Here is a 72,089-nt window from a genome sequence, read left to right on the forward strand (position 1 = left end):
CAGTTGTTGTAGATGTCTTGTGAGGTACATACCAAAAGGGGCGTTGTACTCTGTAATGGGTCTAATGAGTGACGAGTAGAGGGGAACAATGACCTCTTTTTTTCCTGGATGAAAAACCTTTTGTGATGAGGTGTGCCATGTAGAAGGATTTCCTGACTACTGTGGTGATGTGATTATGAAAGGAGAGACTACTATCCACTTATGTCCCAAGGTCTCTTATCACACTTTTGGTATTAAGTAGACTACCGCCTATGTGGTAGTTCATGGGTACAGAATTGTTACCAAAAGGGATGGCAATGCACTTTTTGGCGTTGAGCTTGAGGCCATGACTTTGACAACAGGCATCTGTCTCAGTGAGGCCCTTTTGTAGGATGTCCACATTGTTAGGAGTTTAGATTATGGCTCCTAGTTTGCAGTCATCTGCGAACTTCATTAGCCAAAGACCTTCTGTGTTAGCCTGTACTTCAGAGAAGTAGATACCAAACAGGAGAGGACCCACGACTGAACCCTGTGGTACTCCACTTGTCACTGGTCTGAAGTTGGATTTGGAGTCTGCTACTTTCACAATGTGGGTTCTGTCAAGTGAAAACAGATGCTCTCCTGCTGCCTGGCGTCCCCAGCGTGAAAGAAGCAGTCCAAACCAACAAACAAGACACGCACGTGGGACTGGTGGTGCTCGGTCCAAACCACGTTATTGAATCCAAAATGAAGGGACCAGCACTCAAAGGCAACAGATAAAAATAATTTTATTAGATTGTATAAACAACCTAATTTAGGTGCACAAACCGGTTTCAGCTATCACTGCATTTCTCAATGTGACTTATCCAAGAAATGTAAGTGAGCCAGTTGGCAACCCATCTTTTGACATAGGGATTTATACCTAGTTTAGTGAGTTTATCTATAATTCCAGAGTGAGGGATGGTGTCAAAAGCCTTGATAAGATCTAGACAGGCTGTGTGAACCACCTGACCCTCATCTACGTCTTTGGTGACCGCTTCAAAGAAGTCTATCAGGTTTAGGAGACATGATCTGCCTTTTACAAACCTGAATTGGGTGGGGTCCAGAGTGTAGAGATTACCAATGTCATTGTTTATAAGTTCCATGATGACATATTCCATAGCCTTGCAGACCAGGCTCATCAGGCTAATGGGGTGGTAGTTTACAGGGTCCGTGGTGGCTCCCCCATTGTGCAGTGTGATACCTGTCACTGTACGCCATGCAGTGGGCACAAAGCTTGAGGTGAGGCTATGATTGAACATGGTACTTAGGTGGGGTACCAGTTTGTTCTGTAGTTCGTGTAGAATGCAGCCTGGGATATTGTCAGGTCCCATTGATGCAGTGTTGTTGGCTTTGGAGAGTGTTTTTTTTTTACCTGTGCAGCCATTATTACAGGAACTTTGCATACTTCCGGTATAGAGATGGGCCCTTTAAGGAATGAGAGGGGGGTAAAGTTAGCACTGAACCTATCTGCCAGGATGTTGGCAATATCACTTGGTTCTGTATATTTAGTACCATTGTGCTGTAACTCAGAGCAGATCTGAGTGTTGCCATTGAGATTCTTGACGTAGCTATAGAATGCTTTGTGGTTGTCTTTAGAATCAGTGGTGATTTTGTTTTTGTAACTAGCTTTGGAAGATTCTATGAGGGATCTCAGCTTTTTACTGAGGCTGACCAGGGAATTCCTCCAATCATGGGATTTTACTCTTTTTTGCAACAATTTCTTTCTTCTGTTGTAGAGTTTGTTTATGGCAGGGGACCACCGGATTGGCTTCCTTTTTTTGGAGGATAGCATCTTGGTTCTGTTAGGGATTGCGGAATCCATGCACTCGTGTAAGTGCTTATAAAGTGCATTTATGTAGGATTCAGCAGTCATACCTCTATTGTCCGTCAGCATGGGTGTCGTGAAGTTTGCCACTTCTGTTTAAGAAGCGTGAAGTTGGCTTTGGAGAAATATTTTACGGTGGTTTCCCTAATGGGGGGTGGGGGTGGGATGTGGATGTCTAGGGTGATTAGCTTGTGGTCGGATCTGACCAACGAGGAATTGATCTCTGGTGTGGAACTCCGGTTGCCCATGTTGGTAATGACCATGTCTAGGATATTGCTGCCCCTGGTGGGGGTGTGGATAAGTTTATCCAAGACGTTGGAATTTATGAATTCCAGAAAACATTGAGCACAAGAGTTGGTACATGAGTAGTTTTCCCAGTTAATGGTGGGGTAGTTGAAATTGCCCATTATTAGGGTGTTAGGTTGTACCCTAATATTTTCCAGTGTATCAAGAAATGAGAAGTGGGAATCCTGGGACATGGTGGGAGATCTCTAGCAAACTACAGTTTGGATTGCGATCTTGCCCAGAGTTAGTTGCACTTGGATAATCTCCGTTGCATTATGCTGAGCAACTAGCCTGGAGGTGTGGATATCCTTAATGAATATGGACACGCCACTGCCTTTAGTGTTTCAGTCCAAGTTAGGTGGCCAAAAGGTGTGGTATGAATTATAGCCTGGTAATGCAGGGGTACTCTATGGCACCTTGAACCAGGTCTCTATCACTGCACAGATGCCGATGTTCTCCATTTTAAGGTGTGCCTCGAGTGAATGCATTTTGTTTAGGTTTAGACTTCTAGCATTGAGTAGGATTACCCTCAGAGTTTGCTTGCTTGTACCTGTTACGGTGGTGAATTTGTCATTTGAACCTTGCCTAAAAAAGGTACTATGGAGTGGCAAGAGTCGTAGCCAGTATCCGGAATCCCAATGGCGACAGGTGCAGGCCATCTCTGGCAATGCATCGTGGTTTGTTGATCATGTCATCCCAGGCAGACAGATACTGGATCCCCTTAGAAAGACACCAGAAGCTTAGCCAATTGTTGAAATCAGTCATTTTGTACTTGTACTGCGGTATCATTCTGGGTGATGGCAGGATGCTACTCAGGGCTAGGGTCATACCTGCCTGGGCTACAAGATTGGACAGCTCCTCCATGTCTCTTTTCATGTAGTCCAGGGAGGTACATTTCAGGTCATTCACACCGACATGGACAATGACAGAGTCATATTTGTACTTGTTGTGGAGTGACCTGAGTGCGTGCACTATGTGGCGGATCCTGGCACCTGACAGGCAGCTGACAGTAACTTTCTCCTTGTTTAGCCTGGTGAGTGGAACATCAGTGTGCCTGACAATAGATTCACCTATGTCTAGAGTGTTGGGTATGTTGTTATGCCTTATGGGCTGTGGTTGAGTGGCACACTGAGTTTGTGGGCTATGTGACATTTGGGTTATGTTGGGGGGGTGGCGGTTGCTAGCGTTTCTGCTTTGGAGGTCCCTGTTGCTTGGGCAGATTTTTATTGAGAGCCTTCGCGAATGTAGGTGTGTGTTTTGTGTTTCTATGCGTGTGTTTTGGTGGTGTAGGTTTTGGGGGACTATGTGATGAGTGTGGTGTGGTGCAAGTGTTTGCCTTCTCCTCTTGACTGTCTAGTCCAGTCTTGGGTGAAGAGAGCTTTGCTTCCAGTTTGGCTATATAAGTGCATCTCTCACAGGTTATAGCGTTGGGTGGTAGGAGGAGAGGGTTGCCTATGTACATGAGGCAATTGCTGCATTGCCCCAAGATGTCCAGATTCATCAGGTAGACAGGAGAAAACACTGGGAGCTGACCCTTAGACATGCCTGGATAGGTGCTTATTTATTAAGTTATTAAGTACTAAAAACTGTTTTCCTCTAGACAAGTGAGGAAAGTTGAGTGCTGTAGTAATTTGTAGCTTATTTAGTGCATACAACAAGTTCTAAACAAGTGCAGAGCTCAAAGAAACAGATTTGAATGCTGAAACTAAAAAAAATGGCTAGTTCTAAGAAACAAAATTAAGCTACAAGGCTTCCCTCCCACACAGAAAGGCGTGGGTGCTCAGGAGCTTACAAACAGTCCTGGACACTGCAAACCTGTATCTAGACCAGACTACCCACAGGAAAGTCAGGAAACAAGCTTAGAATTTTTTTTTTTTTGTAAAGTGGAAAGGGAGAAAGGAGGAGCAGAAACTAAGTGGGATGGCCTTTTCAAATATTCTCCCTGTATTCGGTAGAATGAGGTAATGACACTAGACTGGAAGGAGTGTTCCAGATCAAATTTACAGTAGGGGCGGGCAACTGCAAAGCTGCCAAGTATAAGAACACAATACCAATAGGGAGGGAGTGTGGAAAACAACATTAAGTTATATGATACACTCCTTGGCAGGAAATCAGAACAAAGAAACTCCTTGGCAGGAAATCAGAACAAAGAAACCCAAACAGATGCTTAATAAATGTAGACAATTTCCACTTAATACCTCACACACAGTGAAACTAGCTAGAAAAGTATGCAGCAGGCAATAAACGTGCTATAAATAACTTGTAAAAATAAGCAAAAAAACAAGATGCTTAATGTTATATGTTACAGATCCAAGTTTGCTCAGTGGCCTTCCTTCAATTAGCTCAGTGTGAAATGGCAGAAACACTCACAAGTTAACTTCTTAGGTAACAGAAAGATGAAACCCGAAACAACTTTAAAAAAAGCTTGAATGAACCAATGAAGTGCTTACTATAAGCCATAGTCCAGGTAACCCCAATCAGCCAATGACCATAAACACTCCCCTCTCACTGAAATGCAGAATGGCTTTGGCTAAACCAAGATGGCCTTGAATATGTGCTCAGACACAGCCCCCATAAACAACTAGGCCCAAAACACAAGCCTGAACATGGACCATGCTAACCATACCCACACTACTTAGGTAGAAAAAAACTGCAGAAATGTTTATCACAGCAGAAAAGCAGCAGTGAGTCTTTAAATGAAAGTTTTAAACAGATAAAGGAGCAAGGAGACTCTAGAGAAAGCTTTTAACTGCAAACAAGTTATATGATACACTCCTTGGCAGGAAATCAGAACAAAGAAACCCAAACAGATGCTTAATACATGAAGACAATTTGCAGTTAATACTTCACACACAGTGAAACTAGCTAGAAAAGTATGCAGCAGACAATAAAAGTGCTATAAATAACTCGTAGATAAGCAAAAAACAGGATACAATGTTATATATTACAGATCCGAGTTTGCTCAGTGCCCTTCCTCTGATTAGCTCAGTGTGAAATCGTGATCCTGATACATTACTGTCAGTGAGTCCCTAACAACAGGGCAGCTGTACCATGTGATCCTGATAAATTACTATGAGTATGTAACAACAGGGCAGCTGTACCATGTGATCCAGATACATTCCTGTGACTGAGTGCCTAACAACAGGAAAGCTGTAACGTGTGATCCTGATACGTTACTGTGACTGAGTCCCTAACAACAGGGCAGCTGTACCATGTGATCCTGATACATTACTATAAGTACCTAAGAACAGGGCAGCTGTACCATGTGATCGTGATTCATTACGGTCAGTGAGTCCCTAACAGGACAGCTGTACCATGTGATCCTGATATATTACTATGAGTACCTAACAACAGGGTAGCTGTACTGTGTGATCCTGATACATTACTATGAGTATCTAACAACAGGGCAGCTGTACCATGTGATCCTGATACATTACTGTCAGTGAGTCTGTAGTGAAATGGGTTGTAATCAGAACATGGATACTCAGGGTGTAAACTTCAGCATAGTATTTTTGAGTCAGTATGGAGCAAGACATTTTGTGGTGGAAGATTATAAACATTTAATTGTCAATTACACCATCATGGGAGCTGTAATTGGTATATAGAGAGAGACTTTTATGACACAATGCACAGCTGCAGGAGGTTGAAGCTTGCATAAAATGTAGGAAGTGACGCAGCTAAAAAAGATTGCAGGCTTAAGCAAACAGGATGATGGGAAACTGTGCATGTGACTTCATGTCAGGAGGAAGTGAAATTAACCTGCTGATGCTGGATACTTCACCTGTTCCTTCCTCAAAGTATTTTCCTCAGCTCTTGGGAGATACCTAAACTGTGACATATTATGTCACTGAGGGGCAGTCAGTCAGAGCTTGCAAAAATGATCCAGTGAACAGAGACACAAGTCCAGATCCTAAGGTGGTGATGCACAGCAGTTAGAGGAGTGTATGTTGTAGGAATGTGGGGAAGGTACATCACACTCTAAAAGGTAGTAATGTAAAAATGGCAGCATTAATGCATACATAGAGTAAAGAGGAACGTCGGTAGTATGTTACTGTAGAAACCTTTGGATGTGACTTTGACTAAAGGTGAGTGTAGACAATGGGTTCTTAATGAAAACGAGAATGTCATAATCATACTTAAGATGAACCTGGTTATAAACATGGGATGGCCCCATACTTACATAACAGCTCAATTGTAGACACAGAAAATAAGAATATGGATAGGGAAGTTATTGTTGAAAATTGGCAGTCATGTTCACAGATTGAAGGCAGTATGTATAGAGGGTTGTTGCTGAAGTCTGTCATACAGAGGGATACTGACTGAAATGGAATATGAGTATTGTATTCCTTTAGAAAGCTAAGGCACCCACATTTACAGCCTAAAGTGGTGTCTGCTTGGGTTGGATTATTGTAGAAATGTGGGGTAAATTCACATGCCTAAAGTGGAATATGGGTAGGGGGTTATTGTGAAACCCTGCTGTGAGAGAAAGGAACAGATTAAAATGGATTCTTCTGAAAATGTAAAATAATGTTCTGAATTTCAGTTTGTAGAGTGCACTCAGTCCGAACTCAGTTAGCTGACTTGGCAAAATATATAGCTTGGCATTCATTGTTAATAAGAATCAGAAGTAAAATATGTTATCTCTTATAAACTATGCAGCTCTGTGAAATGTATTATCTACAAGCTTATAAACTGTGCAGCTTTGTGAAATTTATTATGTACAAGCAGGTCATGATGAACTCTTGTATGTAGCTTTATTTAATCAAACAGGACGTGCAAGATAAGCCAAGGATAGAGGAGTTATTCTTCGTGACAGAATGTTTGATATATGGAAAAAGGACTGTCAGCAAACCAGCATCAAAGAAAAGACTTATTATTCTGACAATTCTCTAAACTGCTGATGCAGGCAGAAAAGATGCTATAAAGATTGGGACTTTTCCTTTTGTATCAGGACTTTGATTCTTCTATTCTTGCAGACCTGATGTTGTAGCTGAAATTACATTTTGATATATAAAACTTTCATTGCTATGCTAGGTGTATACCTCATTTGCAGTAAATGAATGTAGTAATAGCAGAACTGTCTCAGTGTTTTCATTGAGTAAAAGGTACAGACTACCAAAAAAGTGTAGTTTAACACTTGAGACACAAACATCTGTAACATAAGCAGTATTATGGCTCTGAAATTATTGACAATCACATAACGGATTAATGGAAAAAGTTTTGGATAGGATCACTTACTGCAGAGACCTGGAGCAATCACATGTACTGAACTAAAGGGAACCATAGAGTGGGGATTATTATATAAACCCAGGGTAGTGATGCACACAGTCTGAATGATGGTAGGGACAGCAGAGCTACTGTATAAACTTGGAGCAGTAACATAGCTATACTAAGATAAGGGATTTAGGGTGTTTATTGACATTTTTATGATTGTAACTGCAGTCCTTGGAGGAGCAAGAAAGAGAAGGTAATGGAATGTACATCACATCTGAGGTTGAGGTACCTCTTGGCACATCCTGTACTCTAACTCTGAGGTCACCAAAACACAACGTGTAAAATACAAGTGGTATGTGCAAGGTGCTCCCTCTTAACATGCTTTTTAATCGTGTAATAGTGAGTGTTTTAATCCGCTATTATTTTGTATAAATTGAACTTCCTTTTTTTTGGAATTCTGGTTTAATGCTATATACAGCCTTAAGGAGACTGTGACTCAGAGGGTTCTTGTAGATGCTGGAGGCAGTGAAACAGATAGCTGGATGGAGATACTGTAAAACCTTGTACCTTGACACAGAAAGACTAAAGGGCAGCATAAATAAGAATGTCATTGTAGGAAGCAGGGGTAACGACACAGACAGACATGGAGTCTGACAGGAGTGCTGTCGTAGAAACCATAGGAAGTGACTTTGACTAAAGGGGTGTGTGTCAAGGAGTTACAATGTAGAAATTTGGTACAGCAGTGCAGACTAAAGTGAAATGTGGGTAGGGGTATTATGCTAGAAAGGTAGGGCATGTAGGGCAGTGACACAGACTCGACGAGGGGGTTTGCAGGGCAGTGAGAGACAGACTCAAGGAGGGATGTGCAGGGCAGTGAGAGACTTGAGGTTTGTTTAGGGCAGTGAGAGACAGACGTAAGGTAGGGGTGTGTAGGACAGATTTGAGGGTGTGTGCATAGGGCAGTGAGACAGACTGAAGGAGGGTGTGTGTGTAGGGCATTGATGCAGAGTGAAGAAGGGTGTGTGTGTGTGTGTGTGTGTGTGTGTGTGTGTGTGTGTGTATGTACTTGTATGTGTGTAGGGCAATAATGCCGACTCAAGGAGGGTGTGTGTCTGTGTGTGTGTGTGTGTGTGTGTGTGTGTGTGTGTGTATATGTGTGTGTGTGTGTGTGTGTGTGTGTGTGTAGGGCAGTGATGCAGACTGAAGGGGGGGCGTGTGTAGGACAGTGACACAGACTGAAGGAGGCGTTTTGTGTAGGGCAGTGACGCAGACTGAAGGAGGGTGTGTGTGTGTGTGTGTGTGTGTGTGTGTGTGTGTGTGTGTGTGTGTGTGTGTGTGTGTGTGTGTAGGGCAGTGACACAGACTTGAGGAGGGTGTGTGTGTGTGTGTGTGTGTGTGTGTGTGTGTGTGTGTGTGTGTGTGTGTGTGTGTGCATAAGGCAGTGACCCAGACTCAAAGGGGGAGAGTGTGTGTAGGGCAGTGACACAGACTCCAGGGGTGTGTGTGTAAGGCAGTGATGCAGACTCAAAGGGGGTGTGTATAGAGCAGTGACACAGACTCATGGAGGGTGTGGCTAGAAGTGTGAGTTTAAATGTGGTGTAGCACAGCAGACTAAAAGAGGAGATTACATAGGTGTTACTGTAGAAACCTGGGGCAGACCTGTACACTAAAGGGGAGTGTGGGCAGGTGTGTTACTGTACAAACTTGGGGCAGGGGTATACACTAAAGGGGAGTGTGGACAGGTGTGTTACTGTAGTAACCTGGGGCAGAGGTGTACACTAAAGGGGAGTGTGGACAGGTGTGTTACTGTAGTAACCTGTGGCAGTGGTGTACACTAAAGGGGAGTATGGACAGGTGTGTTACTGTAGTAATCTGGGGCAGTGGTATACACTAAAGGGAAGTGTGGACAGGTGTGTTACTGTAGGAACCTGTGGCAGTGGTATACACTACAGGGGAGTGTGGGCAGGTGTGTTACTGTAGTAACCTGGGGCAGTGGTATACACTAAAGGGGAATGTGGACAGGTGTTTTAACCTGCGGCAGTGGTATACACTAAAGGGGAGTGTGGGCAGGTGTGTTAATGTAGAAACCTGGGGCAGTGGTATACACTAAAGGGGAGTGTGGGCAGGTGTGTTACTGTTGAAACATGGGGCAGTGATGTACACTAAAGGGGAGTGTGGACAGGAGTGTTGTTCTGGAAATGCAGGGTACTGAATCAGACTAAGTGCATTGCTTGGGGTGTCTGTATACAGTTTGATGCAGCAATGAAGACTAAAGGGGAGTGTATGTGGATGTTACTGTAGAATCAAGGGCAGTAAAAGGCAAAAGAGAAGTGTAGGGAGAGACCTAGACTACAGGGGTGATAGGAGCAGGAGTGTTATTGTAGAAACCTATAGCACTGATACAGGTTAAACAGGAGTATGCATAGGAGTGTTAACTATAAATCCTGAGGTAGCAATGCAGAATAAATAAGGTAGTAGGTAAGAGTGTTAATTTGGAAATCTGGGCGATTGATACAGATTAAAGGGGAGTGTCAGTAGATGTGTTACTGTACAAACCTAGGGCAATGATACAGACAGTTGGGGAGTAGGGGTGGGTGTTGTACTGTGGAAATCTGGGCTATTGATACAGATTAAAGGGGAGTGTCAGTAGATGTGTTACTGTACAAACCTAGGGCAATGATACAGACAGTTGGGGAGTAGGGGTGGGTGTTGTACTGTGGAAACCAAGGACAGTGATACAGAGTAACGAGGAATATGGATAGGAGTGTTCTACTTTACAATCTTATGGCAATGATACAGGCTGTTGGGGAGTATGGATGAGTGTTGTGCTGTAGAAACCAGGGACAGTGATACAGAAAAACTGTCAGTATGGTAGGAGTGTTTATTTTATCTCCATACAGCAGACTATGCCCTGCCACTAGGAGGTTTTCTTATCCAGTGGGTCTACTGGGCACTTCTTTTCCTCCACTGGATTTACTCTGACCCATGTTAACCCATGCTTGAGGCAAATGAAGGGAATGTGGCTCCTGGTGTAACATGATACTGCTGCTGAGGATTGCTTTTACTTTAAACCCTAAATTTCCCTTCCCCAGTGCCCCAGGGCTGTACCTAAAAATTCATATTTCCCCCACAATTTTATGTTGAGAATCAAAAAAAGTCTTCTCGTACATGAGGACCGAAAAAGAAAAAGTCCTCATCAAAGCTCTTTCTCATTTTCTTTTTAAACTGTAACAAATATCTTGCTGCATTTGTAACATTTGTAGCAAGCAGCTAACTATGCTTTATACTGCACACAGAATGCTAAATCAATACCGGTAATGCTGCATTTGTAACATTTGTAGCAAGCAGCTAACTGCAGTTTATACCACACACACAGTGCTAAATCAATACTGGTAGTCCTGTAAAGACCACTCAACATCTGCCTATTGCACCTCCTAGTACTTTATGCCAAAGGTGGCTGCCTTCTTTGCCCCACCTTATCTACACTTCTGGCATGCCATTTATATCCTCGTGTGGGCATGCAGTGGGGACATGCTGATGTCTTTTCACAGTTCTGGGGCAACTTAGCCAATGTCTCTTCCCTTTTCCAAATGTATGACAATGCCATACTCGGCATCTCCATCCACCAGCAGGGTTCAAACCTAACACATTCCCTCCCCCAGGGTTAGTATATATCTGCTCCTCCTGTCAGTGCCTCAGATCTCCAAGTCGCTAATGAAACTGGGGATCCTAGGGCATATTCAGGCTTTATCCCACAGAACTGGTAGATAAGTGTGTTATTGCAGAAACTAGGGACAGTGATACATGTTAAAGGGAAGTGTGTGTAGCAGTGTTACTGTAGAAACCTAGGGCAGTAATACACACTAAAGGAGAGTATGGATAGAAGTTTTATATGTTGAAACCTGGGGCACTGATGCAGACTAAAGGGGAGTATGGTTATTGGATTAATGCAACCAACTTGGGTACTGACACACACACACACACACACACACACACACACACACACACACACACACACACACACACACACACACACACACACACACACACACACACACACTTCCTGAAGGGGTGCATGGGCTGGAGGTGTTTATAGAAACCCCTGCCAGTGAAATGCTTACTGGACTTGTTGTGACACACAGGACCTCGGTGCACACACCAGCTAAATAAGAGCATGGATGAGAGAGTAGAAACGTAGGACAAAGATAACAAACTAAATGGTAGTACATATGTATGTGGTATTCATGAAGAATCCTGGGGCAGTGATACAGTGGAAGAGTAAGTACAAATAAGTGAATGGTATAAAGCTGAGGCAGTGATACACGTAATGTAATAAAGAATGGGAGAGTTCATTCATAGACACAAAGTCAGCTGTTAGGGTCTAATACAGAAACCTGGAGCATGATGTGAGTTAGACAGTAACAATCAGAGCAGGATGGGAGTTAGTAACATACAGAGCATGATGGGAGTTAGTAACATACAGAGCAAGATGGCAGTAAGACAGTAACATACAGAGCATGATGGCACTAAGACAGTAACATACAGAGCATGATGGGAGTTAGTAACATATGGAGCATGATGGGAGTTAGTAACATGCAGAGCAGGATGGGAGTTAGTAACATACAGAGCAAGATGGGAGTTAGTAACATACAGAGCATGATGGCAGTAAGACAGTAACATACAGAGCAAGATGGCAGTAAGACAGTAACATACAGAGCACGATGGGAGTTAGTAACATACAGAGCAAGATGGGAGTTAGTAACATACAGAGCAAGATGGCAGTAAGACAGTAACATACAGAGCATGATGGGAGTTAGTAACACACAGAGCAGGATGGGAGTAAGACAGTAACATACAGAGCAAGATGGGAGTTAGCAACATACAGAGCATGATGGGAGTTAGTAACATACAGAGCATGATGGGAGTAAGACAGTAACATACAGAGCATGATGGGAGTAAGACAGCAACATACAGAACATGATGGGAGTTAGTAACATACAGAGCATGATGGCAGTAAGACAGTAACATACAGAGCATGATGGGAGTTAGTAACATACAGAGCAAGATGGGAGTTAGTAACATACAGAGCAAGATGGGAGTAAGACAGTAACATACAGAGCATGATGACAGTAAGACAGTAACATACAGAGCATGATGGGAGTTAGTAACATATGGAGCATGATGGGAGTTAGTAACATACGGAGCAGGATGGGAGTTAGTAACATACAGAGCAAGATGGGAGTTAGTAACATACAGAGCATGATGTCAGTAAGACAGTAACATACAGAGCATGATGGGAGTTAGTAACATACAGAGCAAGATGGGAGTTAGTAACATACAGAGCATGATGGCAGTAAGACAGTAACATACAGAGCAAGATGGGAGTTAGTAACATACAGAGCATGATGGCAGTAAGACAGTAACATACAGAGCATGATGGCAGTAAGACAGTAACATACAGAGCATGATGGCAGTAAGACAGTAACATACAGAGCAAGATGGGAGTTAGTAACATACAGAGCATGATGGCAGTAAGACAGTAACATACAGAGCATGACGGGAGTTAGTAACATACAGAGCATGATGGCAGTAAGACAGTAACATACAGAGCAAGATGGGAGTTAGTAACATATAGAGCAAGATTGGGAGTAAGACAGTAACATACAGAGCATGATGGCGGTAAGACAGTAACATACAGAGCTTGATGGGAGTTAGACAGTAGTATACAGAGCTTCATGGCAGTAAGAGAGGGGCTGGAGTATGAATAATGAACTTGCTGCATAAACCAGGGACAATCACTCACAGTAAAGTGGAGTATAAATGGGGTGTCAGGGTATAAACCATGGTCAGTAATCACAGCCTGAAGATATTAGTAGGGGGTTATTGTTGAAATCTAAGGCAGATGCCATTACACTTGCACTGAAAAGTGGGGTATGAGTGGGATGTCATTGCATGGAGTGAGACATCATTGCATAAACCTATGATGGAAAAACATGCCAAGGCTGAACATTGGTGAGGAGTTATTGTAAAAAGCCACAGCAGTCACAGTTTTTAAGCAGAAGTGTGAACACCTGGGGATGTGACATAAACACGGAGTATAGGTGCTGAAATTGAGTAAGGGGATGAAGTTCATACCGACGAAGAATTGGAATATCATAGATAGTGTAACAGAAGTCAAGAAATATTGTCGTAAGTTGAATCTGGCTTTGCAGTTCGACAGACAACCACAAGTGGAACATGGACGCATAGGTATAGCAGGTACTACGCTTAAGAAAAAAAGCACCCACATACCTGCCGCCAATCCACATGTGACGAACTTTGAACGACTGGTTTGCAACGACATGTATTGGACATACAATAAGGAAAAGCATCAGAGTGGAGCAACAGCAGACAATCTATCTGTGGAGGAAAGGAAGTGTTTACGAGCCCTAACCTTGAATAAGGACATCAGAGTTATGAAACCTGACAAGGGAGGAGGGGCTGTGATTTTCTCCACTAAGGATTACGATCAGGAGATAGTCAACATTCTACATCATTCAGGAAATTATGAAAACATCTCCCTTAACCAGGTGAATATTGGACACAAGCGGATTGACTTGATCCTAGAGGAATATCTAATCGACAACAGGATCAATAATGAGACCTATTCTTTTCTGAAAGTGGACCACCCTGTTCTAGCAAAGATGGTGGGCATACCCAAGGTACACAAGTCCATCCAGAAACCCCCCTTTCGTCCCATCGTGTCAGGTTCCCAATCCAAAACATTTAAAATAGGACAACTGATAGATGGATGGCTTAAAAAGACTTATGAACGGATCCCGCACATCATCAAGGATTCATGGAGATTTTTAGGGACCATCAAGCAAGATCTGCAGGATACGAACTTCATCCTGTTGACTATAGATGTTGTAGATCTATTTTCCAGCATTCCCAGGATTGAAGGTTTGGAATTCTTTGAAAGAAGTCTAACGAAGTTTACTGACTTCTCTTGGGACAAGGTCAGTCTCCTGTGTGACATGATGTCACTAGTGTTAGATCACAACTACATCGTACACCAAGGAGAATATTTCAGACAGACCAGGGGTGTTGCGATGGGAGCGGCGTGTGCCCCCATCTTTGCGAACTTGGTCCTGGCAGAATGGGAATCTGAATACATCTTCAACAGCCCTCACTACAGTAACATCGCCCTATACGTCAGATACCTAGACGATATTTTTATTTTGTGGAGGGCATCGGAGGATAAGCTGTTGGAATTCATGAGTTTCCTCAACCAGACAGTGGATTTTCTCCAATTCACTTTTGATTACAGCTATGAAGAGATGTCGTACCTAGATGTCCTATTAACCAAAAATGATAGTGGATTTTCTTCCAGAATCTATAGAAAACCAACATTTTCCAACGACTATGTCCATTACAGTAGTAACCATCCTCCTCACATCTTTAGCAACATAGTCAAAGGTCAATGTATCCGGGTGGCAAGGATGACTTCCAATCAACACATGGTGGAAACAGAAATGGATATTATTAAGAACATGTTCATCACGAGAGCCTACCCGGTCAATATGGTGGAAGGGGTCATCAAGTACGTTACTCGGGAATGGGGTAACAAATACCCTCCACTATTGGGCACATTTGAACCCATTATAAAAGAAGATACCCTCCGTACTCCTGGTGGTAGGGTATGTGTACTTATGTATTCCCCTAAAACTTATTTGATCCAAGACATATTGGACAGGCATTGGAAAACCCTGACGATCATAGACAAGGAGCAAACTTTGGGTATGAGACCCAGAACGGTTTTTAAAACAGCTCCCAACATAAAGAGATTATTACAAAAAGAAGGGTACATTAGATTGCAGGGGGATACAGACAAAGGGACCACAAAATGCGGTAACTGCAAACAATGCAAATACATCAACACAAGCAAAACAATTAAGATCAATGATATATGTCACACCACCATCAAATCAAAGAAGGGGAATTGTAAAAGTAGACAGGTGGTATATGTGGCCATCTGTACAGTATGTAATGCCCACTACATTGGAAAAACTGAGAGGCAACTAAATAGAAGGATTTACGAACATCAGTATAGAATAGGGAAGGGGGACACCAAGAATGCATTGTGCAGGCACATCTTAGACAAAGGTGTAGACCATAACTTTCTTTTTTCTATTATAGAACAGGTGGAACACACAGCATTTGGAGGTGATTGGAAAACAAAGTTAGCACTATGCGAAAGTAAGTGGCAAATCCTGACGGATTCCACAAGACCTCCAGGTCTTAATGATTTTATTAGTTTAAAACCTTTTTTAGCCTTGCAATAAATTGCTTTCAAACATTAAACATCATGAACTTCAAAGGATTAATATAGCATTATGTAATATTTGAATCTAAGGGCACAAATATAAGCTTGGGGCAACATGACAACTCCTAGATGTAATAATGGATGTTATTATAATTATAATTATAATTTTAAATGCATATTTTTTCATGTTTATGTAATAATTTTATATGATTACGTCTCTTGTAACTATATTTCTAGTAGTGATATAGATGTTAGATTCAGTAGAATTTGAGAATTATGGTAATTGTTATCATGTTTTTTAAATAGTTAAAATGTTTTGGCGGTTTTTATTAATTAATTAATTAAGGAGACTATTGGACAGGTATTTAAACGCTGACGTTGGAGAATATATTTGTTCTGATGAAGGCTGGGGACAGCTGAAAGCGCTTAACGTGAATAAAGGAATCTAATTTATTATTTTACTGAAGGTTGTCGTGTATTCATATACCAGAGTCGAGCTTTTTGTGCTTACATATCAGCAGGGTTCCATCCTCTTCCAACTTTTGTTCTAATGATGGGAGTTAGTAACATACAGAGCAAGATGGGAGTTAGTAACATACAGAGCATGATGGCAGTAAGACAGTAACATACAGAGCAAGATGGGAGTTAGTAACATACAGAGCATGATGGCAGTAAGACAGTAACATACAGAGCATGATGGCAGTAAGACAGTAACATACAGAGCATGATGGCAGTAAGACAGTAACATACAGAGCAAGATGGGAGTTAGTAACATACAGAGCATGATGGCAGTAAGACAGTAACATACAGAGCATGACGGGAGTTAGTAACATACAGAGCATGATGGCAGTAAGACAGTAACATACAGAGCAAGATGGGAGTTAGTAACATATAGAGCAAGATTGGGAGTAAGACAGTAACATACAGAGCATGATGGCGGTAAGACAGTAACATACAGAGCTTGATGGGAGTTAGACAGTAGTATACAGAGCTTCATGGCAGTAAGAGAGGGGCTGGAGTATGAATAATGAACTTGCTGCATAAACCAGGGACAATCACTCACAGTAAAGTGGAGTATAAATGGGGTGTCAGGGTATAAACCATGGTCAGTAATCACAGCCTGAAGATATTAGTAGGGGGTTATTGTTGAAATCTAAGGCAGATGCCATTACACTTGCACTGAAAAGTGGGGTATGAGTGGGATGTCATTGCATGGAGTGAGACATCATTGCATAAACCTATGATGGAAAAACATGCCAAGGCTGAACATTGGTGAGGAGTTATTGTAAAAAGCCACAGCAGTCACAGTTTTTAAGCAGAAGTGTGAACACCTGGGGATGTGACATAAACACATGGAGTATAGGGGGCTGAAATTAGGAAATCAGTGCAGAAACATAGTAGAAGGACACACATGTAAACACTAAATGGGGATATGGTACAGCATTATTATAGAACTTTGGGCAGTGACTCATTCAGAGTGTAGGGTAAAATGGAAAGGGGTTATTCTAACATTTGTAGTGATGTCATGCACATACGGGTCTATATTAGAACATCGAAGTTTCAAAACTTTGAATGTTCTAATATCAACTCTATTTAGCGAATGCTGAAAATAGTGAAGCTACAGAAAAACAAATTTTTTTCCTAGGTTAAGAATTCGGTCATCCGTTTCTGTCGTTTCGCTATTTTCAGCCCTGTGGTGGAAAGTTATGGGTCTGGTTCAGGTAAGTATGCGACTGGGCGAGGGTTAGGTGAGTTAGGGTTAGGGCGCGGGTTAGGTATGTGTGCGATTGTGTGGACGTGAGGGTTAGGGTGCGGGTGAGGTGAGTGTGCGATAGTGACGGACCTTAGGGTTAGGGTTTGGGTTAAGGTAAGTGGATAGTTAGTGGTGTATGTATAGTTTAGTGTAGGGTTAGATGTAACATTTTAGGTGTATGTGTGTGGATTGCTGCTTGTTTGGTGTGCCTGTGTTGTGTGTATGTGTTTTGGAACAGCAATTTTTTTCCCTAGGAAAAAATTTGCTGTTCTGCATGTTCGATGTAAGTGTTCGCTTAATAGGGGTCGATATTAGAACATTCGAAGTTTTCAAACTTCGATGTTCTAATATAGATCCGCACATGCTACTGTATTTTACATACTACATTCCATCTGGGAAGACGGCATTTGCAGTAGAATCCCAGGGAGAAAACTGTTTGCAAAGCATAGTCTCATAGACCATGTGATGCATAATTTGAAATTAGAAATTCCAGTCACAATAAAAGTCTGATAACAGTAATGTAAGGAATTGGCTGTACACTACAGCAAATAAAATATGGCAAGCTGTAATAACGAGAGTATATACTGCATACTGCATATCCTTATGTGTACCATGTGAATGATACACAGTATTTATTTATTTATTTATTGATGTTTATTTACCAGGAAAATCCGGGCTCAGAACAGGCCATTTTCTGTAGAGGTCCGGGGAGCAAAGCTCTGTTTGAGAAAAAAATTCAAAGACATTACGTAAACAATATTGTAAATATTCTAAGGCAATGTTACAAAGAGAACAGTGAGAAAAGCAAAGTAAAACCACTATGAACAGTTCTGGAGTGCATCCTTTTGATGGTTCGCTGTAGTAATCAGTAAACGTCATTTGTTAAGCTTAATTGGAACTATAAAGGGGTGACACCAAGATTAGTATAAATAGGAAGGAGGTGATAGGAGGAGGTTATGTAACGTGGTACAGAGGGTAGGACAGTCAGGTGAAGGTGAGTGAGTGGTGATGGGTAAAGGTTTCGATAGATTAGTATAAATGGGGAGGAGGTGATAGGAAGAAGTTATGTAATGTAGTAGAGAGGGTAGGACAGTCAGGTGAAGGTGAGGGAGTGGTGATGGGTAAAGGTTAGGACAGATTAGTATAAATGGGGAGGAGGTGATAGGAAGAGGTTATGTAACGTGGTAGAGAGGGTAGGACAGTCAGGTGAAGGTGAGGGAGTAGTGATGGGTAAAGGTTAGGATAGATTAGTATAAATGGGGAGGAGGTGATAGGAAGAGGTTATGTAACGTGGTAGAGAGGGTAGGACAGTCGGGTGAAGGTGAGGGAGTGGTGATGGGTAAAAGTTAGGATAGATTAGTATAAATGGGGAGGAGGTGATAGGAAGAGGTTATGTAACATGGTAGAGAGGGTAGGACAGTCAGTCAGGTGAAGGTGAAAGAGTGGTGATGGGTAGAGGTTTGGATAGATTAGTATAAATGGGGGAGGAGGTGATAGGAAGAGGTTATGTAAAGTGGTACAGAGGGTAGGACAGTCAAGTGAAGGTGAGGGAGTGGTGATGGGTAAAGGTTTGGATAGATTAGTATAAATGGGGAGGTGGTGATAGGAAAAGGTTATGTAAAGTGGTAGAGAGGGTAGGACAGTCAGGTGAAGGTGAGGGAGTGGTGATGAGTAAAGGTTAGGATAGATTAGTATAAATGGGGAGGAGGTGATAGGAAGAGGTTATGTAACGTGCTAGAGAAAGTAGGACAGTCAGGTGAAGGTGAGGGAGTGGTGATGGGTAAAGGTTTGGATAGATTATTATAAATGGGGGAGGAGGTGATAGGAAGAGGTTATGTAAAGTGGTAGAGAGGGTAGGACAGTCAGGTGAAGGTGAGGGAGTGGTGATGGGTAAAGGTTAGGATAGATTAGTATAAATGAGGAGGAGGTGATAGGAAGAGGTTATGTAAAGTGGAAGACAAGGTAGGATAGTCAGGTGAAGGTGAGGGAGTGGTGATGGGTAAAGGTTTGGATAGATTAGTATAAATGGGGAGGAGGTGATAGGAATAGGTTATGTAATGTGGTAGAGAGGGTAGGACAGTCAGGTGAGGGTGAGGGAGTGGTGATGGGTAAAGGTTAGGATATATTAGTATAAATGGGGAGGAGGTGATCGGAAGAGGTTATGTAAAGTGGTAGAGAGGGTAGGACAGTCAGGTGAAGGTGAGGGAGTGGTGATGGGTACAGGTTTGGATAGATTAGTATAAATGGGGAGGAGGTGATAGGAAGAGGTTATGTAATGTGGTAGACAGGGTAGGACAGTCAGGTGAAGGTGAGGCAGTGGTGATGGTTAAAGGTTTGGATAGATTAGTATAAATGGGGAGGAGGTGATAGGAAGAGGTTATGTAACGTGGTAGAGAGGGTAGGACAGTCAGGTGAAGGTGAGGGAGTGGTGATGGGTAAAGGTTTGGATAGATTAGTATAAATGGGGAGGAGGTGATAGGAAGAGGTTATGTAATGTGGTAGAGAGGGTAGGACAGTCAGGTGAAGGTGAGGCAGTGGTGATAGGAAGAGGGGTAGGACAGTCAGGTGAAGGTGAGGGAGTGGTGATGGTAAAGGTTTGAATGATTTAGGCATAAATGGGGAGGAGGTGATGGGAGGGTTATGTAGGTTTGGATAGATTAGTATAAATGGGGAGGAGGTGATAGGAAGAGGTTATGTAAGGGGGTGAAGGTGAGGAGTGGTGATGGGTAAAGCAGGATAGATTAGTATAAATGATAGGAAGAGGTTATGTAACATGGTAGAGAGGGTAGGACAGTCAGGTGAAGGTGAGGGATGGTGATGGGTAAAGGTTGGATAGATTAGCATAAATGGGGAGGAGGTGATAGGAAGAGGTTACAATGGAGAGGGTAGGACAGGTGAAGGAGGTGGTGATCGGTAAAGGTTAGTATAGATTAGTATAAATGGGGAGGAGGTGATAGGAAGAGTTTTTGTAATGTGGTAAAGATAGTAGGACAGTCAGGTGAAGGTGAGGGGATGGTGATGGGTAAAGGTTTGATGATAGATTAGTATAAATGTGGAGGAGGTGATAGGAAGAGGTTATGTAATGTGGTAGAGAGGGTAGGACAGTCAGGTGAAGATGAGGACCTGGTGATGGGTAAAGGTTAGGATAGATTAGTATAAATGGGGAGGAGGTGATCGGAAGACGTTATGTAATGTGGCAGAGGGTAGGACAGTCAGGTGAAGGTGAGGGAGTGGTGATGGGTAAAGGTTAGGATAGATTAGTATAAATGGGGAGGAGGTGATAGGAAGAGGTTATGTAATGGTAGAGAGGGTAGGACAGTCAGGTGAAGGTGGGAAGAGGTTATGTAACATGGTAGAGAGGGTAGGACAGTCAGGTGAAGGTGAGGGAGTGGTGATGGGTAAAGGTTAGGATAGATTACTATAAATGGGGAGGAGGTGATAGGAAGAAGTTATGTAATGGTAGAGAGGGACAGTCAGGTGAAGGTGAGGGAGTGGTGGATGGGTAAAGGTTAGGATAGATTAGTATAAATGGGAGGAGGTGATAGGAAGAGGTTGCGTAAGTAGTAGAGAGGGTAGGACAGTCAGGTGAAGGTGAGGGAGTGGTGATGGGTAAAGGTTTGGATAGATTAGTATAAATGGGGAGGAGGTGATAGGAAGAGGTTATGTAAAGTGGTTGAGAGGGTAGGACAGTCAGGTGAAGGTGAGGAGGGTGATGGGCAAAGGTTAGGATAGATTAGTATAAATGGGGAGGAGGTGATAGGAAGAGGTTATGTAATGTGGTAGACAGGGTAGGACAATCAGGTGAAGGTGAGGCAGTGGTGATGGGTAAAGGTTTGGATAGATTAGTATAAATGGGGAGGAGGTGATAGGAAGAGGTTATGTAATGTGGTAGAGAGGGTAGGACAGTCAGGTGAAGGTGAGGGTGTGGTGATGGGTAAAGGTTAGGATAGATTAGTATAAATGGGGAGGAGGTGATAGGAAGAGGTTATGTAAAGTGGTAGAGAGGGTAGGACAGTCAGGTGAAGGTGAGGGAGTGGTGATGGGTAAAGGTTGGTTAGATTAGTATAAATGGGGGTAGGTGATAGGAAGAGGTTATGCAGAGGGCAGGACAGTCAGGTGGAGGTGAGGGAGTGGTGATGGGTAAAGGTTTGGATAGATTAGAATAAATGGGGAGGAGGTGATAGGAAGAGGTTATGTAATGTGGTAGAGAGGGTAGGACAGTCAGGTGAAGGTGAGGGAGTGGTGATGGGTAAAGGTTTGGATAGATTAGTATAAATGGGGAGGAGGTGATAGGAAGAGGTTATGTAATGTGGTAGAGAGGGTAGGACAGTCAGGTGAAGGTGAGGGAGTGGTGATGGGTAAAGGTTAGGATAGATTAGTATAAATGGGGAGGAGGTGATAGGAAGAGGTTATGTAATGTGGTAGAGAGGGTAGGACAGTCAGGTGAAGGTGAGCAAGTGGTGATGGCAAAGGGATTAGGATAGATTGGTATAAATGGGGAGGAGGTGATAGGAAGTGGTAGAGAGGGTGGACAGTCAGGTGAAGGGTGAGGGAGTGGTGATGGGTAAAGGTTAGGATAGATTAGTATAAATGGGGAGGAGGTGATAGGAAGAGGTTATGTAATGTGGTAGACAGGGTAGGACAGTCAGGTGAAGGTGAGGGAGTGGTGATGGGTAAAGGTTAGGATAGATTAGTATAAATGGGGAGGAGGTGATAGGAAGAGGTTATGTAAAGTGGTACAGAGGGTAGGACAGTCAGGTGAAGGTGAGGAGTGGTGATGGCAAAGATAGATTAGTATAAATGGTGAGGAGGTGATAGGAAGAGGTTATGTAAAGTGGTAGAGAGGGTAGGACAGTCAGTTGAAGGTGAGGGAATGGTGATAGGTTAAGGTTAGGATAGATTAGTATAAATGGGGAGGAGCTGATCGGAAGAGGTTGGTGTAAAGTGGTAGAGAGGTTAGGACAGTCAGGTGAAGGTGAGGGAGTGGTGATAGGTAAAGGTTAGGATAGATTAGTATAAATGGGGAGGAGGTGATAGGAAGAGGTTATGTAACGTGGTAGAGAGGTAGTACAATCAGGTGAGGGTGAGGGAGTGGTGATGGGTAAAGGTTAGGATAGATTAGTATAAATGGGGAGGAGGTGATAGGAAGAGGTTATGTAATGTGGTAGAGGGTAGGGACAGTCAGGTGAAGGTGAGGGAGTGGTGATGGGTGGTTTGATAGATTAGTATAAATGGGGAGGAGGTGATAGGAAGAGGTTATGTAATAGAGGGTAGGACAGTCAGGTGAAGGTGAGGAGTGATGGGAAAAGGATTTGATAGATTAGGATAAATGGGGAGGAGGTGATAGGAAGAGGTTATGTAACGTGGTAGAGAGGGTAGGACAGTCACGTGAAGGTGAGTGGTGATGGGTAAAGGTTAGGATAGATTAGTATAAATGGGGAGGAGGTGATAGGAAGAGGTTATGTAATGGCAGAGGGTAGGACAGTCAGGTGAAGGTGAGGAGTGGTGATGGGCAAAAGGATAGATTAGTATAAATGGGGAGGAGGTGATAGGAAGAGGTTATGTAATGTGGCAGAGGGTAGGACAGTCAGGTGAAGGTGAGGGAGGTGATGGGTAAAGGTTTGATAGATTAGTATAAATGGGGAGGAGGTGATAGGAAGAGGTTATGTAATGTGGCAGAGAGGGTAGGACAGTCAGGTGAAGGTGAGGGCGTGGTGATAGGTACAGGTTAGGATAGGTCAGCATAAATGGGGTAGAAGGTGATAGGCAGAGGTTATGTAATGGTAGAGTGGCAGGACAGCCAGGTGAAGGTGAGGGAGGTGATGGGTAAAGGTTAGGATAGATTAGTATAAATGGGGAGGAGGTGATAGGAAGAGGTTATGTAAAGTGGTACAGAGGGTAGGACAGTCAGGTGAAGGTGAGGGAGTGATGGGTAAGGTTTGGACAGATTAGTATAAATGGGGAGGAGGTGATAGGAAGAGGTTATGTAATGGCAGAGAGGGCAGGACAACAGGTGAAGGTGAGGGAGTGGTGATGGGTAAAGGTTAGGATAGATTAGTATAAATGGGGGAGGAGGTGATAGGAAGAGGTTATGTAAAGTGGTAGAGAGGGTAGGACAGTCAGGTGAAGGTGAGGGAGTGGTGATGGGTAAAGGTTAGGATAGATTAGTATAAATGGGGAGGAGGTGATAGGAAGAGGTTATGTAACATGGTAGAGAGGGTAGGACAGTCAGGTGAAGGTGAGGAGTGGTGATGGGTAAAGGTTAGGATAGATTAGTATAAATGGGGAGGAGGTGATAGGAAGAGGTTATGTAATGTGGTAGAGAGGGTAGGACAGTCAGGTGAAGGTGAGGGAGTGGTGATGGGTAAAGGTTAGGATAGATTAGTATAAATGGGGAGGAGGTGATAGGAAGAGGTTATGTAAAGTGGTACAGAGGGTAGGTCAGGAAGGTGAGGAGTGGTGATGGGATAGATTAGAATAAGTTGGGAGAAGGTGATAGGAAGAGGTTATGTAAAGTGGTAGAGAGGGTAGGACAGTCAGGTGAAGGTGAGGAGTGGTAATGGGAGAAGGTTAGGATAGATTAATAAATGGGGAGGATGTGAGTGGAAGAGAGGGAAGGACAGTGAGGTGAAGGTGAGGGAGAGGTGATGGTTAAAGGTTAGGATAGATTAGTATAAATGGAGAGGTGGTGATAGGGAAGAGGTTATGTAAAGTGGTAGACAGGGTGACAGTCAGGTGAAGGTGAGGAGTGGTGATGGGCAAAGGTTTGGATAGATTAGTATAAATGGGGAGGAGGTGATAGGAAGAGGTAATGTAACGTGGTAGAGAGGGTAGAGCAGTCAGGTTAAGGTGAGGGAGTGGTGATGGGTAAAGGTTAGGATAGATTAGTATAAAATGGGGAGGAGGTGATAGGAAGAGGTTATGTAACGTGGTAGAGAGGGTAGGACAATCAGGTGAAGGTGAGGAGTGGTGATGGGTAAAGGTTAGGATAGATTAGCATAAATGGGGAGGAGGTGATAGGAAGAGAGGGTAGGACAGTCAGGTGAAGGTGAGGGAGGTGATAGGGAAGAGGTTAGGAGAGGGCAGGACAATCAGGTGAAGGTGAGGGAGTGGTGATGGTAAAGGTTAGGATAGATTAGTATAATGGGGAGGTGATAGGAAGAGGTTATGTAACGTGGTAGAGAGGGCAGGACAGTCAGGTGAAGGTGAGGTAGTGGTGATGGGTAAAGGTTTGGATAGATTAGTATAAATGGGGAGGAGGTGACAGGAAGAGGTTATGTAATGTGGTAGAGAGGGTAGGGACAGTCAGGTGAAGGTGAGGAGTGGTGATGGGCAAAGGTTAGGATAGATTAGTATAAATGGGAGGAGGTGATAGGAAGAGGTTATGTAAAGTGGTAGAGAGGGTAGGACAGTCAGGTGAAGGTTAGGGAGTGGTGATGGGTAAAGTTTTGGATAGATTAGTATAAATGGGGAGGAGGTGATAGGAAGAGGTTATGTAATGGTAGAGGGTGGACAGTCAGGTGAGGAGTGGTGATTAAAGGTTAGGATAGATTAGTATAAATGGGGAGGAGGTGATAGGAAGAGGTTATGTAACGTGGTAGATAGGGTGAAGGTGAGGGAGTGGTGATGGGTAAAGGTTAGGATAGATTAGTATAAATGGGGAGGAGGTGATAGGGAGAGGTGAGGGTAGAGATTGGACAGTCAGGTGAAGGTGAGGGAGGGTGATGGGCAAAGGTTACGATAGATTAGTATAAATGGGGAGGGGGTGATAGGAAGAGGTTATGTAAAGTGGTAGACAGGGTAGGACAGTCAGGTGAAGGTGAGGGAGTGGTGATGGGTAAAGGTTTGGATAGATTAGTATAAATGGGGAGGAGGTGATGGGAAGAGGTTATGTAATGTGGTAGACAGGGTTGGACAGTCAGGTGAAGGTGAGGGAGTGGTGATGGGTAAAGGTTAGATGGATTAGTATAAATGGGGAGGAGGTGATGGAAGAGGTTAGGTAGAGGTGAGGGAGAGAGGTTATGTAACATGGTAGAGGAGTGGACAGTCAGGTGAAGGTGAGGGAGTGGTGATGGCAAAGTTTGGATAGATTAGTATAAATGGGAGGAGGTGATAGGAAGAGGTTATGTAAGGTAGTGGTAGAGGTAGGACAGTCAGGTGAAGGTGATGGAGTGGTGATGGGTAAAGGTTAGGATAGATTAGTAAATGGGGAGGAGGTGATAGGAAGAGGTTATGTAAAGTGGTAGAGTCAGGTGAAGGTGAGGGTGTGGTGATGGGTAAAGGTTAGGATAGATTAGTATAAATGGGGAGAAGGTGATAGGAAGAGGTTATGTAACATGGTAGAGAGGGTAGGACAGTCAGGTGAAGGTGAGGCAGTGGTGATGGGTAAAGGTTAGGATAGATTAGTATAAATGGGGAGCAGGTGATAGGAAGAGGTTATTTAATGTGGTAGAGAGGGTAGGACATTCAGGTGAAGGTGAGGGAGTGGTGATGGGTAAAGGTTAGGATAGATTAGTGTAAACGGGGAGGAGGTGATAGGAAGAGATTATGTAATGTGGTAAAGAGGGTAGGACAGTCAGGTGAAGATGAGGAAGTCGTGATCGGTAAAGGTTAGGATAGATTAGTACAAATGGGGAGGAGGTGATAGGAAGAGGTTATGTAATGTGGTAGAGAGGGTAGGACAGTCAGGTGAAGGTGAGGGAGTGGTGATGGGTAAAGGTTAGGATAGATTAGCATAAATGGGGAGGAGGTGATAGGAAGAGATTAATGTAATGTGGTAGAGAGGGTAGGACAGTCAGGTGAAGGTGAGGGAGTGGTGATGGGTAAAGGTTAGGATAGATTAGTATAAATGGGGAGGAGGTGATAGGAAGAGGTTATGTAATGTGGTAGACAGGGTAGGACAGTCAGGTGAAGGTGAGGGAGTGGTGATGGGTAAAGGTTGGATAGATTAGCATAAATGGGGAGGTGATATGAAGAGGTTATGTAATGGTAGAGAGGGTAGGACAGTCAGGTGAAGGTGAGGAGTGGTGTTGGGTAAAAGTTAAGGATAGATTAATATAAAATGGGGAGGAGGTGATAGGAAGAGGTTATGTAAAGTGGTAGAGAGGGTAGGACAGTTAGGTGAAGGAGAGGAGTGGTGATGGGTAAAGGTTAGGATGATTAGTATAAATGGGGAGGAGGTGATAGGAAGAGGTTATGTAACGTGGTAGAGATAGTAGGACAGTCAGGTGAAGGTGAGGGAGTGGTGATGGGTAAACGTTAGGATGGATTAGTATAAATGGGGAGGAGGTGATAGGAAGAGGTTATGTAACGTGGCAGAGGGTAGGACAGTCAGGTGAAGGTGAGGAGTGGTGATGGGTGGTTGATAGATTATATAAATGGGGAGGAGTGATAGGAAGAGGTTATGTAAAGTGGTGACAGGGTGGCAGGTGAAGATGAGGACGTGGTGATGGGTAAAGGTTAGGATATATTACTATAAATGGGAAGGAGGTGATAGGAAGAGGTTATGTAATGTGGTAGAGAGGGTAGGACAGTCAGGTGAAGGTGAGGGAGTGGTGATGGGTAAAGGTTAGGATAGATTAGTATAAATGGGGGAGGAGGTGATAGGAAGAGGTTATGTAAAGTGGTAGAGAGGGTAGGACATTCAGGCGAAGGTGAGGGAATATTGATGGGTAAAGGTTAGGATAGATTAGTATAAATGGGGAGGAGGTGATAGGAAGAGGTTATGTAATGTGGTAGACAGGGTAGGACAGTCAGGTGAAGGTGAGGGAGTGGTGATGGGTAAAGGTTTTGATAGATTAGTATAAATGGGGAGGAGGTGATAGGAAGAGGTTATGTAATGTGGTAGAGAGGGTAGGACAGTCAGGTGAAGGTGAGGGAGTGGTGATAGGTAAAGGTTAGGATAGATTAGTATAAATGGGGAGGAGGTGATAGGAAGAGGTTATGTAATGTGGTAGACAGGGTAGGACAGTCAGGTGAAGGTGAGGGAGTGGTGATGGGTAAAGGTTAGGATAGATTAGTATAAATGGGGAGGAGGTGATAGGAAGAGGTTATGTGAAGTGGTACAGAGGTTAGGACAGTCAGGTGAAGGTGAGGGAGTGGTGATGGGTAAAGGTTAGGATAGATTAGTATAAATGGGGAGGAGGTGATAGGAAGAGGTTATGTAATGTGGTAGAGGGGGTGAAGGTGAGGGAGTGGTGATGGGTAAAGGTTTGGATAGATTAGTATAAATGGGGAGGAGGTGATAGGAAGAGGTTATGTAACGTGGTAGAGAGGGTAGGACAATCAGGTGAAGGTGAGGGAGTGGTGATGGGTAAAGGTTAGGATAGATTAGTATAAATGGTGAGGAGGTGATAGGAAGCGGTTATGTAATGACAGGGTAGGACAGTCAGGTGAAGGTGATGGAGTGGTGAGGGTAAAGGTTAGGATAGATTAGTATAAATTGGGAGAAGGAAGAGGTTATGTAAAATGGTAGAGAGGGTGGGACAGTCAGGTGAAGGTGAGGGAGTGGTGATGGGTAAAGGTTTGGATAGATTAGTATAAATGGGGAGGAGGTGATAGGAAGAGGTTATGTAATGTGGTAGAGAGGGTAGGACAGTCAGGTGAAGGTGAGGGAGTGGTGATGGGTAAAGTTTAGGATAGATTAGTATAAATGGGGAGGAGGTGATAGGAAGAGGTTATGTAATGTGGTAGAGAGGGTGAAGGTGAGGGAGTGGTGATGGGTAAAGGTTAGGATAGATTAGTATAAATGGGGAGGAGGTGATAGGAAGAGGTTATGTAATGTGGTAGAGAGGGTAGGACAGTCAGGTGAAGGTGAGGGAGTGGTGATGGGTAAAGGTTAGGATAGATTAGTATAAATGGGGAGGAGGTGATAGGAAGAGGTTATGTAACGTGGTAGACAGGGTAGGACAGTCAGGTGAAGGTGAGGGAGTGGTGATGGAAGGTTAGGATAGATTAGTATAAATGGGGAGGAGGTGATAGGAAGAGGTTATGTAACGTGGTAGAGAGGGTAGGACAGTCAGGTGAAGGTGAGGGAGTGGTGATGGGTAAAGGTTTGGATAGATTAGTATAAATGGGGAGGTGATAGGAAGAGGTTATGTAATGGTGTGAGGAGGGTAGGACAGTCAGGTGAAGGTGAGGGAGTGGTGATGGGTAAAGGTTAGGATAGATTAGTATAAATGGGAGGAGGTGATAGGAAGAGGTTATGTAAAGTGGTACAGAGGGTAGGACAGTCAGGTGAAGGTGAGGGAGTGGTGATGGGTAAAGGTTAGGATAGATTAGTATAAATGGGGAGGAGGTGATAGGAAGAGGTTATGTAATTTGGTGAGAGGGTAGGACAGTCTGGTGAAGGTGAGGGAGTGGTGATGGGTAAGGGTGAGGGTAGACTAGTATAAATGGGGAGGAGGTGATAGGAAGAGGTTATGTAACGTGGCAGAGAGGGTAGGACAGTCAGGTGAAGGTGAGGGAGTGGTGATGGGTAAAGGTTTGGATAGATTAGTATAAATGGGGAGGAGGTGATAGGAAGAGGTTATGTAAAGTGGTAGAGGGGGTAGGACAGTCAGGTTATGGTGAGGGACTGGTGATGGAGTGAGGTTAAGATAGATTAGTATAAATGGGGGGGAGGTGATAGGAAGAGGTTATGTAAGTGGGCAGGACAGGTGGGTGAAGGTGAGGGAGGTGATGGGCAACGTTAGGATAGATTAGTATGAATGGGGAGGAGGTGATAGGAAGAGGTTATGTAATGTAGTTGAGACGGTAGGACAGTGAGGTGAAGGTGAGGGAGTGGTGATGGGAAAGGTTAGGATAGATTAGTATAAATGGGGAGGAGGTGATAGAAAGAGGTTATGTAAAGTGGTGAGAGGGTGGGACAGACAGCTGAAGGTGAGGGGGTGGAGATGTGTAAAGGTTAGGATAGATTAGTATAAATGGGGGAGGAGGTTATAGGAAGAGGTTATGTAATGGTAGAGAGGGTAGGACAGTCAGGTGAAGGTGAGGGAGTGGTGATGGGTAAAGGTTAGGATGGATTAGTATAAATGGGAGGAGGTGAGAAGAGGTTATGTAGCGAGGAGGGTGGGACAGTCAGGTGGAAGGTGAGGGAACATGTGGTGATGGAGTAGGAGTTAGGATAGATTAGTATAAATGGGGAGGAGGTGATAGGAAGAGGTTATGTAACGTGGTAGAGAGGGTGAAGGTGAGGGAGTGGTGATGGGTAAAGATTTGGATAGATTAGTATAAATGGGGAGGAGGTGATAGGAAGAGGTTATGTAAAGTGGTAGAGAGGGTAGGACAGTCAGGTGAAGGTGAGGGAGTGGTGATGGGTAAAGGTTAGGATAGATTAGTATAAATGGGGAGGAGGTGATAGGAAGAGGTTATGTAACGTGGTAGAGAGGGTAGGACAGTCAGGTGAAGGTGAGGGAGGGGGAAAGGGTAAAGGTTAGGATAGATTAGTATAAATGGGGAGGAGGTGATAGGAAGAGGTTGTGTAACGTGGTAGAGAGGTAGGACAGTCAGGTGAAGGTGAGGGAGTGGTGATGGGTAAAGGTTAGGATAGATTAGTATAAATGGGGAGGAGGTGATAGGAAGAGGTTATGTAATGTGGTAGAGAGGGTAGGACAGTCAGGTGAAGGTGAGGGAGTGGTGATGGGTAAAGGTTAGGATAGATTAGTATAAATGGGGAGGAGGTGATAGGAAGAGGTTATGTAAAGTGGTAGAGAGGGTAGGACAGTCAGGTGAAGGTGAGGGAGTGGTGATGGGTAAAGGTTAGGATAGATTAGTATAAATGGGGAGGAGGTGATAGGAAGAGGTTATGTAAAGTGGTAGACAGGGTAGGACAGTCAGGTGAAGGTGAGGGAGTGGTGATGGGTAAAGGTTTGGATAGATTAGTATAAATGGGGAGGAGGTGATAGGAAGAGGTTATGTAAAGTGGTAGAGGGTAGGACAGTCAGGTGAAGGTGAGGGAGTGGTGATGGGTAAAGGTTAGGATAGATTATAAATGGGGAGGAGGTGATAGGAAGAGGTTGTAATGTGGTAGAGAGGGTAGGACAGTCAGGTGAAGGTGAGGAGTGGTGATGGGTAAAGGTTTGACAGATTAGTATAAATGGGGAGGAGGTGATAGGAAGAGGTTATGAATGGTAGACAGGGTAGGACAGTCAGGTGAAGGTGAGGGAGTGTGGTGATGGGTAAAGGTTAGGATAGATTAGTATAAATGGGGAGGAGGTAATAGGAAGAGGTTATGACGTGGTAGAGAGGGTAGGACAGTCAGGTGAAGGTGAGGGAGTGGTGATGGGTAAAGGTTAGGATAGATTAGTATAAATGGGGAGGAGGTGATAGGAAGAGGTTATGTAATGTGGTAGACAGGATAGGACAGTCAGGTGAAGGTGAGGGAGTGGTGATGGGTAAAGGTTTGGATAGATTAGTATAAATGGGGAGGAGGTGATAGGAAGAGGTTATGTAATGGTGAACAGGGTAGGACAGTCAGGTGAAGGTGAGGGAGTGGTGATGGGTAAAGGTTAGGATAGATTAGTATAAATGGGGAGGAGGTGATAGGAAGAGGTTATTTAATGTGGTAGAGATGGTAGGACAGTCAGGTGAAGGTGAGGGAGTGGTGATGGGTAAAGGTTAGGATAGATTAGTATAAATGGGGAGGAGGTGATAGGAAGAGGTTATGTAAAGTGGTAGAGAGTGGGACAGTCAGGTGAAGGTGAGGAGCAGTGATGGGTAAAGGTTAGGATAGATTAGCATAAATGGGGAGGAGATGATAGGAAGAGGTTATGTAACGTGGTAGAGAGGGTAGGAAGGTGAAGGTGAGGGAGGTAAGGTTTGGATAGATTAAGTATAAATGGGGAGGAGGTGATAGGAAGAGGTTATGTAATGTAGAGAGGGTAGGACAGTCAGGTGAAGGTGAGGAGTGGTGATGGTAAAGGTTAGGATAGATTAGTATAAATGGGGAGGAGGTGATAGGAAGAGGTTAGGCAAAAGTGGTACAGAGGGGTGAAGGTGAGGGAGTGGTGACCGGTAAAGGTTAGGATACATTTGTATAAATGGGGAGGAGGTGATACGAAGAGGTTATGTAACGTGGTAGAGAGTGTGAAGGTGAGGGAGTGGTGATGGGTAAAGGTTAGGATAGATTAGTATAAATGGGGAGGAGGTGATAGGAAGAGGTTATGTAACGTGGTAGAGAGGGTAGGACAGTCAGGTGAAGGTGAGGGAGTGGTGATGGGTAAAGGTTAGGATAGATTAGTATAAATGGGGAGGAGGTGATAGGAAGAGGTTATGTAAAGTGTACAGAGGGTAGGACAGTCAGGTGAAGGTGAGGGAGTGGTGATGGGTAAAGGTTAGGATAGATTAGTATAAATGGGGAGGAGGTAATAGGAAGAGGTTATGACGTGGTAGACAGGGTAGGACAGTCAGGTGAAGGTGAGGGAGTGGTGATGGGTAAAGGTTAGGACAGATTAGTATAAATGGGGGAGGAGGTGATAGGAAGAGGTTATGTAAAGTGGTAGAGAGGGTAGGACAATCAGCTGAAGGTGAGGGAGTGGTGATGGGTAAAGGTTTGGATAGATTAGTATAAATGGGGAAGGAGGTGATAGGAAGAGGTTATGTAACGTGGTAGAGAGGGTAGGACAGTCAGGTGAAGGTGAGGGAGTGGTGATGGGTAAAGGTTTGGATAGATTAGTATAAATGGGGAGGAGGTGATAGGAAGAGGTTATGTAATGTGGTAGAGAGGGTAGGACAGTCAGGTGAAGGTGAGGGAGTGGTGATGGGTAAAGGTTAGGATAGATTAGTATAAATGCGCCGAGGTGATAGGAAGAGGTTATGTTATGTGGTAGTCAGGGCAGGACAGTCAGTTGAACGTGAGGGAGTGGTGATGGGTAAAGGTTAGGATAGATTAGTATAAATGGGGGGAGGTGATAGGAAGAGGTTATGTAACGTGGTAGAGAGGGTAGGACAGTCAGGTGAAGGTGAGGGAGTGGTGATGGGTAAAGGTTAGGATAGATTAGTATAAATGGGGAGGAGGTGATAGGAAGAGGTTATGTAATGTGGTCGAGAAAGTAGGACAGTCAGGTGAAGGTGAGGGAGTGGTGATGGGTAAAGGTTAGGATAGATTAGTATAAATGGGGAGGAGGTGATAGGAAGAGGTTATGTAACGTGGTAGAGAGGGTGAAGGTGAGGGAGTGGTGATGGGTAAAGGTATGGATAATTAGTATAAATGGCAGAGGAGGTGATAGGAAGAGGTTATGTAATGTGTTAGAGAGGGTAGGATAGTCAGGTGAAGGTGAGTGAGTGGTGATGGAAAAGGTTAGGATAGATTAGTATAAATGGGGAGGAGGTGATAGGAAGAGGTTATGTAACGGTAGACAGGGTAGGACAGTCAGGTGAAGGTGAGGGAGTGGTGATGGTAAAGGTTTGGATAGATTAGTATAAATGGGGAGGAGGTGATAGGAAGAGGTTATGTAATGTGGTAGAGAGGGTAGGACAGTCAGGTGAAGGTGAGGGAGTGGTGATGGGTAAAGGTTAGGATAGATTAGTATAAATGGGGAGGAGGTGATAGGAAGAGGTTATGTAACATGGTAGAGAGGGTAGGACAGTCAGGTGAAGGTGAGGGAGTGGTGATGGGTAAAGGTTAGGATAGATTAGTATAAATTGGGGAGGAGGTTATAGGAAGAGGTTATGTAACGTGGTAGAGGGTAGGACAGTCAGGTGAAGGTGAGGGAGTGGTGATGGGTAAAGGTTTTGATAGATTAGTATAAATGGGGAGGAGGTGATAGGAAGAGGTTATGTAATGTGGTAGAGAGGGTAGGACAGTCAGGTGAAGGTGAGGGAGTGGTGATGGGTAAAGGTTAGGATAGATTAGTATAAATAGGAAGGAGGTGATAGGAAGAGGTTATGTAACGTGGTAGAGAGGGTAGGACAGTCAGGTGAAGGTGAAGGAGTGGTGATGGGTAAAGGTTAGGATAGATTAGTATAAATGGGTGGGGAGGTGATAGGAAGAGGTTATGTAATGTGGTAGACAGGGTAGGACAGTCAGGTGAAGGTGAGGGAGTGGTGATGGGTAAAGGTTAGGATAGATTAGTATAAATGGGGTAGGAGATTATAGGAAGAGGTTATGTAACGTGGTAGAGAGGGTAGGACAAGTCAGGTGAAGGTGAGGGAGTGGTAAGGGGGAAAGGTTAGGATAGATTAGTATGAATGGGGAGGAGGTGATAGGAAGAGGTAATGTAATGTGGTAGAGAAAGTAGGACAGTCAGGTGAAGGTGAGGGAGTGGTGATGGGTAAAGGTTAGGATAGATTAGTATAAATGGGGAGGAGGTGATAGGAAGAGGTTATGTAACGTGGTAGAGAGGGTGAAGGTGAGGGAGTGGTGATGGGTAAAGGTTTGGATAGATTAGTATAAATGGGGAGGAGGTGATAGGAAGAGGTTATGTAATGTGGTAGAGAGGGTAGGACAGTCAGGTGAAGGTGAGGGAGTGGTGATGGGTAAAGGTTAGGATAGATTAGTATAAATGGGGAGGAGGTGATAGGAAGAGGTTATGTAATGTGGTAGAGAGGGTAGGACAATCAGGTGAAGGTGAGGTAGTGGTGATGGTTAAAGGTTAGGATAGATTAGTATAAATGGGAGAGGAGGTGATAGGAAGAGGTTATGTAACATGGTAGAGAGGGTAGGACAGTCAGGTGAAGGTGAGGGAGTGGTGATGGGTAAAGGTTAGGATAGATTAGTATAAATGGGGAGGAGGTGATAGGAAGAGGTTATGTAACATGGTAGAGAGGGTAGGACAGTCAGGTGAAGGTGAGGGAGTGGTGATGGGTAAAGGTTAGGATAGATTAGTATAAATGGGGAGGAGGTGATAGGAAGAGGTTATGTAAAGTGGTAGAGAGGGTAGGACAGTCAGGTGAAGGTGAGGGAGTGGTGATGGGTAAAGGTTAGGATAGATTAGTATAAATGGGGAGGAGGTGATAGGAAGAGGTTATGTAACGTGGTAGAGAGGGTGAAGGTGAGGGAGTGGTGATGGGTAAAGGTTTGGATAGATTAGTATAAATGGGGAGGAGGTGATAGGAAGAGGTTATGTAATGTGGTAGAGAGGGTAGGACAGTCAGGTGAAGGTGAGGGAGTGGTGATGGGTAAAGGTTAGGATAGATTAGTATAAATGGGGAGGAGGTGATAGGAAGAGGTTATGTAATGTGGTAGAGAGGGTAGGACAATCAGGTGAAGGTGAGGGAGTGGTGATGGGTAAAGGTTAGGATAGATTAGTATAAATGGGGGAGGAGGTGATAGGAAGAGGTTATGTAACATGGTAGAGAGGGTAGGACAGTCAGGTGAAGGTGAGGGAGTGGTGATGGGTAAAGGTTAGGATAGATTAGTATAAATGGGGAGGAGGTGATAGGAAGAGGTTATGTAACATGGTAGAGAGGGTAGGACAGTCAGGTGAAGGTGAGGGAGTGGTGATGGGTAAAGGTTAGGATAGATTAGTATAAATGGGGAGGAGGTGATAGGAAGAGGTTATGTAATGTGGTAGAGAGGGTAGGACAGTCAGGTGAATGTGAGGGAGTGGTGATGGGTAAAGGTTTGGATAGATTAGAATAAATGGCATAGGACTTGATAGGAAGAGGTTATGTAATGTGGTAAAGAGGGTCGGTCAGTCAGGTGAAGGTGAGGGAGTGGTGATGGGTAAAGGTTTACATAGATTAGTATAAATGGGGGAGGAGGTGATAGGAAGAGGTTATGTAACGTGGTAGAGAGGGTAGGACAGTCAGGTGAAGGTGAGGGAGTGGTGATGGGTAAAGGTTAGGATAGATTAGTATAAATGGGGAGGAGGTGATAGGAAGAGGTTATGTAACGTGGTAGAGAGGGTAGGACAGTCAGGTGAAGGTGAGGGAGTGGTGATGGGTAAAGGTTAGGATAGATTAGTATAAATGGGGAGGAGGTGATAGGAAGAGGTTATGTAACGTGGTAGAGAGGGTAGGACAGTCAGGTGAAGGTGAGGGAGTGGTGATGGGTAAAGGTTTGGATAGATTAGTATAAATGGGGAGGAGGTGATAGGAAGAGGTTATGTAACATGGTAGAGAGGGTAGGACAGTCAGGTGAAGGTGAGGGAGTGGTGATGGGTAAAGGTTAGGATAGATTAGTATAAATGGGAGGAGGTGATAGGAAGAGGTTATGTAATGTGGTAGAGAGGGTAGGACAGTCAGGTGAAGGTGAGGGAGTGGTGATGGGTAAAGGTTAGGATAGATTAGTATAAATGGGGAGGAGGTGATAGGAAGAGGTTATGTAAAGTGGTAGAGAGGGTGGGATAGCCAGGTGAAGGTGAGGGAGTGGTGATGGGTAAAGGTTAGGATAGATTAGTATAAATGGGGAGGAGGTGATAGGAAGAGGTTATGTAATGTGGTTGAGAGGGTAGGACAGTCAGGTGAAGGTGAGGGAGTGGTGATGGGTAAAGGTTTGGATAGATTAGTATAAATGGGGAGGAGGTGATAGGAAGAGGTTATGTAAAGTGGTACAGAGGGTAGGACAGTCAGGTGAAGGTGAGGGAGTGGTGATGGGTAAAGGTTAGGATAGATTAGTATAAATGGGGAGGAGGTGATAGGAAGAGGTTATGTAATGTGGTAGAGAGTGTAGGACAGTCAGGTGAAGGTGACGGAGTGGTGATGGGTAAAGGTAAGGATAGATTATTATAAATGGATAGGAGGTGATAGGAAGAGGTTATGTAACATGGTAGAGAGGGTAGGACAGTCAGGTGAAGGTGAGGGAGTGGTGATGGGTAAAGGTTAGGATAGATTAGTATAAATGGGGAGGAGGTGATAGGAAGAGGTTATGTAATGTGGTAGAGAGGGTAGGACAGTCAGGTGAAGATGAGGACGTGGTGATCTGTAAAGGTTAGGATAGATTAGTATAAATGGGGAGGAGGTGATAGGAAGAGGTTATGTAAAGTGTTAGACAGTGTAGGACAGTCAGGTGAAGGTGAGGGAGTGGTGATGGGTAAAGGTTAAGGTAGATTATTATAAATGGGGAGGAGCTGATAGGAAGAGGTTATGTAATGTGGTAGACAGGGTAGGACAGTCAGGTGAAGGTGAGGGAGTGGTGATGGGTAAAGGTTAGGATAGATTAGTATAAATGGGGAGGAGGTGATAGGAAGATGTTATGTAATGTGGTAGAGGGTAGGACAGTCAGGTGAAGGTGAGGGAGTGGTGATGGGTAAAGGTTAGGATAGATTAGTATAAATGGGGAGGAGGTGATAGGAAGAGGTTATGTAATGTGGTAGAGAGGGTAGGACAGTCAGGTGAAGGTGAGGGAGTGGTGATGGGTAAAGGTTTGGATAGATTAGTATAAATGGGGAGGAGGTGATAGGAAGAGGTTATGTAAAGTGGTACAGAGGGTAGGACAGTCAGGTGAAGGTGAGGGAGTGGTGATGGGTAAAGGTTAGGATAGATTAGTATAAATGGGGAGGAGGTGATAGGAAGAGGTTATGTAATGTGGTAGAGAGGGTAGGACAGTCAGGTGAAGGTGAGGGAGTGGTGATGGGTAAAGGTTTGGATAGATTAGTATAAATGGGGGAGGAGGTGATAGGAAGAGGTTATGTAACATGGTAGAGAGGGTAGGACAGTCAGGTGAAGGTGAGGGAGTGGTGATGGGTAAAGGTTTGGATAGATTAGTATAAATGGGGAGGAGGTGATAGGAAGAGGTTATGTAACATGGTAGAGAGGGTAGGACAGTCAGGTGAAGGTGAGGGAGTGGTGATGGGTAAAGGTTAGGATAGATTAGTATAAATGGGGAGGAGGTGATAGGAAGAGGTTATGTAATGTGGTAGAGAGGGTAGGACAGTCAGGTGAAGGTGAGGGAGTGGTGATGGGTAAAGGTTTGGATAGATTAGTATAAATGGGGAGGAGGTGATAGGAAGAGGTTATGTAAAGTGGTACGGAGGGTAGGACATTGAGGTGAAGGTGAGGGAGTGGTGATGGTTAAAGGTTAGGATAGATTAGTATAAATGGGGAGGAGGTGATAGGAAGAGGTTATGTAATGTGGTAGAGAGGGTAGGACAGTCAGGTGAAGGTGAGGGAGTGGTGATGGGTAAAGGTTTTGATAGATTAGTATAAATGGGGAGGAGGTGATAGGAAGAGGTTATGTAAAGTGGTAGAGAGGGTAGGACAATCAGGTGAAGGTGAGGGAGTGGTGATGGGTAAAGGTTAGGATAGATTAGTATAAATGGGGAGGAGGTGATAGGAAGAGGTTATGTAATGTGGTAGAGAGGGTAGGACAGTCAGGTGAAGGTGAGGGAGTGGTGATGGGTAAAGGTTAGGATAGATTAGTATTAATTGGGAGAAGATGATAGGAAGAGGTTATGTAAAGTGGAAGAGAGGGTAGGACAGTCAGGTGAAGGTGAAGGAGTGGTGATGGGTAAAGGTTAGGATAGATTAGTATAAATGGGGAGGAGGTGATAGGAAGAGGTTATGTAATGTGGTAGAGAGGGTAGGACAGTCAGGTGAAGGTGAGGGAGTGGTGATGGGTAATGGTTAGGATAGATTAGTATAAATGGGGAGGAGGTGTTAGGAAGAGATTATGTAATGTGGTAGAGAGGGTAGGACAGTCAGGTGAAGGTGAGGGAGTGGTGATGGGTAAAGGTTAGGATAGATTAGTATAAATGGGGAGGAGGTGATAGGAAGAGGTTATGTAAAGTGGTAGAGACGGTGCGATAGCCAGGTGAAGAAGATGAGGAAGTGGTGATCGCTGAAGAATTTGTACAGATAGAGGTGGAGAGAAGTAGATGAAATTGTTGTTCATCTGGGGACATAGCATGAGCAGAGCCAGGAGTTTGATAGATGGTCTTTCACAAGATGCTTGAAGGATGATAAGTTATATTTCTGTGGAATAGAATTCCATTTCTTGTCAACAGAGTAGCAGTAAAATCAATTTCCAATTGCTTTTTGATGTTTATAGATGGTGACAAGTTGTTTATCATTGGAATGAAGGAGTCTGTTTGGGTGATAAGAAGGAAGAATAGAGCTTAGTGCAGGACAGGCATTGAGGTTTATAAATGATGTTTTGAACCAGTTCGCACTTTTAAGCTTCTTGTAGTGATGTGTGTATTATTATTTATTCGAAGCAAATTTAGCAACTTTGTTGTAGCATATTTAAATTTAGTTTAAACCATTACCTGCAAGTTGGTGAGGATAGAGGCACCATGTAAGGATGAAGGAAGGAGGTAGGCGGTTGCTAGGGTGGTTTTTGCAGAGTTTGTAAGGGAGTTTTTATGTCTATAAAGCATGCAAAGTTTCTGGTGATTTTTTTAAATATTATTTTGAATGTGGTCCTCACATCTAAGGTTGGCAGCAACTGCCACCCCAAGCAGTTTTGTGTGGGATACAATTTCTTTCTCTGTATTGTTAAGTGAGGAGATTTTGAAGCTGGATTTGCCCTTCAGATGTGCAGTTTTGTTTTTGGGATTGAATAATATTTTGTCAAGGTGAAGGCTTGTTACGTGATTTCAAGAACATGTGCCAGAGTGTCAGATGAGCATATTAGTGTTGAATCATCATCAGACTGTATTGGGGTACAGAAGTGGTACTGAGGAGGTAAGGAGAGAAAGTGTGCATCTAACGGTTTGCAGTGTATTAGATAGGTAGCTTTTAAATCACTGAAGTGAAGGAGGTGATAAGCTGAGATGGTGCAGTTGTTGAAGGAGTTTTCTGTGTGAGATGGTATCAAAGGCTTTGGACAGATCAAACATTATGGTAGCAATAAGTTTGCCAGAATCCTTTTTCTTGTTTATATTATCTGAAAGAAAAATAGTACAGTAGCTGTACTATGGCCAGGGCAGAATCCATGTTGAGTACTGGTTAAGACTGTTTCTGAAAGGAGGTGGTGAAGAACTTGAACACAGATACATTTTTTTCTATGATTTTTGAGAGAGGGGAGAAAATTGCAATGGGGCAAAAGTTAGACACTTGTTGAGTCTCCTTCCTTGTGCAGTAGGATGACACATGATCTTTTTCCAAAGAGCTTGGACATAAGATTCCTGTATGGCTCTATTGACTTTGATAGTTACTGGGTAAATTAAAGCTTCTGATGCCATCTTGAGGGATTCAGGTGGGATGTTGTTGGCAACTATGGAGCAAGGTCTAAGTTTAAGTAGCAGTTTTTTAAAAGTAGATTACAGGTTTTAAGGTAAATATTTTACCATTTGTGGCTAAGGATTGTTGGACTTCATATTTTTCAAAGGTTAAGGTGGTAGTGGAGGGGGCAGTTGGTAATATGGATTTGTCGTGCGGAGGGTGATGTTCTGTTGGTGAGGGCAGAAATTCTCTCTGTAAAGTATTTATAAAACGCAGTCTCTATTTTGAGGGGGGAGCAAGTTTGAGATAGATACAAATCTTTTTTAGCCAAGATTGAGTAATATATGAATAGAGGACCAGATTATTTTTTTTTGATAATATTGATGATTAAGTTGTAGTCGGTCATAGTACTATTTCTTATCTTTGTGTATTTGTTTTTTAGCTTGATTATGAAGCTCCTTGGATCAATGAAAGGTTGTGTTTTTTTGCCACTCCTCCAAGTCTTGTGTCTGGTACACATAATGTTTTTGGTAAGGGTGGATAGCAAGGGGGAGTGTATAACCTTTACTCTTTTTATAAGCAGAGAGGCAAGGTTTATTTAGGGTGTGTAAAAAAGTTATTAAAAGTTTTAACTACATCATCTAATGCGAGAGTTTTTAGTATAGACCAGTTGAGGGGCCTTAGATTACTGTTGAATAAGTCTTTAAATTTTGTGAGAGTCCTGTTTGGTTTATATTGGTGGGTATTGAGGTGACAAATGGTAAATCTTTGTACATATGCAGGGAGATGGTCATTTAGGGAGTTAGGATTGGTTCCACTGATAGTATATTTACTGGGTTCTGAGACTAAAATCCATTCAAGATTTGTGCCCTTATTGGTTTTGTTGTATCTGGTAAGTTTTATGATTGGTTGAGTCAGACCACATAGATTTATGCAGGATAAAGGACTGTCAGAGCTTAAGTTTTGCCAGTCAGTATTGACATCACCTACAATGATTTTTGTCATGCTTAGCAGTACTAAATCCCAGGAGAGAAATTATATGGGTATAGGTATATTGTTTCCAGTGGGATGTAAAGTGCAAATATACAGGAGATGTTATTTTTTTTACAGATTAGCTTTAAAAGTGCTGTCAGTATTTTTAAGAGAAATTTTGGGATGAATTTAGAATAGGAGGAGAGGTTATATGAGCTGGGGTACTGTAGGGTAACTCCTTTTCCCTTTTTGTGGGGTCAGTCATTCCTCTTAATGTTATAACCAGGAGGCAATATTTCAGTATTTCACATATTGGATGTAAGCCATGTTTAAGTGATGGCTAGGATATCTGGGGAATAGAGCAATATCCAGGTGTGTAGATCTGTAATTCTATTACAAATACTATGAAGATTTAATGTTACCAGACTTCGAGTTTTGGCTAGACTTGTGCTTGTTGGAGTGGGAGAATGGCATGTCTGTGAATGGGAATTAGATTGGCTGGAAATGCCATTGTATAAGGAGTCAGTGATGCATCAGAGGAGGGAAGGTTTATAACTAAAGGAGGGGAGTTATCTGGGCCATTATGGTGCTTGCAGGAATTGGTGTTGTAGAGGTTTGGGATTAGATTAATAGGGATAGGGTTGGGTGTATGTCCCTACACAAGTGAATCTTTGAGTTCCTTAGCAAAAATTTGGAATTTTTAAGGGTGGGTATGAGCAGATGTTTTGTTTTAAGGTAGGGGTGATCAGAGAGGTACTCTGTATTTAAAATGGAGAGACATGAATAGATTGAACAGGCTAAGAGATACATTAGAATAGTTGTTATATTTGTCTAGGTTAAGTTGGAGGGTGGAGGTTGGGGTTGTTGTAATATAGTCTAAGGGGACATGATAGTATGTTAAATGGGACAGCAGTACTAGAATATGTGAGAATAAAATAAGGGCAGCATTTTGTTTACAAGAGCTACTGATAGGGGGAGAGGTGGTAGAGGGCTAACATTTAGGAAAAGGTCTTAGATGGAAAAGTAGATGTAAAAGCTAAGTACTGGCGTGGGGGTAAACGGATAGTGGTTGTTTGGGATGTACTGAAAAATGGTTGAGATGATTAAGAGATGAGTTAATATACTGTGGGAAGGAGTTTTTAACTGTCTTGCCATTGAGTGGTCAAACCTGGAAGGGTTTGGCCAGGATGGATGAGAGAGAACCTGAGATGAATAAGAAATTATGTGTTTATATTGTGGGGGAGGAGTTTTGTATTATTGTGACGTTGAGTGGTCAGATTTGTTAAGAGGTGGGGTATGGTGCAGAGTAAATGTGGAGCAAGGAGGGGTGGGTAGAAATTGAGAGTAGGTAGGTAGAGTGCGCATGAGTGAAGTGAGGATGAATGGAGCAGGATACATCTCCTGAGAATGTTTGCAGATCCCAAAAGAAGCAGTCAGTGGATTATACACCTAGCAGGTCAGTACTTCAACCCAGCAGTTGTACACAGATTAAAGGATATAAAAGTCCAAAGCACAGCAGATTTAAAGGGAATAGTGCTTAACAGTGTAAAGTAGTATGCTTTGCTAGATTTGTTCCTTTGAGTTAAGGATATTGAACTTTCCCTTTGAGCGTAATGAGGAAGGTGAGGGAGGAGGAGAAAGATGAAGGATCAAATGGCAGTTAATAAATACAGGTCGTTATTCTTATGCTGATTTAGGGTAAATGCTAAGTTATACTTGCATGCAGAACTATTTGACATGCTTTTTATGGCATATCAGGTAAGGTAATGCTGGCTATGCCGTCTGTATGTGTGCATGCCATTTACATTTAAGAAGACACACTTAGACAATGTTTATATGGTAGTAGTGCCTAGGTATCGAGTTTAGCAATGACATACTCTTCCAGATAGTGTATACTGCCCTTGCCTAGTTTCTGTCAGGAAATCCCTGTGGTCTTACAGTTAGTTAGCAGGTGTGTGCTGAGTTCAAAGATGCAGTTGTATAGGTTTGAAACAGTAAATCCAGGGATGTGTTCAGAAACAGAGGTGCTGTCAGGGCAGGTCTACAAAGATAAGCGATGGAACAGCTATAGATTAAGATGTAATAATTAATAAACAGCTATATTGTAATGTGACTCATCTAATGAGTCAGCTTTGTTTTCAACAAGTTATCCTTACAAACCCCCAGGTGCATCTTTGGGTAAAGTGGTTTGGGATCCAAACAAAACACGGACTGACCAATGAAATAAAAAAAAATGGCATGGAGCTGTACAATCCAACATTTAATGTTGTGGTTTTCATTTGTTTTGATTGTTTGTTATTTTAAACAAATGAAAAGTGCTTAACATTAAATGTTGGATTGTACAGCTCCGTGCCGTGTCATTTTTTTGTTTATTAAAGTGGTTTCGGCACTAGAGGCTGTACACCAGTATGAGTTTGTATGGATTTAGACGGGTTTTACCATTATATATAACCAGCTGGATGTTGAGACTATAATAGGTCCAGTACTATTAACTATATACTTTATACACACTAGTATAGCAGGAAAATAGCAGAGTTTAGTACATTATCCCTTGTAAGTAATTAAGACTAGGAATAAAACTGCAAAGGCTGTTTCATAATAGAAAAAACATGAAGGCAGTACAGCAATGTACCAAGCAAAGCGTATGCAAGTACAAAACGCATTATGTAAGAACGTTAAACACACAGTAGTTCTGTGCAAGGCTCATTTTAACCAGTCACTGCTGAAATTAACAGTCAGATCAGTAACGACTTTATCAGAATAAAACTAACCCGCTACTTGATGTTTCAGTAATTTCGTTTAATGACCTTATATACAAACTGAATTTTAGTTGCAATGGTCAAGGTTAAAATTTTGCATGAAATGACTAAGAATTTGATAAGAAGAGCTTAAGTAAAAGATATGCGTGAATGGGCGTGCCTTCGCTGAAGGTTGGACGTCGGGCTGGCAACTCAGCACCATAAAAATTGACTGCCAATCATTAGCGGACCGGAGTTCCGCTGTGGCGACCTCTAACCAGGAAAAGCCGAAAAGACAAAGAAGAAGAAACAACAACAAGAGGATGGGTATAAAGCTATACAATTTCATTGTGGTGCAGGAACAGATGTATTAAAGGACAGAGTGAGAGTGCAGAGATATGCAAAGTAAGTTCATAGAGAGTATGAGGGAGGTGTCTGTTAGAACAGAGAGAATGTAAGTTAGTATGTGACACAGTAAGTGTAAGGAGGTGAAAAAGAGGTGGTTACAAGGGTTGAGCCTTCAAGGATAGGGGAGGTGGTGGGATAATGGGCGAAATGCGAGTATTGAGGAAGATATGGTAAGAAAGCAAGCTCTCTCTCTCTCTATAAATATATATATATATATATATATATATATATAGGTATATTTATTTAAAGAGAGAGGGAGAGAAAGATGGGTGTTCAGCTATAAGGAGAAGAGAAGCACATTGTTTAGAAATTGTAAAGAATTGTAGAATCATAATTATTGTTTCTATATTTTGAGACTGTACAGAAAGTGAGATGAGGATCTTAGGAGGTTGTTAAAGTGGTTGTCTTTAAGACTAAAAAGAAAACAAAGTGAGACAGCAACCTTTATAGTCTGCTTCAGATAACATGCCAAGTTGGCATAATTGGATTATTAGAATAAGTGAAAGCTTTCTTATCGCATTCAGAGCTATAAACTGGTGTTGGAAGGACATTTTCAAGGCGTATGTAGCACTTTTATATGAGTGACATTCTGGTGTAAGCAGTGAAATGGAAAGAAAATTCAGATGGAGTGGAGGTAGTCATTATGGTAACCATTTGTATGTTGGGCATCTACCATTAGCCTAGTACACTTTTTCAAATTGGCGAGCACTTGCTATATATCTGTGAATGTTGTTTGTCTTTTGGCTTTTCCCGGTTAGGGGTTGCCACAGCGGAACTCCGGTCCACTAATGATTGGCAGTTGGTTTTTATGGTGTAGAGTTGCCAGCCTGACGCCCACCATTCAACGAAGGCACGCCCATTCAACGCATGTTTTTTGAACACCCACTCAACCGCGGGGAGGACATATCTGTGAATATGAATATCAGATTTGAACTCCTAATCAAAAACAACACTTAGATGTTTGAAATTTGGTGAACCTCTATGTGAGAGCCACTGATGTTAATCAGTATATTACAGATATGATTTCTGCCATAAAGGGGATGTGTAGGTGAAAACACCACAGTTCCTGGCTTGACAGAGTCAAACACATTGATGACTTGGAGATTCACTAGCGGTGGGGTCCCTCAAGCTGTGATGGCAGCCTTCTTGGAAAGCCCTGTGGCTGAAGCCAATCTTAAATGCTGTATACTTGGATCTATTACTTTTTAATTTCACTAAGAGTTTTGGGTTTCTAATATGATTATGTGAATGGACCCCATTCCTAAGTCAAAGTAGGATTAAAGTTCTTGAAATAAGTATTATTTCAATCTTTGATATTAGCCAAAAGTGTTCTTTGCAGCACCTGCAGTGTGCCCAGAACTGACTCCTCCTGTAATTCATACAGAGTTACATGTATCAGTAGCATATCTAAATACAACTGTAAATTCTTTTTTATGAGATCCACTGCTCCTTGTACTATTGGAACTGTCTGGGTCTCCTTCCACATTGCCGTCATTTCTACCTGCAGATCCTGGTATTTTAAGACTTTGTGTCTCTCTTTACCAGTCACTGGGTGTGGCGATTTCAAAGGTACTTTTGTCTTCTTTTCATCGACTACTATATCTGGTTTTCTAACATCTATTTTTTTAACTGTTGGTAGTGATCCCGTCTGATGTAAACTTAATTTTCTATAATACTTTGTAACATATGTTTCCAGTGCTTTTCAGCTATTTCAGTATTATAATGTTTGCACAATTTCACCCAGCAACAAGGTGTGCAACTGTTTCCAATTTTGTTTTACAAAACTTGCATTTGTCTGTTTCTCCTATTTGTTCAATAGACTTTGTAAACCAACCTGTACATAGTCCATTATCCTGGCCGCCAATATTAACCTTTCATCTTTCGGTTTAAATTCACCTTTCCTTAACCATTCCTGCATCAGATTCTGGTCAACATGAGGTTGTTGGAACTATGTTTATGCATTTTCCACATTTCTTGCCTTCTCATCTCATCCTTCACCTTCTATCTTTCTTTTGTTTTCTGGCCCATTCAGTTGCTTCCTGATTGTACCTTTTGGTTTGATTTCCATTCTCAACATGTTTCTGCTAAACTTAGCAGGGAAGTCATCTTAGACTTGTTCTCCTCATGTTTTAAAACTTTCTCTATGCTTGGATCTTGTGAGGTCAGCAGAATTGTATGCAGTCCTATGATTGCTGATCTATACATGTAATCAGTTCCAATACTTCCTTCAGAGCAGGGAATATATAACCTTGCTATACACTGGTTTTTATAATCATTTGATAACCATTAAGCGTTTTTCTTGTTTTTCTGTCGAAATGATCCATTACTTTTTAGGGCCAGTCAGTCACCCCAAGACTGTAAGAACAGGAAGAGCAAATCGGTTTATAGCTTGGACTTTGTTCCTAGATGTCAGGGCTGTTTTCATTATTAGTTTTTGTCTCCTAAAGTATTTCTTACTGAGTTTTGTTTGCATTTGTTCATGTTTTATGGATGATCCTTCATCAGTTCCCAAATATTTATACACTCCCTCCAGTTCAAGTTCCTTTATATCACATTCAAGTCCCAGACTGATATTTTCTTGGTGCTGCAGCTTTCCTGCTTTAAATGTTGATTTTGCACATTTATCAAGAACAAATGACATCCTTATATCTTCTAAAAAAGTTTTGACCACTTGCAGTTGTGCTTTCAGTTCCTCATCTGATGAGCTATAACGTTTCAAATCATCCACAAAAAGAAGGTGAGAAATGTTTACCCTGCTGTTTTCTGTGAGTCAAATTGTAACCATGACCTAGTCTGTTAAGTAGACAACTTAATGGTTTAAGGGCAAGACAAAACAGCAGCGCTGATGAAGAGTCACCCTGGAGAAAACCCCCTTTGAACTTTTACCCCTGGGATATTAATTTGTCCTTTATCATGGCTTAGCTGCAAAGTGGTTTGCCAGTGTTTCATGATCACTGTAATGTAATTAATCGATGTTGGGTGCATCTTCTACATTTGTAAACACTCTTTCATCCATTAATGTGGGATGCTATCATATTCTTTTTTTTTAGTCTATCCATGCTATACTTAGATTCTTCCCCTTTTTATGATTTTGCAGTATGACTTTATTTAGCAACAAATGATCATTTATTCCATAGGACTTTCTTTTGTTACCCTTTTGTTCTATTGCCATGATTGAGTTTTCTTCTAAAAGACTGTAAATGCTGTTGGCATCAATTCCTGTGTATAATTTATACATTGTTAGAAGGCAAGTTGTACTTTTTAGGATATCTTGCAGGTTCACTCTTAAGGAGGAGCATCATTTTTCCTGTTGTTAACTGGATTGGCATCTGTTTGGGGTGTGCTGGCTAAATCTTAAAGATGCTATTACTTTTAGCCAGAAGTGAGGTACTGCATCTGGTACTGGGGTTTTCCAGTTAGGAGCTTTTCTTAATTTTGCTTCAGTCTCTCTGGCTGTTACTTCACCCATTTTCACATCCTGTCCATTGCACCTTATTATTTTTTTTACTTCTTCTGTCCATTCAGCACCTTTATGTTCCATAGGATCTTCATAGAGATTTTTCCAGACTGTGCCTAATTCTTCTTTTTTTGGTGGTGTTTCTATTCCATTTGCCTTGTTTCTCATTTTGCTGTAAAACGTATTTTTGGGTCATCAATGAATTTCTTATTTTGAACATTTGAATCTGCATATCTTCTAAGTTTTTCTGCCTGTGCAGATATCTTTAGTTTATTATATGCAATAGTGTACAATAGAGATTGGTCTGTTCTGATACTGCACATTGCTTTTATCACATCTGTCATTCTAAGCATTTTTGTTGATCTGTTCCCTCTTCTGAACTCTTTTAATAGTGACACTTCTAGCATTAATTGCTTTATAGTTTTCTCTATTGGATGCTTCTGTGATGACATTTGATTTATCCCCTTCCTTTCCCTTGCTGCCTCATGTTTGTATGGTAAGATATCTGTTATTAATTTAGCTACACAGTCATATATCTTATTTACTTCTGTAATGTAGCATGAATTTATATGAATAGTCTTGATTACTGTGTTTGTTTTATCAGACTTCTGAAATGTTTGGATATTATTGACTTTCTGTTGTCTATTTCTTTCATTGATCTTAATATATGTTTCCATCTGTATTAAATCAAGCAATTATTCAATTAGATAATTTCTCCTAAACTAAAGGCATGTTCCTTGTTCTCCATTTCCTGCGGGCAATCTACATAAAGTTTCAGAAAACCTTCCTGCGCCATATTCTGTTTAGCTTTATCCTGTGTTATTCATTGCTGTTTCATATGGGACTTCACTGGCCTGTCACTCCACAACATTGACTGAGTCAGAGTTGATACAGTTTCCTGTTCCTTCCCTTGCTGTGCAACTCCAAATGAACTTTTGTACTGGTTTCCTACTGAAGGCTTCAATGTATCTTCATATGGCAAGTGATCAGATGTTTCCTGCTTCACTGGTTTCCCCTTAATTTGGGGATTCATTATTCTATAGTGCTGTGATGTTATCAGAGTAAAATTTTCTACACTAAATCTTTCATTTCACAGGTAATCCATAACTTCAGTTTCTACTTCTTTAACGTCTGCATTCAGAATCCTCTTTTCTATTTTCCCCTTTGTTTCTTATTTTTATGAATTGTAAACTTTTCCACGTCTAAATGCCTTTGCCTGTATTTCTCTTCAAATATCTTTGGTGCTGCTGTCTTTGCATAAATATTGCACCATATTAAATAAATTTTTCTTTCCCATGTCCATATTTCTTCAGATGTCTCCTGCTCCTTCAGTTTCTCCTTACTTTGGGAACTCATCATTCTGTCATGCTGTGACATAACCTGCATTAGACTTTCTACACTAAATCACACCAGTGGAGCAGGAAGCATCTGATCAGTTGCCATATGAAGATACTTTGAAGCTTTCAGTAGAAAACCAGCTGATTTGCTGTAGTGGTGTGTTGCTTTGACTGTAGTGCACTGGGTCCTGGGTTCAAGTCTTGACAGTGAGGACTTTTGATATTAATTTTGCTCAACATCTGAGCTGTTGGCTGCTGTGCTCTACCTTTGAAAATCAACTGGACACAGAAGCTGTACTTTATTGTTTAAGATTAGAATTTGTTTGTTTAATTGACTATCACTTGAATATTGTGGTCTCTGTCTTTCTGCAGTTAGTTTGCTAGACATATGAAAAGTGTAGCCATCTGGGCTCATTGGAGGTTTTCTCTCTTCTTTTGAAATTCTGTGTTAACACGTAGCCTGGGGGGGTTCCTGTTTGCCTTATAATCAGTGTTAGTCACATCTCTGGATATTAATTCTGCTCAACATCTGAGCTGTTGGCTGGCTGTGATCTACCTGCGAAAATCAACTAGACATACAAGCTGATCTAAGTATACTTCTCTCTGCACTTTATTGTTTAAGATTAGTATTTATTTGTTTCATTCAATATTACTCGAATATTGTGGTCTCTGTCTTTCTGCAGTTTGTTTGCTAGAAGTGTGAAAAGTGTAGCTTTATCATTTAAGATTTGTACTACATTTTATTTATCTGTTTCATTGAATATTACTTGAATATTGTGGTCTCTGTCTTTCTGCAGGTAGTTCCCCACCCTCCCTCCCTGTTCTTGTTGTGGTGTTAATCTTGGTAGCTTTGGAATTGCCTGCCCCTGCTGTAAATTTGTTTTTGGACACTTCTGGGCCCATCTCATTTGCTCAGTCAACTGAGTGCAGTGAGATCATATTTTGATTTCAGACACTCCTACCAGTCCCATCTTTTCTGCTGTGTACAGAGACAACAGTTGGGAAGGACAACCTATAGTCTCTTAATCTGCTCTGTTTCCTCCCTTGGGAAAAAATATGCATTTTATTCAGCTGCTCTTACTTAACTGTCTTGTACCTTATTACCATAGTTTGCTGTTCTGTGTGCTCTTAAGGTGTACAAGTGCTCTTATTCTGCACGCGTTACTGCTTGTTAGTAGCACTTAATACTGCTTGTTAGTAGCCTGATTAATATTCTAAACATCTTAGTTGTTGTTGTAGCACTTGTGCTTCATGCTATTTATTTTACATTTAGGGTTTTTGCAGACAATCCCTTATCAAACCCTGTTCTCGTAAGTCCGCCAAGTACTCAGAGCACTATGTCTGAACAATTCCCATCAGTTTCTCCTGCCAGCCTGGTTGACATGGGCATAATGAGACAGTGTAGCAACTGCCTCATGTTTGCGGACAGTCCCCTTCTCCTAACACATAATTCTTCTACTTGTGTGAGATGCATCTGCATCATTAAACTGAAATCCATGCTTTCTCACACCACAGTCAGTATTCCTAACAAAGAGGAGATTGCCAGTACAAGCACCACACCACCCACATCACAGAGCCACACACCCACCTATGCAGGGGTCCTCAACATATACTTACCTAAACAACAGATACCCCCAAAACACACTCACAAGCATTCCACACACAACACCAATCCCATCACACACAGTAGTCAATGCTCCAGTGTTTCACAAACACAGCCCTTAAGGCATAACAGTAAACCAAACATAGTAGTCATTGGTGGCTCGATAGTGAGACACACTGCTGTCCCTTCACCAGATTCAACAAGGATAAGGTCACGGTCAGCTGTTTGTCAGGTGCTAGAATACGCCACATCACACACACACTCAGTTCTCTCCACAACAGGTACAAGTATTACTCTGTCATTGTCCATGTTGGTGTGAACGACTTGAGATGTACCTCCCTGGACTATATGAAGAGAGACATGATTGAGCTCTCAGAGTATGCGCTCTAGGCAGGTATGACCCTAGCCCTAAGCAGCATCCTACCTTCACCCAGAATGATACCACAATACCAACAAAAAATGTTTGACTTCAACAATTGGCTTAGTTGCTGGTGTCTTTCTAAGGGATCCAGTATCTGTCTGCCTGGGATGATATGGTTGACAGACCATGATGCTTTGCCAGAGATTGCCTCCACCTGTCACCCCTAGGGTTCCGTATCTTGGCCAGTGCTCTTGCTTCCCCCCATTGTGCCTTTTTTAGGGCATGTCCCAAAGACAAATCTTCCAACATAAAAGATCTGTCAAAAAGGAAATTGAAGGTTATGCTGCTTAACGCTAGGAGACTCAACCTGAAAATGCACTCCCTGGAGGCAATCCTTACACTGGAAGATGTCGATTTCTGTGCAGTCACTGAAACTTGGTTCAGGGCTGTAGAGAGCACCCCTGCCTTACCAGGCTATACCTCATTCCACACTTTCCAACCCCAAAATGAGGTCAGAAAGACTAAGGGTGGTGGAGTCTCTATCTTCATTAAGGACAGGCATTCCTCCAGACTTGTTTAACGTGAAGTACTAGAATTACTCCAGGAGCAGCTGACAGTTGGCAAGAAACCTATCCAAGCTATAGCCAGCTATAGACCCCCTCCATGTCTCAGGACACCTGCACCTCCTACCTGGACCTACTTGACTCCACCAAGGCACCCCCTGACACCCTGATCCTTGTTGACTTCACCTACCCCACCAAAGACTGAGTGAACTATTCACCTACCCCACCAAAGACTGAGTGAACTATTCACCTACCCCACCAAAGACTGAGTGAACTATTCACCTACCCCACCAAAGACTGAGTGAACTATTCACCTACCCACCAAAGACTGAGTGAACTATTCACCTACACCAAAGACTGAGTGAACTATTCACCTACCCCACCAAAGACTGAGTGAACTATTCACCTACCCCACCAAAGACTGAGTGAACTATTCACCTACCCCACCAAAGACTGAGTGAACTATTCACCTACCCCACCAAAGACCGAGTGAACTATTCCTGCACTAATGCACTCACCCAACGATTCCTTAACTTTATCACAGTAGATCAGCTGGTCTTATCCCCCACAAGGGGAGAGAACATACTGGACTTGCTTCTCACCAATATGGGTGACCCCTGGTGAGATCAGATCATCGGTCTGTCTCATTCGGAGTTTCTATCCCACCCAACCCCTCTGCAGCCATAATCAGGCTAAATAACTTCTCAAAAGCTGACTACAACCTCCTAAGGGAGGGTATCAGCAGCTTCACACCCCCCCCAGATGATGCAGAGAGGTATGCTGAACAGTACGCTAGTGCAGTATACAAGTACCTGTACAACTGCGTGGACTCAGCCGTACCCAACAGAACTAAAATCTGCTCCTCAAGGAAACAAAAACCTGTTTGGTGGACATCCTCTATCAAGAGGCTTTACAACAAAGGAAGAAACTGTTGTCCAAGGGTACAAAGGAATAATTCCCTCCTTTGCCTCAACAAACAAATTAGATCACTAGTGAAAACCTCCAAAGGCAATTATGAGTTGAAACTAGCCTCCAAAAGAAAGGGAAACCACAAGTCCTTCTTCAGTTAAGTTCTGAACCTCCATGGCAAAGCCCGAGTTTGTTCTGAATTAGTACTTAATGGTACCACTTACATTGTCCTGCTGACTTAGTGAACCTGCTGGCTGATGGGTTCAGTGCAAATGTCATCCCCCTTATCACCCCCCAAAGGCCCAGTTGACATCCACGATACTTGTCTTGCGCCTCACATTTCTGTAGATCAAGTGTTGAAGGCTCTATCCAAGGTAAAGAATACAGCTTCCATGGGACTTGATAGTATTCCAGAATATATTCTGCACCATCTTCAGCAAGAACTAGCTTCACCATTGTGCACCCTATTCAACCACAACCTGACTACAGGCTTCATTCCAGCAGAGTAGGGAACTGTCGTTGTCAACAGTTTGCACAAAGGTGGTGCCACTTCTGACCCGGGAAACTATCACCCCATCAGCTTGACAAGTCTAATCTGTAGTCATGGAGTGTATTGTTATGGATCTCATAAACAAGGACATAGGTAATCTCCAAGCACTCGACCCCACCCAATTCAGATTTGTCAGGGGAAGATTTTGCCTATTGAACCTAGTTGACTTCTTTGAAACTGTCACCAAGGCCCTGGGTGAGGGAAAGTCATTACATACAGCTTATCATGACCTGGCCAAGGCCTTTGATGCAATCCCTCACTCGGGCATCATCAAAAAGGTAACACAACTTGGTGTTAATTCCTATCTAGTCAGATGGGTGGCCAACTGGCTCACAGATAGGACCCACAAGGTCAAAATAGGTGCTGCCACCTCGGACAGCAGACCTGTCACTAGCGGTGTTCCCCAGGGATCTGTCCTGGGACCCCTACTGTTTGGTATGTACTTTTCAGAGGTTCAGGCAAAGACAAAAGGCCTGTGGCTGATCAAGTTTGTGGATGACTGTAAGTTGGGTGCTGTCATTGATTCACCAGTTGATGTTAACATATTGCAAGAGGGTCTCACAGCTACAAATAACCGAAGCCAAAGTAATGTCCTCAAGTTAAATGCAAAAAATGTATTATTGTACCATTCAGCAAAAATACATACCCTATTGATTACCACATCAACGGCAACCCCCTAAGCACACAACCTGTGGTGAGAGACCTGGATACTCAGGTTGACAACAATCTCACATTCGACCATGATGTGGCGGTGGTGGTCAGAAAAGCCTTTTACTTGCTTCATCTCATAAGTAAAGGGATTGCATCCAGAAAAAATGGCGTTATTACCTCTCTGTACTCCTCCCTTATTAGACTTATGTTTGAGTATAATGCCCCGTTTGGTATGTACCTCTCCAAACACCTGCACCAACTGGAAAGGCCACAGAAATGCCTTACAAAGAGAATCCATGGCCTCCCAATACCTATCCTATGTTGACAGGCTTAAATCACTATCACTCTACTCGGTCTCATACAGATTGCTCAGAGGTGATCTGTGTCTCACCTACAAGGCAATATTAGACTCTGCCCTACTCGAGATGTTCCATAGCCATAAGTCTAACTCCTTGTGCATTACCCATTCGAGAGGCTTAAATCTAATATGTGACATCGACAAAACCTGCTGGAGAGGGAGGTTTGTCTCCGAGAGGCTGCCTTGTCTCTGTAATAGACTTTCTATACATATCAGACTGAGTACCTCACAGGCCCTCTTCAAACACAAACTTGATGAGTGGATGGGAAACCATAAATTTGTCCCAGGGGTTCCACCTTTGTCCCTCATTGACAGGGGTGACAGGTACTGACTGAGGTTTCTTTTTTGGGGATAAACTCTTGGCTTGGCTTGTAAGGGCCCCAAGGCCATTATCCTAGTAACCTCCTATGATCCTATGAAATACTGCACGTTGCAGATATTCCATAACTTCAGCTTATATTTTTTTAACTTCTACATTACTAATCTTCTGTTTTACCTTTCCCCTTTGTGGTCTTATTTTTTTCTGTTGTGAAATTTTCCATATCTGGGTGCCTTTGGCTGTATTTCTCTTTGAATATCTTTGGAGCTACTTTTTTTCTATTAATTAATGAGGATTTCTCCTTTGCATATATAATGCATCATATCAGATTTCTCTTTCTTTCCCATGTCCATATTTCTTTTTTATACCTTTCAAAAATCTCTTTGTATTTTCACACTTCCTCAGTCACTTCTTTTTCCAAATGGACCACGTTTTCTATGTCTATACATTGTTTTTCATGAATCTGTTGTGTTAATGAACATTAATTTACATTTGAAGCTTTTGACAATTTTTTTTTGCGTGCAAGTATTTTTCTTTCCTCTAATTTCTGTCTTAATCTTTTTGTGAGTCTTTTGTATGGAAAGTTTGGGCTTCTTGCATAATCGTAACAATACATAATTTCTTTCTTATCCTCAACAGTCTATTATATCATCCTTGTGGCTGTTTTTGGCCTATTGGTTTTTGTGGGCTACTATTTCCTTCCTCAACGGGAGGCCATCCTCCCTCGGGCCTGGCCTAACCCCATTGTAGGAATGTTTCTGTGTCTTAAGGATTCTCTACTTTCATTTTTTGCAGTCTTGACACTAGTGTGCCTACCAGGATTCAGCACTCTCTTATCCTGGGACTTGTGCACCCAACTTTTATTGCTATTTTTAATCTACTTCTGTCCGTGATATATGCTATATAAAAACAGTCTGCATATCAGCATCACCTTGGTGAGATTTAGTCAAAACTGTGTCAACTTCTTGAAGGTACTGACCAGGACTAGAGAATGGCTTTATTTCCAATAACAGTACTCTCTCTGCTTGCTGATTTTCATCATCTCTCTATTTGGACCCCTTATTATCTGTTTGCACTGTTTTATGTGGGATAAGGCTGATTCATAAGGATAATAGTTAGTAAGTATACATATATGATTAAAAATCACTAGTAAAAAAGACTGTGCTAAACCAGTCTTGGTATTTCGTGTGTGTGTGTGTGTGTGTGGGTGTGTGTGTGTGTGGGTGTGTGTGTGTGTGTGTGCTCACTGTAACTTCCAATGTTTTTACTAATCTGCTTTAATATTCCTGAATGTTGGCAAACAAATCATATATATTACTTTTTGTTATTCAATCGTTTGGATATTGCTATTTATAATAATATGAATACTGGGAAATATGAATCAAAAATATTTAGAAAGCCTACTTCTAGCAGTAATTATTTGCATTAGAGTAATCATACATTTTTTGTGAAGAGAAACATACTTAAATGAGGAGGTGGTGGTTTATCTCTAATTTATAAAAACAGTCTTGAGTTAAAACTCCCTTTTAACATTCTCACCTTTAACAATGTAGAAACCATACACACCCAACTAATAGTTAACCCTAAAAAAATCAATAACCATCATAGGAATCTACATAAAACCTGGAAATAACATCCCAGCAGCATAAAATCTTTTTCATTGGATATCACAAAATATACATCAAGAAGCAATAATTGTGGGTGGTGGTGATAATATTAATGGGCAATCTTGTAATTTGACAGTCCCCCCCCTTCAAACTACCCGAATCTATTTGGTCTCACCCAACATATTCAGTCCAAAACTAGAATTGGTAAGACAACAGTCTATATTGGACTGGATCGTAACCAACAAACTCTCTGCTATAAATTTAGCAGAAACCCTCCTGGACAGCATTAGTGGCCACCTGCCATTCTTTATAGTAAGACAGCCACTGGGGTCTGACTGGAGAGATGAAAAGTCAGCAAGCAAAGGAGAGTAGTAGTGCTGAAATTGAATTCATCCTCAAGTCTTGGTGAGTACCTTCATGAGGTGGACCCTGTTTTCACAAAATCTCACCAAAGTGACACTGATATATAGACTGTATTTATAGGTCTACCTTCATAATGCCGATCTCAATATGGTCGACCCTGCTTCCGCGAATACCGAAGTGCAAACATCCCAAATGTCAAATACCATATATCCATGGTAGCACTAGTGTAGAGCTGTGGCGCGGCCAGAAATGTCAAAAGTCGACATTTATTCGACCTTTTAAAAGTTTTGCGGTTCTGGTTTCATGGAAACAGTTCAACGATGTGACCGGTCGATCATATATGATCGATATGAAGGTAAACCATATTTATATAGCATTTTTCATGGACAGAAGTAGTTCAAAAACTAAAAAAAGATAGCTGGGTGCACAAGAGCCAGGATAAAAAAGTGCCCAATTCTGGTAGGTGCACTGATGCCAGGACTGGAAAAGACGACAGTATAGAATCCTCAAAATATGGAAACATTCTTACAATAGGGCCAGGTCCAGGGGGAGGATGGCTCCCCTGTTGTAGAAGGAAATAGCAGTCCATAAAAATCACAAAAACTGATTGGCCAAAGAAGAGCCATAAAGATGATAGAGTGGACTATTGAGGGTAAGAAAGAAATTATGTATTGTTACTATTATGTAGAAAGCCCAGAATTTCCAGGCACAAGATATGCAAAATGATTAATAGAAAAATTAGAGGAAAGAAAATTACTTCCACAGGAAAAACTGTCAGAACCTTCAAATAAAAATTTGTGTTCATTAATACAACAGATTTTTGAAAGACAGTATATAGATCAAGAAACTTTGATCTGTTTGAAAAAGGAAGCATCTGAGGAAGTGCGAAAATATAAACAACAAAATCTGGAGATATTTAAAAAGTATAAAAAAGAAATATGGACATGGAAAAGAAGGAAAGATTTGATATGGTGCAGTATTTATGCAAAGGAGAAAGCCAAGTTAACTAATATACAGAAGGCAGTTTCAAAGATATTCGAAGAGAAATACAGGCGAAGGCATCCAGATATGGAAAATTTCACAATAAAAAGATTCATAGCACAAAGATGTAATGTGGAAAAGAGGATTAGTAAAGCAGAAGTTAAAGAAATAGAAGTTGAAGTTATGGAGTGCCTGTGAAGTGAAGGATTTAATGTAGAAGGTCTAACACAGACTACATCACAGCATGATGGAGTGAGTCCCCAGAATAAGGAAAAGCAAGAAGATCAGGAGACGTGAAGAAGAAATATGGACATGGGAAAGGAAAAGAGATTTAATATGGTGTAATATTTATGCAAAGGAGAAAGCAAAACTAACTAATACAAAAAAGAGCAGCACCAAAGATATTTGAAGAAAAATATAGACAAAGGAATCCGGATATGGAAAACTTTACAATACAAAAAATAAGAAGACTAAGAGGAAAAGTAGAAAAAGAGATGAGTAATGGAGAAGTCAAAGAAATAGAAATTGAGGTTATGGAACAGCTGCAAAGAGAATGATTCAGTGTAGAAAAGCAAATGCAGAAAGCACCACAACAGGATAGGGCAACGGATATCCAAATTAAGGGGAAACCAGTGGAACAGGAAGCAACAGGTCAGGTGCCATATCAAGATATTTTGGAGCCTTCCACAGGAAGCCACTATAAATGTTCACTTGAAGCTAGACAGGAAGGAAAGGAACAGGAAACTCTGATGCAGTCAACGTTGAGGAGTGATAGGCCAGTGAGTTCCCATATGACAGAACAACAGATGACACAGGATGAAATTGAAGAGAATGTACCACAGGAAGATGTTATGGAATGCCCACAGGAAATGGAAAACAAGGGATGTACCCTCAGTTTGGAAGAAAATGAGCTAAGAGAAGCGTTGCTTGATTTAATGGAGATGGATAGATATATTAAGATCAATGATAGAACTAGACTGCAGAAGGTCAATAAAACCCAACGAGTAAGAAGTCTGATAAAACAAATGAATGCAGTAATGAGGACTGTCCATAGAGATCCATGTGATATAACAGAAGTAAACAGGATATACTACTGTGTAGCTAAATTAATAACTGATAAAGTTCTACCACAGGAACACAGGGTAGTGAGGGAAAGGAAGGGGAGAAATTGAATACCACCATGGAAGTATTGAATAGAGAAAACTATAAAGCAATTAAGACGAAGTGTCACTGTTAAAAATTATAGAAGAGGGAATAGATCAACAAAAATACTAAGAAAGATAGATGTGATTAAAGCAATGCACAGTATTAGAACAGACCAGGATCTATCATGCACTATCCCAAATAAACTAAAAGTCTCAGCACAGGCGGAAAAACTTAAAAGATATACAGATAAATATAACTGAAAAGTACAAAATAAGCAATTTATTGATGACCCAAAAAAGTTTTATAGAGAATTGGGAAATAAGGTAAATGGAATTGATAGACCGCCGAGAAAAGAGTAAGTAGATACATTTTGGAGAAGTATCTATGAAGATCCTGTGGAACATAACAAAGATGCTAAATGGATAGAAGAAGTAAAAGAAATAATAAGAAGTTTAAAAGTACAGGATATGAAATGGGAAAAAGTAACAACCAGAGAGATTGAAACAAAGTTGAGAAAAGCCTCTAACTGAAAAACCCCAGGCCCAGATGCAGTACCTAACTTTTGGTTAAAAGTATTAACATTTTTGCATTTGGATTTAGCCATGAGTAAGAACTATTTGTATGCAGATGCTGAACAGACACCACACTGACTAACAACAGGCAAAACAATGCTCTTACTTAAGAGTCGCTAAACATTATAGACCAATAACTTGCCTTCCGACGACATATAAACTATAAATGGGAATTGACACCGACAGAGTTTATAGTTATTTAGAAGAAAACTCAATTATGACAGTAGAACAAAAGGACAAAAGTCATATGGAATCAAGCATAATTTGTTGTTAAATAAAGTTATAGTGGAGAACTGTAAAAAGGGGAATAATTTACGTATGGCATGGACTGACTACAGAAAAGTATTTGATAGTATCCCACATTCATGGATAAAAGAGTGCTTAAAAATGTATAAGATACACCCTACACTGATTGACTACATTACAGTATCCATGAAACAATGGCAGACCACTTTGCAATTAAGCCATGTTAAAGGACAGATTATTATCCCACGGATAAAAATTCAAATGGGGATATTCCAGGGTGTCTCTGTGTCACTGTTGCTATTCTGCCTTGCTATTAATCCATTAATCTGTTTACTTAACAGCTTAGGCCATGGCAACAATTTGGCTCCTAGAAAACAACAAAGTCTAATGACTTCTCATCTTCTCTTTGTCGACGATTTATAACTGCATAGCTCATCAAATGAGGAACTGAAAGCACAGTTACAGGTTGTCAAAAGTTTTTCAGATGATATTAAAATGTCATCTGGTCTTGATAAATGTGCAAAAGCAACCTTTAAAGCAGGAAAACTGTAGCACTAGGCTAACATCAGTTTGGGACAAGAATGTGATATAAAAGAACTTGAGCAAGAGGGACTGTATAAATACTTGGGAATTGATAATGGATCAGCAATAAAACATGAACAAATGCGAATATGACTCTGTAAGGAGTACTTTAGAAGACTTAAATTAATCCTGAGAACAGCATTGACATCTAGGAACAAGATCCAAGCTATAAATCAATTTGCTCTTCCTGTCCTAACATATAGTTTTGGAGTGATTGAGTGGCCCCAAAATGTACTGGATAGATTAGATATTAAAACAAGAAGGATGCTTCATGCTCACCAAATGATTTATAAAAATCAGTGTATACCAAGATTATGGGCAGGATTCACGAAGGCTTGCACGGAGTGTAAGAGACGTGTAACACTCCATGCAAGCCTCGCAATCCAGAAACAGCCCTAAACTCCGTGTAAGAGACCAGCTAAAACGTCTCTTACACGGACTGGGCGTGGACATGCTAAATACCTCACTTGCAGCCGAAAGGTATGCAAATGAGGTATATTAGCGATCCACGAAGCAGAAACCAGCCCGTGTAAGAGACGTTTTAGCTGCAGAAATGTACTCAGTTGACAACTGAGTAAGTTTCTCAAATTTCCTACGGAGCCATGTCAGCTCCAAATAAAGGGTGCATATGTGTCAGGCAGCATGCCAATGGCCAAATATGTGGCCATTGGCAAGGTAACCCGATGCAAAAATAATAAAAATATCATTTTTTTTTGGCGATCGCCGATGTTTAAACGCAGCACAGCCCCACGCAAATGGGCTGCGCTGTATAAAACATAAAAATGAAGGTTATAAACCCACATGCAATACATGGAATGACAATGCAGGGACCAGCAGACCAAAAACAACATGGCCACCGTGTAGTGGTTGCTAAGGGGGGAAGCTGAGTGTAAGAAATGTAACTAAGCATTAGTAGGCAATCTCATGTAAATGAGGCTTAGGATACTGAATCTCACAGTCACATAGCAAATGAGCACAGTCTGAGTAGTGTAAGAGATACATAAGGGGGAGGAATAGAGTAGGAGACAGGTGACATCACAGGGGGGAATGGTAGAAAGAAATGCAGTTCATTGGAGGTCAGTGTAACATGACAGATGACAGACACAGATCAGGGAAAGAGGAGTGCCACAAGATAAGCATGGGAAAGTCAAGAAATGGAAGGTGTACACTGTTACTTATACACAGATCAGGGAAGAGGAGTGCAAGATAAGCATGGGAAAGTCAAGAAATGGAAGGTGTACACTGTTACTTATACACAGATCAGGGAAAGAGGAGTGCCACAAGATAAGCATGGGAAAGTCAAGAAATGGAAGGTGTACACTGTTACTTATACACAGATCAGGGAAAGAGGAGTGCATAAGATAAGCATGGGAAAGTCAAGAAATGGAAGGTGTACGCTGTTACTTATACACAGATCAGGCAAGATACGCATGGGAAAGTCAAGAAATGGAAGGTGTACACTGTTACTTAAACAGATCAGGAAAAGAGGAGTGCCACAAGATACACATGGGAAAGTCAAGGAATGGAAGGTGTACACTGTTACTTATACACAGATCAGGAAAAGAGGAGTGCCACAAGATAAGCATGGGAAAGTCAAGAAATGGAAGGTGTACACTGTTACTTATACACAGATCAGGGAAAGAGGAGTGCCGCAAGATAAGCATGGGAAAGTCAAGAAATGGAAGGTGTACACTGTTACTTATGCACAGATCAGGGAAAGAGGAGTGCCACAAGATAAGCATGGGAAAGTCAAGAAATGGAAGGTGTACACTGTTACTTATACACAGATCAAAGCATGGGAAAGTCAAGAAATGGAAGGTGTACACTGTTACTTATACACAGATCAGGAAAGAGGAGTGCCACGAGATAAGAATGGGAAAGTCAAGAAATGGAAGGTGTACACTGTTACTTATACACAGATCAGGGAAAGAGGAGTGCACAAGATAGGTATGGGAAAGTCAAGAAATGGAAGGTGTACACTGTTACTTATACACAGATCAGGAAAGAGGAGTGCCAAGATAAGCATGGGAAAGTCAAGAAATGGAAGGTGTACACTGTTACTTATACACAGATCAGGAAAGAGGAGTGCCAAGATAAGCATGGGAAAGTCAAGAAATGGAAGGTGTACACTGTTACTTATACACAGATCAGGGAAAGAGGAGTGCCACAAGATAAGCATGGGAAAGTCAAGAAATGGAAGGTGTACACTGTTACTTATACACAGATCAGGAAAGAGGAGTGCCACAAGATAAGCATGGGAAAGTCAAGAAATGGAAGGTGTACACTGTTACTTATACACAGATCAGGGAAGAGGAGTGCCATAAGATAAGCATGGGAAAGTCAAGAAATGGAAGGTGTACACTGTTACTTATACACAGATCAGGGAAAGAGGAGTGCCGCAAGATAAGCATGGGAAAGTCAAGAAATGGAAGGTGTACACTGTTACTTATACACAGATCAGGGAAAGAGGAGTGCCATAAGATAAGCATGGGAAAGTCAAGAAATGGAAGGTGTACACTGTTACTTATACACAGATCAGGGAAAGAGGAGTGCCGCAAGATAAGCATGGGAAAGTCAAGAAATGGAAGGTGTACACTGTTACTTATACACAGATCAGGGAAAGAGGAGTGCCATAAGATAAGCATGGGAAAGTCAAGAAATGGAAGGTGTACACTGTTACTTATACACAGATCAGGAAAGACAAGATAAGCATGGGAAAGTCACGAAATGGAAGGTGTACACTGTTACTTACACAGATCAGGGAAAGAGGAGTGCCACAAGATAAGCATGGGAAAGTCAAGAAATGGAAGGTGTACACTGTTACTTATACACAGATCAGGGAAAGAGGAGTGCCACAAGATAAGCATGGGAAAGTCAAGAAATGGAAGGTGTACACTGTTACTTATACACAGATCAGGGAAAGAGGAGTGCCACAAGATAAGCATGGGAAAGTCAAGAAATGGAAGATGTACACTGTTACTTATACACAGATCAGGGAAGGAGGAGTGCCGCAAGATAAGCATGGGAAAGTCAAGAAATGGAAGGTGTACACTGTTACTTATACACAGATCAGGGAAAGAGGAGTGCCGCAAGATAAGCATGGGAAAGTCAAGAAATGGAAGGTGTACACTGTTACTTACACCAAAGTTTCTTGCTGGGCGTGCGCGCCATGAAGCGCGAGTAGGGCAGTGTGCGCGCGTGTAAGGCAGACTGAGCATGTGGGAGCATGTTGGTAAATGTTTAACACTGTTTGCGCTTGTGTACGCGCGTGTAGGGCAGGCTGAGCATGTAGGAGGCTGTTGGCAGAATTGTAACACTGTTTGCACGGGTGTGCATGCATTTTAACCCGAATAAGTAGATTCTGAACCGTGTAAGCACGTGTGCGCACATGTAAGCCACTGTGAGCATGTTTCTGCTGGTATGCACGTTGCTCCCCCCTGAGGAAACAGAAAGGAAGTATTAGTAGGAAGCTAGCAGGGAATACTGCTGAAGCTAGCAGGTGAAAACAATTAGAAGCAGGCAATTACACAGGCAGAATAGTAGCCCAGCCCAGCACTTAAAACTCTGCAAACAGTAGTGCAGGATGTTTCTCTTAAGAGACACTGCAAGACAGGAGTAAGCTAATAGAAGTGAAAACTGAAAAAGCTTCACTCAGAGCAGAAATGTTAGGGGCTGCCATAGCTGTCATAATGAGACATAGGTGACTTGCTGAGGGTGGTGACAATACAGATGGTGCCAGACAACCCACACTGAGGAGACGGAGAAGAGTGTACAGGCCCAGGGTCACCTACCACGGGTTACATGAGCTGGAGATAGTAGAGCGCTATAGAGTGGACAGAGAGCTCCTGCAGCAAATAGTTGAGCTGTGCAGGCCACGCCTCACACACAGAACCAACAGAGGGAACCCATCCCAGTGGAAACCAAGGTATGTGTTGGCCTAAGAATACTAGCAACAGGTACCTTCCAGAGACCAACTGGTGGTATGATGGGGATATCACAGGCATCAGCCTCCAGGGTACTGCACCAGTTCCTGGATGCCATGTCAGCACATGTCGGTGATCATGTATATTTCCCCAATGCCCGTGAGGTATTGGCCAGCAATATGCGTCTCTTCCAGCAAATAGCGGAATTCCCTGAGGTAGTGTGTGCAATAGACTGCACGCACATACGCATCAAAGCACCAGTCGGTGAACGGGGTAGGGCCTACATTAACCGCAAGGGCTTCCCCTCCATCAACTGCCAGGTCATGTGTGATGCCCAGGGCATAATAATGAATGTGTGCGCTGGCTGCCCTGGGAGTTACCATGATTCCCACATCTGGCATTTGACGCAGCTGTACCAGACATTTGCCAATGGGGACATCCCACACGAACACCTAGTGGGGGATTCAGGTTATGCACTGGAGCCGTGGCTGATGACACCCATCAGAAACGCACACACACCTGAACAGGAACGCCATAATGAGGCACATGCACAAACACGTAATGTAATAGAGCGTGTGTTTGGGCTGCTGAAGTCATGGTTCCGGTGTCTGGACACATCTGGTGGAGCCTTGCAGTACACACCAACTACATGTACCCAAATTGTCATGGTATGTGCTATGCTACATAATATGATCTTGCGAAAACAGCTGCAGCAGGACCAGCATAGGGCTGGGCCAAACAGCCCTACCATTGCCAAGGCCATCACAGGCAGAGCGTGACTCGGAGGAGGAACAACCTGAGCCTGCCCCAGTAGGCAGAAGGAGGCGTGCCCAGTATTCCCTGGCCTTGGCAAAGAGGCAACGCATAGCACATACACTGGCTCAGTAGGAACCCTGGGAATGATACCCCCTCTGACTCACTCAAATAATAACATGGATGCCTAAAATGACATGACCTGCTCACAAACATGTACAGGGAAGTGTAATATGCGCATCCGACAGAGGCAGCCCTGCAGCACCACCTGAGGCATGAATGCCATGTGTTAAGTAATGTAACACCATGTACTATATGCACACCTGAACACCCTGACTAACATCCACCCTCACCAAGCATGAAGCCACAAAATGACGATGGGATGATCAAGTGCAATAACTGGCTGAAGTAATGCAGTTAGTCAAAGGGGAGCCAATGTGTTTCAGGCTGGGAAGACATGCGGAGCATGACATGATGCACCACCTGCTAGGGGTGGCGTGCACCTATCAGTCCATGCCCCATGGATACTGGCAAAGGCTGTCAGTACCCACAGCATGCCCTGAATAGGTAAGTCTCAAAACACAAACCCACCTTCATAGGTACCACAAGGGATAGGAACCTAGATGTAATGCTACCCAATGCCAGAAGTCTAAACAGCAAGATGTGTGCAGTGTAAACGCACAGTATGGAGAATGTAGATATCAGTCCTGTAATAGAAAACTGGGTCAAGGCTCACATCAGCACCCTAACACTACCAGGTCACACCTCATACTGTGCTGTACAGCTGCAAGACATGGAACAAGCTACAAAAGGAGGGTGACTAGCAATAAATGTCAAGGATAACCACACCCCCATATTGGTACCACAACAAGAAGCAGCATGGATTAGCCATGGTCAAATACCAATGGCTAAAACCACCTCCCAGTATATAGCCTGCTGCAGACTACTGTCCTAATACCAGGAACTGCACCTGGCCTATGCTGGAATACATGAATATATCAAGCCCCCCAAACCACATTATATTGCTTGACTGAAAATACCCAGACATACACCGGGAGCATAATACTAGCACCAACACAGTCGGAGAAAAGTTCCCAGAATCCATAAACCAAAATGCCCAGGAACAACATACCATTCCCACTACTGGATGTGATAATCAGCAACATGTGTATTGGATGGCAAGATGAGAAGTGTATCCTTCACTGGTAAGACCAGACCATAGAGTAATCACACTGGATATACACATTCCGACCTCAGTCCCTGGCCAGAATACCACAGTGAAAAACATGTGTAAAGCATAGGTTGCACCCCTCCAAACCGATGTGAAATCCACGAAAGGCCTGTGCAAGTGCAGAATATGGGACACACCGCAGAACATGTTATACAGGCATTCCATGAACACAGCCAGGAATGCTTGGAGTATGCAATCACAAATAACAACAAGACACAATGCCATACATGCAGGCATCTGGCATGTTGGACTCCAGCCATTACCAGACCATGCAAGAGAATGAGGAAGCTACCACATGATAGAGCAAACATAATAAAAAGGGAAGTAATCACTGATCAGTAGTATGGCAATAACATATGTCCACACATACAATCCACTAAGGCCAGCCACAACAAGTAGAATCTGTGAATGCAGAGGCAATGTGACACCTGTCCCAAGTACACAGACAACCACAACTCCCCCCAATAAATACAAATATATGTGATAGATGCAACCATATATCCAAACCAGAGGCTGAGCTCCCTCAACTCAGTACTGTCAAAACTAGTCAGGAGGAGAAGGTAACCACATACACCACAAACCCAGTCCCACATAGACCTACCACAACTGTAAACCAAACACATAAACACACAAAAACATTCCCGGAGGCCCTAATTACAAACACACCACACCAACAGAAGCCTCCAAAGCAGATCACAAGCAACCACAACCTCCAAACATAGCACATGCAACACATAGTACACAAAGCTGGTGTGCCAAACAGTCACAGGCCAGAAGGAGAAACAACATGCCTGATACAGTTGTAATAGGTGTCTGTATAGGCAGACACACTGCTGTCCCAATCACCAGACTGAACAAGGGAAAGGGTACAGTAAGCTGCCTGTAGGCTGCCACAGTATGCCACATAACACAAGTACGCAGGTCACCCCAAAGCAAGCAGAAATATGATGCACTCAGTGTCCATGCTGGTGTGAATGACTCCCTGGTCTACATGAAAAGAGACATGGATGAGCTCTCTGAGTATGTGCCCCAGGCCAGTATGACACTGGCCGTGTGCAGCATCCAACCCTCACCAAGAATGATGCCACAGTACAAACACAGAATGATCATGTTTAACAGGTTGCACAGTTACAGCTGTCAGTCCAAGAGGGTCTAATGTCTGTCTGCTTGAGATGTCAAGCATGACAAGCCATGCTGCTGTTCCAGGGATGGCTTGCACCTGTTACCCCTGTGTGTCTGGATACTGGATAAGGCCTTTGCCACCTCCATAGAGCCGTATGTAGGCAAGGCCAAAAAGACTACCCACCACCCTAGAAAACATAAGTGGTAAGAAACATAAGGGTAATGCTGACCAATGCCAGATATGTAAACTGCAATATGCATGCCCCTGAGGTACTTCCCAGTATGGAGAACATCAATGTCTGTGCAGTGACAGAAGCCTGCTGCAAGCCTAGTGATAGCACACCAGCACTACCAGGTTATACCACATATCATGCGTTATGGCCCCAACACCTGGACCAAAACATCAAAGGAGGGGGAGTATCCATATGCAGCACAGACACCCATACGGCCAGGTAACTGACAATGCACAAAGCAGCGGAGACCACCCATGTGCACCTAAGTGTAGTCAAAACTGCTGTACAGTCTGTAGCATGGACAGACCACACTCTCACACACAAGAACTCCACCCAGACATCCTGAAGACACTGGACAGTATGAATGTCCCACCAAATACCAGACAAGGTACACACAAATTACCACATAGGTGGCAAACCATTATGTATGCAAGGAGTAATCAGGGACCTAGGGACACAAGTCAACAGTAATCTGTCATGTGACACTCACAATGCCAATGTGGCTAGGAAGATTGTCGATATTGGACACCGTTTAATGAAAGGATTCACATCAACATCAACAGAGGTCACTGTGCCGCTGTACTGTTCCCTTATCAGACCCATAATCTAGTACAATAACTCAAATGGGATGTACCGTACGTGACACCTGCAGTGGTTCGGAAGACCTCATAGTTACCCCACCAAGAAGATAAAGGGTGTGAAATATATGTCATATGCTGCCTGGCTGTAGACACCCCAGCTGAATGCAGTCACAGACTGCCTACACAGAGACATTGTATGTATGTTGTACAAGGCCATGTCCAACACAGGAGTAATGGACATGCTCCACCACAGGAAATCAAAGCCATTGGAGCTGTGAGAGTGACAGATGTCAGCCTCAACACATAATGAAATAGGATGTGCTGGAGGGACAGATACATAACCCAGAGGCTCCCCACACCCAGAAACAGGATCCTAATCCATGTTAGGCAGAGCCCCTCACTGACACCCCTCAACAGGAATATTGCCAAGTGGATGGATGATTGTACATGTATACTGGGGGTCTTCACTGTGTCATGACCAGACAGAGGCACAGTAAAGAAATTCATAAATGGCCATAATAGTCACATAGCAAGGGGCGGCGAAGACACACACACTCTGGCTAGGCTTACTAATGCCCTAGGGTGGATAGCCTAGTATGAACCCATGAACCTATGAAGATACAAATTGTACAGGACACTAAGGATAATCACAAGGCTTACTTAACTGATGGTAGGAACCATGTTGGGCATCCACAGATATGCTCCGAATCACACAGATATTACAAACAACATACCAAACACACACACATATTGCTAACATACAACCTGACAGGTGCAGTGCAAACCCCAGAATGCAAAATATCTATCCCAGCAGACTGCTGGTCCCCTGACATTGCAGATGCTGAGGTAACAGCCATCATCTGCAAAGCAAAACACACAGCAGCAAAGGTATGTGATGGTGTCCTGGGTTGAGGCCAACATGGACTCCAAGAATAATGGAATGCCAAATCACACTACTGCCCAATGTCAGCCTTACCACAGGATATGTACCCAAAGAGCAGTGTACAACAACAGTGGTCCTTCACAACAAAGGTGTTTCCTGAATGGATACTGCAAACTACCACCCCAGCATCCTGATAAGCTTGGTCTGCACAGCTATGGAAAGGATCAGTATGTACCGCAGACATAAAGCTATTGTGGACCTTCTGATACTGGACCCTACACAGTGTGGCTGTCGTAACTGCAGATCCTGCCCCTAAACATGTTTGACCCATTTGAAGCAGTCATTAAGGTCATTGATGAGGGCAATGTGGTCCACACAGCGTAGCTGGACCATGCATATGCTTTACCCTACGAGTTCAGTATGGATATGTTCACCAGCTTAAATATATACCCCTATGTCAGTAGAGGGGTTGCAAACCAGACCAAGGACAGAACTGACATGGTCAGACATGCTGCATCCATGTCAGACTACAAAGCAGATATGAGTGGCATCCCACAAGGCCTGGTCCTGGGCCACCCCCCCGTTCTGTATATATATGTCCCATAGGTATAGGCCAACATGGAAGGACTGTGACTGAACATGTATGCAGAGGAGTACAAACAGCCCACCATATCCGACCCCCAGCTGACACAAGCAACCCACAAAAGGGCCACCTACAAACAGACAACTGGAGCCATAGCCATGTCAGCAAGCTAATTGCAGAACTGTGTATAGACAACCACCGTGGATATACAGTAAGTGCCCACAAATTACCACACAGGTGTTAACCCATTACGTACCTAACATGTAATGAGAGACCTGGGGATAAAAGGTGATAGATATCCTGCACTGGACAAACATGTGGCTGTAGTGTTCACAGAAACATACTATATACCCACCCAATCATGAAGGTTGTCAGATGTAGATAAGGGGAGGTCACTGTGGCTCTGCAGTCATCCTTCATCAGCGTCACAATTGACTACAATAGCCCCTGTGGGATATACCTCAGCAGACACCTCCATCAACTGTAAAGTCCACAACAGTACCCCACCAGGAGTAGCAAAGAGCAAGAACAGATGCCATGTGTTGCCTGAGTAAACAAACTGCAGCCCCACACACTGCCATACTGACCAGCTACAGGCAAGCTGTGCCTGATGTATGAAGCCTTGTCCAACCTGGAATCAATGAACATGCTGCACCTTGTACAATCTGAATGGCAGTGAGCTATGCACATGAGAGACCTGAACCCCAGCACTGACATACATAGGACAAGCTGTACAGAATGATCCATAACACAGAAGGCACCCCCACTCTTCAGTAAACTCCTGGTACAGGTCAGCCAGAGAGTCACCTATCAACACCCCTCAAGAGGAATCCTGATGAGTGGATGGGAGATGGTAGGCTAACCCTGGGTATCACTGTTATGTCAGAGGTAGACGGAGGCACAGTATACTAACCATGACATATGTCATGGCAAACTCCAGTTACAATGTGTGTCGAAGGACAAACACACCCTGTGACTAGCATCAGAAATGGCCTAGGGAACATCGCTAGTGTTTGCCAATGTCCACCCATGTTGTGGAATACACTACCAATGTTGGACGAGCCTGGTGTAGGTAGTCCATATCTGAACATAATGCAACATGGTCATATGTGCACAACTGGCCCCTACACAGTCTGTTGTGCTCACTATGAAGATGTCAAGCAGTGATAGGACTAAAGCCCAGGATACTGTCCACCACAGTGAAAGTACTGAACCAGTACACTATACGGTACTACAGTATTAGGTCATTATGAAAGTATGTTGACAACTGTCTGCAAAGTATCCCATGCAATCCCTGCAGGCACAGTATAATCCCTGTTGTGGTAGACACGAAGCAGTTGGCCAGTTAGTACACAACATGACACCCAACACACAACCATAAACGTGAGATATTGTTGAAGTTCACACACACACCCAAATATGTGGTGGACTTCAGAGTGCAACATATGGAAAGCTCACACTGGGCATGCTCGCACACTTTGATAAATGAGGCATATGTCAGACAACATGCCATGGAAAGGCTGAACTGGGCATGCTCAGACACTTAGGCCATATCTCCGTTTAGCAGTTGGCCACATATATCTGGTATTTGTACGTGTCATTCCAGGAACCAACCACAACACAGCAATCTGCCCAGTGCACACAGTAAATGACTACAGAGACATAAGTGATATAGTGGATAGCCGTCATATGCAAACATCTTCCACAGATACACAAGTTGGTCATAGGAACAGGGAATGCTATGGCAATAAAGACCTGCAAACATTAGAACAGCACAACAAATATTGTGCATCTGACAATTGAACATATGGGTGTAGAGGTCAATACTAGGCTTGTTGCCGTAGGGAATGACAGCTCAGCCAGAGTGTGCTTGGCATCTGCATCCCCAGTACAGTAGGCTACTGTGCCACTCTAAAGTAGGTCACATAAGGCAACGTATGAGGCTAGTGAGCTGTGCCTCTGTCAAGCAGGGGCACAGTGGAGATCCCAGGGTTTGAACGTGCTAAGCCACAGCCATGTTGTCGGTGTGTGCTGGAAGAGGGTTGCTGAGGATCTCTAACAGTAAGTGGCCGTCAATAACAGACTGAGGGGAGCCCTATCTGCATTCTCTGGACAATTCCACTGTCAACACTGTGTTGTGATGATTATGTGTGAATGAATTGCCATGCTGGAACTGTTCACAGATGTCCTCCCTCTGTGAACTACAGCTCTGCAATGTATTAGCTCACTCTGTCTGTTGTACGGCTCATATATGGCTGGTGTACACCTGACAGGTGTCTTGTTGTGGAACAGTCATGGGTATATGTGGGATAGCATGATCAATGCAAACCGTACACATGCTCATAGAATGCAATTGTCAAGGATTATGCTGAGTGGCCAGTATAGTTCCCCAGCATGGGTCCTCTGAAGTCGTCCACCCCAGTCTTCACAAATGTAGAGTCTGCTTGTGCTAAATACAGTTTGTGTGCAGTGACAACCTTGCCTGGGGGTGGAGATGGGATATGGATGTCCAGGGAAAGGTGGGTATGGTCAGATATCAACAATGGTGGTCTACCTCTGGTGTGGAACAGTGAGTACCCATGTTGCAGATGGACAGGTGCAATATGTATTCCCCCATGTGGCTGTGGTGTGTGGTTCTGCCATAGCACATGGACCCACAAATTGTAGTGGCTGTAGGGTAAAGTGGTAGAGGCCTGAGTAGTTCTCACGCACAATATGCCTGTACCTGATGTTAACAACTGGAATGGTGTATGTGAACGCATGCATATCCCGGCACTGTTCCCAGGGAAGCTAAGTGTGTGTCCTGGATGTGGGTGTGGTGTTCTGGACTGGTTGTGTTGTGTGTTACAGGTCCTGTGGTCACAAAGCATGGTATAGAACATAACCTGCCAGTGCGATGTGCATATCTGACCCTGACGTAGGTGGCTGCAAATGCATATATATGCTATCCCCCACCTGACAGGTAGTACTACATGTACATACCTCTGTAGAAATAAAGATGTCAGCACCCTATAAATACTGCAGGTGCAAAACAGATGCCCAGTAATTCGGATAGTGCTCTCTGCTAATGCGTCTCCCTCAAGTGTCATAATATAGTTAGGTAGGGGTTTGAATCCTGCAAATACTCAGTGTGTGTGTGTGTGTGTGTGTGTGTGTGTGTGTGTGTGTGTGTGTGTGTGTGTGTGAAAGTCTGTGTGAGGGAAATGTCCCTTTTGACAACTGGGAAAACACACTACAGGATGCACATGTCAGCACCCTATAAGTACAGCAGGAGAAGGGAAACCTCCCAGTAATGCGAATAGCGTGCTCCGCTAATGCGTCTGTCTCAAGTGTCAAAACATAGTTAGATAGAGGTTTGAATCCTGCAAATGCTCAGTGTGTGTGGAGGGGGTTAGTGTGTGTGCAAGTCTGTATGAAAGAAATATCCCTTTTGGCAACTAGGAGAACACACTACAGGATGCACATTCCCCTTTCTAAACACTGATGATGTCAGCACCCTATAAGTACAGCAGGAGAAGGGAAACCTCCCAGTAATGCGAATAGCGCACTCCGCTAATGCGTCCATCTCAAGTGTCATAACATAGTTAGGTAGGGGTTTGAATCCTGCAACTGCCCAGTGTGTGTGGAGGGG

At 42.9% G+C, this 72,089-nt stretch overlaps 1 long non-coding RNA gene across 1 annotated transcript; it reads left to right on the forward strand.

Annotated features, from left to right (window-relative positions):
- The first annotated feature begins 27,877 nt into the window (after positions 1 to 27,877).
- On the forward strand, positions 27,878 to 31,650 carry LOC122798737. Its single transcript, XR_006364299.1, has 3 exons — positions 27,878 to 27,989; positions 28,086 to 28,194; positions 31,474 to 31,650. It is a non-coding gene; the product is annotated as an uncharacterized LOC122798737 (long non-coding RNA).
- The last annotated feature ends 40,439 nt before the right edge of the window (positions 31,651 to 72,089 follow it).

Source organism: Protopterus annectens, chromosome 3.part1 (genome assembly GCF_019279795.1).
Source record: "Protopterus annectens isolate FY-2018-M chromosome 3.part1, PAN1.0, whole genome shotgun sequence".
NCBI lineage: Eukaryota > Metazoa > Chordata > Ceratodontiformes > Protopteridae > Protopterus > Protopterus annectens.